Source organism: Lepisma saccharinum, chromosome 10, assembly GCF_977018435.1.
Source record: "Lepisma saccharinum chromosome 10, izLepSacc3.1, whole genome shotgun sequence".
In the NCBI taxonomy this organism is placed as follows: domain Eukaryota; kingdom Metazoa; phylum Arthropoda; class Insecta; order Zygentoma; family Lepismatidae; genus Lepisma; species Lepisma saccharinum.
The window spans coordinates 32,355,622-32,427,710 of NC_139238.1; the positions used below are offsets into that span (position 1 = coordinate 32,355,622).

Consider the following 72,089-nt stretch of genomic DNA (forward strand, 5'->3'; position numbering starts at 1 on the left):
ACGGCGAAATGAGCGTTGCTCGGCAAGCGCTGCTCGCTTCTCGCTAAATGAACTTGAAGCTTGCTCGCTACAGGTTTTAACAACAGAATGTATAAATGTATCGTTTTTGAGTTTCGACCCCGTGGGGCAAGGAGTAAGAAGGGTGAGATTGTGTGAAGATAGCGGTCAATGCAGAAATAATTTTTTTGTGATTAACGGCTTGCGATGTAGCGCAATTACAGAGGACGTTCATCGTTGATATTAAACAATGGACCATTATTCAAAAGGTCATAAGAAGCTTATTGCAATTATTTTTTTGTAACAATAACTTGCTTAGAAGTTCTCTGTAATATACCAGATTACACTATTACGAATATTTGATAAATGCTACACAGTCCGTCCAGTGGGAAAGGTGACTAATGAGAAATGATAGACAAGACGTTGTGGACTGGTTGTTTCCAATAACTTTTATTCAAAATAGACACCTTGTGAGTCAATACATGCACTGAAGCGGTTGTAGAAGCAGTCTTGGTACTCCTGTTTCAGAATTGCCTCCAAAATCGCGGTCAAAGCTTTTTGGATGTCTGGAATGGTGTCGAAACGCCTTCCTTTCAACGCCAATTTCAGTTTTGAAAAAAGCCAGAAGTCGCATGGAGCTAAATCTGGAGAATATGGGTGGTGATTGAGCTCCACTATCCCTATTTTGGCCAAAAACTGGCGTACCAACCTGCTCTTGTGCACGGGTGCATTGTCGTGCAACAGAGACCATGAGCCCTGTTCCAGATATTCAGGCCAAACTCGACGAATCCTGACCAATAGACGATGCCAAATACTCACGTAATACTCAGCGTTCACAGTGTGACCGTCTAGAGTGAATTCCTTGTGGATGATGCCTTTGAAATCGAAGAAAACCGTGAGCAGGGTTTTGATTCGGTTCTTCTGCATGCGCACTTCCTTCGGTTTTGGAGAGCCTGGACCATCTGGAATTCTTGCATACCACTTAAACACGTTCTTGCGACTCAATGCCTCACTACCGTAAACAGTTTGAATCATTTGAATCATCTCTGTTGCACTTTTACCCAATTTGAAACAGAATTTAATGTTGGCGCATTGCTCCGTTTCCGACCGACGTTCAGCAGGTACTGTCAGTCACAAGATCCGTATGCGTCGACCGTCGACGCTAGTGCTTTGCAACTTTGCCGAAACAAAGTCGAAATGTGTCGCTACGTAGTACATATACTTCTCAATAGATGGCACTGGTAGTTCCCTGGCAAAAAAATCAGTCACCTTTCCTACTGGACGGACTGTGTACTTTTATTAATTCTTGCATTTAACTATAAGATAAAATTTGTATACTTATTTATCATTAGTAGAATTTTAACACAGTAATAATTTTAAAACAATAAATATAGCTAGCTACCGCCCCTGTTTATTACTGTAATCTTTAACTACATTAAAGTAAGTGAATTCTAGTGAAATATTAATATTATTCCATAAAAGCTTGGTTTTTAGGCATTTAGTAATATTAGCCGAGGAAAACGAATAAAAACTAAACCTTAAGTTTATTTGCTCACAATGATACTTTTTTACACAGTGTTCATAATTGTCAGTGCACAGCAATTACAATTTCACTGAAAAAATAATTGATTAATTAAAAATTATAATATATGATTCTCAATAAATTGCTATTTAAATTACTATATCCAATAGGAATTTTCTCCATTTTACAATATTTTAATTTGTCCGCAAACGTTTCAAATAGGATAATTTATGTAAGAACTCATAATTTCGAATCTATTTGCAGATCCCATCACATAATCATTGTGCACACCAGGGAAGGTCAATTTTATGGTTGGGATGCAGATATCCTGTACGGAAAGGGAATCGTCCAGCATATCTTATATTCTTGAAATGGGCGAGGAAGAAGTCGAGTTCTTCCTGCCTCTGAAGGAAAAAGCCGACGTGCACGTGGAAAACTTGCAGCTTGGGTGAGGCGATGAGGTCACACAGCTTGTGCAAAAAATCATCTTCTCTCTCCCTGATGGTATTCAATTGCAGGGTTTCCAGGTTGGGAGCGTACCTTATGAGGCCGAAGACAGTGTTGGCAGTCACCGAGCTCACTAGTTTGGCACAAGTGAGGCTCTGAAACGGAGGCTGCACGGTGAGCTTCCACATTGCATTGGGCTTGAACCAGTCCACTGCTGGAAAGCTCAAGTATACCTCCTGGAGAGCTGGACATTGCTGGAGAATGAGGCAAAGGTTTGCTGGAACGACGGCGTCTCTGTTACCAAGCCCGAAAGACTTGAGTTTGGTTCTGACCCCTTCAGAGAGCTCTGGGAGATCGTCCCCTACACTGAGGTTGTTGCAGTGTTCAACGTAGAGGTACTCCAGGAATGGAAAAGCACCAAAGAGACTCAATGCTGGAGGCGGGTCGTAGAAAGCCGAGCACGGCATGCTCCTGAAATGTTTCAGCCTCGGGCACAAGTTGGAAATCACATTCATGGTATCGTAGCCGATGCAGCCAAAGTACACTGAGTTTAGATTCAGCAACGGCATAGCAACCTTCCGACTCACCACTTCATCGCGCTGCCAGACTAGGATAAGTTGCGAGAAGAACTTCTCCACATCGGCTGAACCGAAAGATTCGAGGCCTGGAACCAGCTCCAGGACCTCCATAAGGCCCTTGTACGTGACTCCTTCAGACATATGAAGGTCCAAGATTCTGAGAGTTTCACAAAGCGGATTCTTGACTCTTATGTAGTAGTCCGACGGTTCTCCAGGAGGCACCAGCTTCTTTATGGGCATAAAAATACCTGGAATCTTCCAAAAAGTGCTGTCCCAATCCTTGTTGTTCATCGTGTCCACTTGTACGGTGTTGTGCGTTAAGAAAGAGAGTCCTCTATTGGACACCTGAGCCTTGTAGATGTTCAGCTTCTGCAATCGGCAGCAGTGCAACCCAATGACCTTCAACAGCTCGTCATTGCAAAGATGCCCAAGGTTCAGGGCGACCAGGAACTTCGCTGTACTGAGACTCTTGACCCAGAAAGTGACTCCCAAAGTATAGTGAAACGATGGAAGCGATGCTTGGACCCTGAGGAACCTGAGGTTCTTCCCGTTTTCAGCCACGATCTTCATGAACTGCTTGTAATGGCCCTTCTTGAAGTAGAGTTCGAAGAGAACGTCGAGATTTTCCATCCCTTTGCTGTACAATGTCTCTACGGCGTTGAGAGAGGGTGGATACGAGATATTCCAAATGCGGCCCTTGGTTCTTAGTCGTTGAAGGGTCTTGTCCAGCACCTCGGTTTTGAGCACTAGAGGCAGTTGCCTGAAGAATCGCTTGAAACGCCTCTTTCTAGCGGGGTTTTCACTAGGCACCGAGGCTATCAACATCCGAACCAGCTTCTCGGAACAAATCTCGTGCAGAGAGCTCATAAGCTTTCGCTTGTATAGCCGCTGTTCTGCCATGTTCAAATGTTCTGGAAAGATAGTCCGCCATCGTTAGCGAAGTAAGAGGTTTCTACGAATAAAATGCTAACTTGTGCCTAACTAACGGCCTAACTTGGAAACACATTGGACGGGCTAATTTGTTTCTTTTTTTATTTTGTGCAATATGTCAAGAATTTGCCTTAAAATACCTTTTTTGTTCCTTGGCCAGACAATGTACATTTAGAGATATGTTCATGCTACTTTTGAAAGGAATATATGAATGTTATAATAGCTATTTTTGCCTCTTGTAGTTGTGACCATCTACCAATTCTCGTAGCACTTCTGGCAACTTGAGAATCGCAGGGGACCAACTTCCTTACTGGGATTTTTACCTTTCAGGCTTAAACCACATACGCTTACTCATGCAAAATGTCAAAAACAAGTCTGGGGTTACTAATTTCAGGTTTTTCTTAATTTTCACATGCAAACATTCTTGGAATTTATTAGAAAACAATCCGATTGACAAGCATCGCAAAAACGTACAACCACGGCTTCCATTCCGCTAAGCCACAGAATATCTCCACACTCCTATTCCTCTATTTTATACAATGCGATTGCCAATATGGCTTTTCTTTACATCGCTGTCAAAGTTATAATTCATACAGCGTGATTGCCATTGTAGCTTTTTACACATTGCTGGCAAAGTTGTGATTTGTACAGAGCGATTATTTTTTTTATATATACACAATATTTTCGACTTGAGAACTTATGATCTGTCACATAGTCATAAGTGACTATTTCGAAGATAACTGCTTTTTGAATGACTAATTGAGGAAAACGATGAAAAATCTGTAGATGGTAAATCAATTTTCGTGCCTATTTTGTATTTTAGATGCTTCTTGCCTGCCTATTTTTAGAATTTTTAGTCTCTATTGATGTTCATTCTGCTTATAAGCCTTTTTCTTCCATTACTTTTGTGACCACGGATAGTGTAAATAATATACAACACTGAAAAAGTATATTCGGTTGATTTGGTTTATTTTACTTCACTTTTCTGCCACTCTTGACTAACCGAGAAGATGAGGATGAGTGATGAAACTAGTTTGTGTCACAGAATAAAAGTTTCAAATGCCTTGACTAGAAGCTAGGAGATGAACTGCTAAACAAGAACTATGCAAGAGATGTCGAAGAATTAAAATCATTACGGAATTGATAAAAGCTGTAATTGTAAAGTGACACCCAACACACGATTTCACAAAGGAATGAGCTGGTTTTGGGCTCAGGCACCAGAGTTTCGATACAGTTTCCAAAGTGTAGTGCGTAGAAGCGAGATTTTGCAGTTTTTTGTCGTTCGGATAGATCCAGTTTTATCATTAAATTTATTGGTTGGTTGAATTAGGTTATGATATTTTACGTCGTTATTCTGAAACTTTTGGCTAATGAGCATGAGTGATGATAATATGAAATTGATCAATGGACACTCGCAAAGGACACCCAAAGGCCGGGATTCGAACCAGGGAGCCCTGGCATCATGGCACGCTGTGCTAACCACTCCGGCAAGTATATTGGAGATGGAACGTATTATTATGAAATATTTTGACACCACTCAGTCAGTTGTTTAGTTGTGAGAATTCTTTAAGTGCAATATCATGATGAAATATTTTATTTTCTTAAGCGCGGGACTTTATTTCTAGAATAACAGGTATCTTATTGAGTGAACTCGAGCCCCACAGGCCCATATAAGTGCCAATGGCGATAAAGGAACAAATATTGACGGGAAATCTGCGAGTTGGAAACAGTCTCTCTCTCTCTTAGGGCGTCATCGGATACCAACAGAAGGGTTGTAAGTGGTCGCTCTCTTCCACGGAGTACACCCTGGGCTGCATTTTGCAAACGCCCCTGTGGGTGTCCCCGATAGAGCAGTGGTAGCGTTGTCGCCTTGTAATCAAGGGGTCGATACCCGGTGGAGGCACAAAGTGGTTCGGATCCTACTTTAAACTGTAGGTCCAGTCCCGATTAGCCTTCCTGTGCATAAAGTGGACTTAAAACATCAACTGAAACAACAAAAGAAAAACAAAGCAAAAGTTTCTGTGTCCTACCCATGTGTGTTTGTGCTGGTCCTTTCTTAAATTTCATCTTTTCAACATTCACCCTCATCTTCATGATAAGTAAGGCAAGGATGAAGCTGATGAAAAATCATCTTTCTATCTGGGGCTTGAAGACAATGCTGAACCTAGTAGTAGAAAATTACATTTTCCGGACTTTTTTTTTTTTACTTTTAGGTCATTTTTCAGTATTTTTATAGTCTTGTTGCATTTTAAAACATTTTTTAGGTTTCTTTTTCTCCTCCTCTTTTGTTTCGTGAATTTTAAATGCATTGAAATGTCCTAAAAGGTTTGCCATTAATTGAAGATATGATGAAATTGTACATTTTTATTCTCTATTGTGATCTGTATATTATATAAAATGTAAGTTAATGATTTTTTTTTATCATCCATTCCATAAATTTTTGTTGGAGTGATACCGCGCCGCTAAAAGTGCCCAGAATTTGTCGCGACTAAATCTTCCTTAAATTTAATGCCGAAAGTTGGAAATCTCCCGTAAATTCATGGCTAGGTGTCACCCTAAATGTGCTCTGTTTGTACGCATCAATACAATTTGTTGACTGTGAGAGTTTTCTTTTCCAGAGTAAACTTGCTCGAAGTTTTATGCTCCCTCTCCTAATCATAGGATGTGCGCAAGCCTATATTTGAAAGATCTGCTACATACAAGATATCAATTACAACACATTATTCCACATACTATGATGGTCGTTGATATCAAGTTTTATAAATGATTTACCGACAATAATTTGAAATCAACAGCCAAATATATCAAGATTACTTATAATTTAGTACCTGTGTCTCGTGTAGCAAGTAAGAAGATTGGTGTTTCCGTCGTTGCTGAACAGCAATCTACATTACCAGCATTGTTGATGTAGCAACCATGAAATATAACAATGAAAAGTGACAATTTTGTAAAGATGAAGAAGAGAAAATGCTCTGACAAGCACTTTTAGATATTCCAAAAATTTCGTTCAATTATTTTTTACAATTCAACAGAAATTTCCTCGTAAGTTACTATACTTCCCTCCCTCTCTTAAAGCTTAACGCTCAATGATACCATTGAAAATCAATGGTGTAGTTTCAAACCAGAAATGTCCATGACTGTACGTATTATTCTTAGTATTCTTAGGAGAATTATTGGGTTCACTAAAAGTCTTACTACAAATGAAATATTTAACTGAAGAGGAATCATACTAAAAACTCCATTTTCATTCCACATACATTACAATGCAGTGGGGAGTGTTTATCATACAATAAACAACAAAGCCGCTTGTTAAAAGTAATAATCATCTACAGTGAAATTTATACAGTTCTTATGCACAAATTTCCCAAATTGTTTCTGGATAAATATTCATTATACATGCATGAATGTTATCCGTTTGGGAATTCTTGATATTTTACGTCCCTTTTTTACCACTTTTTAAATCGTGATGATGAGTGATGATTAGATGAAATTGATGAAGAGATGATCGTTTAGAATGCCCATGCACAGACTGGGGACTCGAACCCGTAAACTTTGGCGGCGAGGTAGGTGAATACAACGCATATTGATGTACTAGTAGTGTTGATTTTTATCATACAACAATTTTATTATTGTTTTAAAACTATATAGGTATTTTCAGGAAAACACAGGAAACCATAAAATAATAAATAAATAAATAAATATTATTCAAAAATACATGAGCATAAAAAAGAAAAACAGAGCTCGCAAGCAAAAGGCATTGAAAATACAGTTGTTTAAATTATACATTATATTAATACAAACTATATTGAAAATATACTTATATGTTGTTATTACTCAGGGAAAAGTTTTGCATAAGGAATTTTGGTAAACACACGGGTAGCTATGTCCTTCACTACAGTACGGAACACTTCCCGGAACACCCATCTGTACTCATTCCACAACGCATTAATGTTGGCGTTCACAAATGCGTTCGCAAGTTCTTCACCTGTCGACAAAAGACACAAAGTTTCAATTGTTATTTGAGAATTTTCAGTTATTGATGTATACAATCCTTATAAGGTAATTATTAAGCTTTCCTGATATCCCAAAGTCTCTTGAGATATCAGTCAAGTTAGTTTCGGATATGCTTCCGAACTTTCAAGAATTACAGTCACTTTCACCTACAGGTGACTTAGCTCTCGAAAGCTTGGAAGAATATCCGGAACTGACCTGGCTTCTATCTGGATAGTTTTTCGTACTATTATAATGATTTAATGATTAACGTATATCCGATATCTGGATTATCTACATATTTGGATTATCCGAAATGTCAGAATATCCGAATGTGTGCATTATCCGGACAGCTTTATCCGTTTTATACGTTTTATAGCCGTATGCAGGCTTTCTACATATTCTATCGTTCGTCATGTTCATATTTCACTTTACTGTTTTTCAACAAATTCTTCATCAGATATCCAGAGTATCCGTTGAATCCGAAACGGATATCGGATAATTTAAAATCCTGATTTTGTGACCATCGCTAGTCCATACCACGATTTGATCAACGTTTAACCTCAGTGGTGTTGCTTACAACCATTTATCTGTTATTTTAACGCTGCAACTTTTGATTGAATTGGAATTTTGTTATTTAGCTCCGCATTTACTGCCAATCGCCAATCGCGACGAAGATGATGAGTGATGATATGATGAAATTGATGAAGGGACACTCAACGGACACCCACGCCAATGCCGGGACCCCTTGCGCTGTGTCAATCATTCTGATGTGTGTTTGTGGTTGTTCCTTGATGCATTTCACCTTCGCGATTAGCCAACGGTGAAAGAAAAGTGAAGTCAAAGAAAGAAAAAATAAGAAAAAGAAATTGGTTGGGACACTGGCTAAGAGGAAACCTGCAAAAGGACGCACTGGTCAAAGGGAAAGGATGCAGCGAGGATGAAGATATCAGATGATATGAAATGAAGTAGATCCTACGCTGAAGTGGAAACATTTTCTACTTTCCCTGTCAACCTTTCAAAATCCCTCAAGGGGACAAGGAGCCTTTTCACCCCCTCCCACAACCCAAATACCTATTCTCAGTTCACACTTTATAAAAGTCACAGTGATTTTCTTGCCTCTCAAAATAATACAACACAACGTTGACCGAGATATTTGTGAATAATAAAGTGGTAAATAGCTGGAGAATGGTAAAACTACCAGATGTGAGTATTACACGTTCGCCTCGATGTATTTGGCGCATGCGCAGTAGTGCTGGGAAGAATGGCGGCAAGTAGTGTGTCTGTAGCTGTGGAGCATCGTTGTGTGATCAAATTCCATGGATAGAGGAGAGGAGAACCTGAAAGCAGCTGAAATATTGAGAAGATTGCAAGCACAGTATATGGAAAAAACGATGTCACGGGCAAGAGTGTACGAATGATGTCAACACTTTGGCGAAGAACGACAGTTTCTTACGTATAAACTGCATGAACCCATTTGTCCGACTGAGATATGCAATGTGTTCCTTATGTGATTTTTGTTTGGAAAGAGTCATGATTTATGCCCAGTATTTCTGCAAATTGATGAAGGGTGACGTACTTAATGCCATTCGCAAGAAAAGAAAGGGGATGTTGTGTGTAAATGTCATTCTTCACCATGACAATGAGCGGCCCCACATGGTCAATTTTGGGAGCAACAACTTTCCGAAAGGGTTGCCCTCAGTGATTATCAGATTTGTTTGAGCCGCTTAAAGAGCATATGAGAGGGATGAAATTGAAGACAGAGGAAGCTCTGACAAAAGATATGCAGCGTCTACGACAGCAGTCAACTTCCTTCAAAGGCCTAAGGGTACTGACACAATGATGGCAGCGGTGCCTGAATGCTCAGGGGGATTCCTTTGAAAAATTCACATAGTTTGGTACTTATAGGGCTTTCCTAGAAATAAAAGTCTCGCTCAACCGTGAACGAACCTTGTACACGTATATTTGTTTAGTATATTGTAACGGCCTTGTCAATAATCCTGACAGTGTGACGTTTTTCTGAACATTTGTGGTTGACGACCAATCTTTATGTTAACCTCTAAGAAAAATGGGGATAATGAAGATAATGGTTTATTGAAAAAGGTAGAAATATTAAATGTAACAATTTATAAGTATTTTTCAGTGTTTTTATATGATTAACGTTGATAAATCTTAAAATTTGTGGAAATGTGTAGGTTTCTTAAGATGGAGGAAGATAAAAATTGAAACGTATCTGAATTTTATTATTTGTGAAAGTGAAACACATACATTTTTATGTGCACGTGTAGATGATAGTGTAATCTAAGTTGTTGTGGTTCCTCGCCGTGTTAAGCAAAACCTGAGAAGTCCGATGATGGGAAATTAGCTAACTTAGACAATTTACACTCAAATCTAAAGGTGAGTGTCAATATAACCTCAAGTAGCAACTCTCTTATTGCTACATAACAGGGTTTTGCTCCATGTTCTTACACTCCGGACTTAGTTACGTAATCTGTGTAACTAAAATTGTTAGCGTAAAATCAACATACCTCCTCCACCACCGAAGAGATTTCCGAAATAAATATGTTTTTGACTTTCGTCAAAATCCGATGTCACCTCAGTTACGTTCAGGTACTCCTTCGATCCACGGGTGACCAAGTTGCCTGTCAGACTGGTATAAAATCGAGTGTCCCCTGGAAAGAACATGCAATTAATACATTGCAAAGCAGCATTTCACAATTTCAGTAATAAACTCATGGTCTTGTTTGATCGTTGTTGTTAATCTCATCACTGTGATCATCACTGTGATCTTCATGTCTTGTATGGCCAAATATATCATTAGGCATTTTTGTTTTAGTGGTTATTTATTATAGAGTATCTGATTCTTAATTCTATAAAAAAGGGTATAAGCTTGTCATATGACCCAGGGACCTCAATATATAAGCAGTCACCAGCAGAAACAGTATAAACAGTGCCAGAAACCATGTTTGAGTGCTTAATTCTATAAATATTTCTCCCTACTGAAATTTTAACATCACCCTCAGGGGTTGTAATAAATTGCAATTGCCCACCTACAGGTAATTGGTAATGATTTAAATTATTGTTAAATATGTACAATGTTTTACCTGTTTCATCATCAACATCTGTAAGTATGCTGTTCAGATGAATAATTAAGAAGCCACTTAGTTTAGATATCATATCAGAAGAGGGTTGTGGTGTTGGCAGCTCCATAACAGCCCGTTTTTTGAACCCAAATAAGTTCATAGGCATGTTTATTTATTTCAAATCATGCTCTGTAATTGGGCATTGATTTCCATTTTTCAAATAACAATGACCCCATGGTAAAGTATGTATGCCACATGATAAAATGCATCTCTTATCATCATGTGGGTCCAGGGCCACTTTTCTTACAATATTTGAAGTCAATAAGTGATCCACACTCTGAATTCTGGATTCTGATGTTTTGATTAAATTCTGGGATTTGAGGCAATTTTTATAATCTTCAAATACAAACTCTTTTTCCACAGTCACTCTGCCAATGCCCTTGGCCTTTTTGGCAACAGCACCACTACATGTTTTAAAACCATACATCTTGGCACTTAACCCAGCAAATTCCACAATAACATCACCAAGTGTCTCATCTTTTAACTTGCCAGGCACCTTTTTGTTGTGGGGTTGAATTATTGTATGTTCACTGGTATCAAAATATTTAAACAATTCAGGCTGTGACATATCTTGATAAACATCTTCTGTTTGAATATCAAGAATAAAACTATCCGTGTCCATGTACATCAATTTTATATTATCACCATAAAAAGGTTTCAACACATCATAATACAATGTTAACATATGTAATTTGGCCAATTCCAATATCACAGCCCCTACATAAATAGGTTTATCAAATTTGATCTTTGTTTTTTTCATGTTGAAAAGTGCCATATTTTCATCATAAATTCTTCTATAATTGAAATTAGGCTTTGCAACCAATTTTTTGCTCAGGCTGGGGTCAGTAATTATTTTAACATCGGTATGTTTTCTGACATTTTCAATAGTTTTGCCATACACAGAATTAACCATCAATTTAAACAAGCCCTTATCAAATTGGCTCTTTGCAGATGTTCGAAGCTCTGTATTTGTATCAATGTATGGTTTCAACCATTCTGAGTGCCTGAACCTCAAAACTTTTCCAATTTTGGTCACTTGGACACCATGTTTCATCAGGAACTGGAGGTTTTTGTAATATATGACATAACCCTGTTTCGGCTCCAGAGTCATCATGAGCTTCTTCTGTTTAGAGCCAGGTGAGCACTGAACCTCGGGAATTGGGGGCAGATCAGAAAATGTATTGTGCAAATCATCAGGAATTGTCAGATCAACTTCTAAGAATAGGCCATAATTACTGTCATCAAAGTCCTTAAGATCTTCAATATTGAAATCTTCAACCCATTCAAGCCCTGCATATGGCAGTTTTTGCATCATGGCATGACCATAGAGGCTGTTTGCATCTACATACACTATATAATTTGATGGCCGTGCTGGATCATAATCAGGAATATATTTGTTATTTGCTCTGGCATATCTCTGGGAACATTGCACCATCCCTCCTCTTATACATTTCTCCATAAACAGATACGTATCTTGATCTTGGATCAGATCCAATGGCTTTTTGGTGTTGAAAATCATTGCGGCCCATGCTAGGCTCGGGGCACTGAAAAAATATATTGGAACCAGTCTATAATTTTGCATAGAAGATTTTCTGAATGCCTGTATTATATCAGCTAAGAGGGTCACATCAAGTTTCAAATATGCCATGTGATAATCACGAAATGTCTTGCATTTTAAATTGTTCCACATCAATTGGGCATGGTGATAATCTTCATCAGTGATTCCAGATCCTCTGATTTTGCTGTAAAACTCTTCTTGTGGTGGCAGAGAACACTCATCAAATTTAGAAAAATCTGTAACATAGTCATATGGATATACACCCTTCCGCCTAATTAATTTCAGGTCCTGATTTGGAAACAAAGCACTTGTGATTTTGAATTGATCATCAGATAATTGAGTGGCCAGTGTAGCCAGGCTAGCCGATAAAATTCTGTAAGAATCAAGAAATCTTATGTGAATAGGAACACCATTAACTTTAATTATTTTGCTAATAGATATATATTTCTCATCATTTTCAGCTAAAATATTTAAATTCTGCTTGTCAAACCCCTCGTACCTGATCAGATGATGGAAATCATAATTGGATGCTCCATGGCAAAATATGGGGACAAATTTTGGTCTCTTGATCTGAATATTGCAGCTATTACACAGGGCCATTAAGAATTTACCATCTGTATGAGAATGGTGTTTCACCTTGATATTTATATCTGAAAATTCAGAATCACATACCGGGCATTTTTCTGCATTGTTGAAATCTTCAATCTGTTCCTTTGTTAAAAGCAACATGGGTTTTGATTTTAATAAGATGTTAGATGCTATGTCACGGCACTCATTTTCTATTCTATGTGCAAATTCTTTGATGGCATTTGGTCCCATGTATAAGTGTGGCTCACTAGCTACACCATCCCGTATAACTATATAACAAAAACTGGAAGGTTCATGTAGCTGGTATGGTGTAATTGAAGATTCTTCAGGATCTGGATTGCAGAATGCAAGAGGTTTGAGGTTTGATTCAAAATCACAAACAATATATGCTGGGTGTTCCAACAAGGCTTCAAACTTTTTGAATTTGCAATTTTCACTTGGATTGGGCATCACCATATGAACAGGTTTATGGTTGCCACAGTATTTCAGATGCTCAATTAACTTGTTTTTGGCAATTTCTGCATTCACTTTACAAACCCCTTTTATTATTTTTTTACCATCAAATACACATAAACATCTTCTGCACAACTTGAATATTGTATTGGATTTGCCTTGTTGTTTTCTGATTAAAGCTTCAAGACTGTGTATCAGAGTGTAATGATATGTGCCATCCTCTTCAATTAAGAGCAGATCAATCGGAACAGCAGATTCATCATCAATTGTACTGATTCTGAGAGGTGCTATCAAGCAATTGCCAGTGGAACAAATAAATACATTAATAGATAATTGTTTGCCATTGATATGCCTGGCCCTTTTTTCAAATTTATCAATATTCTGAACAGACATTGGATATTCTAAACCCTCCATTGCTTCATCAAAATCATGTTCATGTTGTTTGTAATAAGTTATTCTCTCAGGATGCCTTGAAACTGGATACAAAGCAGCTAAAATACACCACAAAAAGCATTTCTGGTCGGTATTTTCTATATTAACCACGGCTCTTTTGTTTTTAATATTTGCAGGTAATGGCACATAAGTAGATCCTTGTAATGAGCTGAATTCAGAAATATTAACATATAACTTGTGTGATGAACCGCATAGGCTCCATCCTGATTCTTTTGCTGCAAATTCAGAGTGTTTAATGTTCAATTGATCCATCAACCTGCTTATTATTTTGTCTGAATTTGAATTTGAATATACAGGTACAGTTTCTGTTATGTGGGGCTGTGTAAATTTTGTGCCATTTGGCTTCTTATATTGTGCAAACAATTTGAGGGATAGCTTATAAGAGCCATTTTGTGCATTTAGAATTGCCTGCAGATCAGAATTTATACTGTTCAAAAAATTCTCAATGCCACATCTTGGCTCTGATACAAACCGATAATCTCTTAATTGGGTATTAAAACTGCTATGGATAGGTTCATAGCGTGGCTGTTTTGCAGGTGAAGCATTAACAGGTGTTTCATGCTTCCTTTTCAGACCAGATGTAGATGGTTGAGGGGGCAATGTTGATGACTGTACAGAGCAAGTATCTTTATGTGTATATGTGAAGTATTGCATGTTATATTTTCTATGGCATTTGGGGCATATTTTTGTGGGAGTTCTGCATTTGTCTGGGTTACAAATCTTTTGGTGCTTGGCCCAATTAGGGCTGGATATATTCTTATTGCATTGATTACAATATTTTTGACTTGGCATTTTTGTTGTTGTTTATTATATACAATTTCCTGGGATTCAAATCAAAATTCTATGCTGGATAAAAATATCAGTTGGGTTCAGCACTGTGCTTTGTGTGTGTGTATGTATATATATGTGTGTGTGTGTGTGTGTGTGTATGTGTGTATGTGTGTGAATATTTTTGGCTTTGGTATTTATATAAAATTTCTTGGGAATCAAATCAAAATTCTATGCTTAATAAAAAATATCAGTTGGGTTCAGTGCAGACAAAAAAAACTGCATAGCTCTATGTCAATTAGTTCTTGAGATTTTGTATTTAGGAACCACTTTGGCCCCCCTGCCAAAAATTTGGCTTTTACTGCACCAGTGTATATTGTCTCTATGACCTTACTTGGGTTATTCCACCAGACTGTATGGCAGACAAAAAAACTGCATAGCTCTATGTCAATTAGTTCTTGAGATTTTGTATTTAGGAACCACTTTGGCCCCCCTGCCAAAAATTTGGCTTCTATTGTATCAATGTATATTGTTTCTATAACCTTACTTGGGTTATTCCGCCAAATTATATGCTTCAAGTCTCCTATACTTTGGTACAGCCTGTTCAGGTTCTGCCCCCCACTTGTGGGTTCCACTGCCGATCCAGCAATGGTGAAGAATCTGCACTGTGCCCTGGCTTATATAGATTTACAGAGCCAATAGAAACACTGCTTATTTAAACCAATCAGAAAACACCACATCATCACATTATGTCATAACCATTTAATCAATTAATATTGCACAACATGATGCAATAGAAGTGGACCGGGAAGTAAATATGTATGGATGTGGGTGGGTGGGTGTGGGGGTGGGTTGGGGGTGGGTGTGGGTGGGTAGGGGTGGGTGGGGGTGGGTAGGGGTGGGTGGGGGTGTGTTGGGGGTGGGTGGGGGTGTGTTGGGGGTGCATTCAGAAACATGAGCTCTTCTCTAATATTTTTTGCTGAAGTATTTTCTTCTGGGCGTACATCCCGTTTTTCTGCTGAGCGTACACGCAATCCATACCGCAGCGCCATGCCGCGGGACTCTCTGGAACTAATCGATAAGACTGCTAATAAAACTGCAGGAGCTTTGCTAATAAGAATTGCTGAAGGCAATAGAACTGCTGCTCCAAATATTGATCCCACACACCTCGGTGCTGCTGCCACCAGTGCCGCGCCGCGGGAATCTGAGGAACTTGCTCAAGTATTAATCCCACCTCGGTGCTGCCTGCCCGCCGGGGGGAATCAATATCTTCTGACCCAAGTTCTCAACAGCTCCTACGAAATCAATATATTGATTCTCAACTCCCACCTTGCTGGGGGAAAACAAACAGTTTTATTACCTTCAGCAATTCTTATTAGCAACTCCGGCATTCTTATTAGCAGTTTTATTGCTGGATCAATACTTGTTGGAGCAGTTCCTCAGATTCCCCGCGGCGCGGCGCTGGCAGTTCTGGGTACCTTGTAAGAATATAAGCTCTGGGACATCATATACACGACCTACCGCGGGTCCCCTGAACAACATACTGAAATTTTGGGATAATTTTATTTCTCTTATATCTTGAGAACCATGAATCCTAGAGACATGGGGTTTGTTGCTTTGGACTCAGCATGGCAAGATGCAACTTTTTGGTCTCTATAAATTTTTCAAAATATCTTGTTGTTTTTTAGATCTTGAATAACTTGCCTATTTTTCAAGATAGAGACATGGGAGTTGTTTATTTGAAGTTTAGAAGTTTTGTTAAAAAATCGATAATTTCTTTAAATTTAAGATTTTTAAAAAACTATCACTACTGGAAACTTGAAATTTTGTATACATATTCTACTCGAGATTCTCTACATTTTATGTCTCTATAATTTTTCTGATATGTGCAATACTTAAGCTGTAAATGCATAATTTTTATAAATAGAATTTTCTGAAAAATGCAATATTAACAATTTTGTTAATATTTTGAAATCTATACATGCTAGGGCACTATAACAGTTACTATACTTAAGATATCATACAATATCAAGAGGGGCATATTTTTGACAGGTTTATGGACAACAATCTCACAGAAGTGCCTTTTGTAAGTGTAGACAAATCAATCTGAGGGGGTTCATACTTTCCGAGAAATTCCCGAGGGCATTTTTACAAAAATCTTTGATTAGGCAGGGTTCCACACTTGAGCAAAAAGCTCATGTAGGCATGTTGAGCTTGTTTTAAGTGTTGCCAAATCTGCTTGAGGGGGGTTCATACTTTCTTGGGTTTATCCTATATACTTTCCCACTACTTTAAAGGAAGATTATAAACGTTTGTCTCGTAAACAGAACATCATTTGTACGGACAAGCATAGCGTTTCTAACAACATTTATTTTGAATTTACCACAGCCTTTTTTACTGTTTACATTTGTAAGAAATTGCATTGCACTTTGGACACATGGACGTGAATTTGATACACATTTCATGTATCCACATACTGCAACGAATTCACTGTATCCAGTCACATTGTGGTCCTTTCTTATCATAATAATGCCCATGGGCATATTGTACTTAATTTCTGTGGGCATATCACCCCACAGCAACAAGCAGAAAATTGAATCACTGGTTTGGCAACTCTGAGCACTGTGCGGCAGTTTCACTCTCCAGATATGTTTCCCTGACTCTTGATCTTTACACCAAATATAATGCAGTTTCTTTCTCTCTTGGGAATATTATTGCACATAGTTTATACAGCAACGTCCAAAAAATTAGTACCTCAAAAATTGTCTTCTTACCTCACGAAATTAACCCTGAATGGCTTCAGATTCTTCTCACAAGCTCCAAACCTGCTGCCTCGTCTCACCACGGAGGGTGCTTTCAAACAAGAGTCGCAGAGTTGCCATAACATTAATGTTGCGCGAGATACGAGGGAATGGGCATTTAACCGCGATGGGTATATTCCCCAGAGTGACTCTACTAATGGAGAAGTTCCACAATGGCCTAAGTTCGGAGGCAGATGGGTGGAAAGGCCTTCTCAGTGGCTCATAAGTGACTGCACGTGGACCATAAAGAATTATTCTTGTTAATGTATACAGGCACTAACTCAAGGTTGAAAAGATGTTTAGATCAGCAATAATTCTGCGCTAAAATGCAGCAAACTTGTGCAACCCCTACATACAGAAATCTACTAGATAAGAAACAGAAACAAAACTGATTCTCCCTTGTATTTAGTATGCTCCAGTAACATTATATGCACTTCTATGGAATGCCTGAAACGTAGGAAAATATTTGGAGTCTGATCAAGGCATGAGCTATCTAAAGGTTGAAATTTGTCCGGTCTTACCCCTGCTTAAAGGGCTCTGGGGTTCACACAACTGCTAATAAATGGGTACCTGGAGTAGCCCGGTAAAAATTAATGCGGCCGGAGCGTGATGCTAACCACCACATCACCTCCACGATGGCCTAGATCGTGAAACACGGGGGTAAGTTTACTTAAAAGAGTTAAAGAATCAGGTGATTACAGAAGTGGCATAATTCCGTGAAGTTAGTTTGTGCAACTAAAATAAATGTCTAAGATATTAGACTGATAGAAAATTACAGAATCACCCTGTATATACTACATTGTAGATGTAAGTTGTATTAGGTTGTATTTCTTACACTTTATTATAATGAAATATACTCACTTGCTGACAGTCTTAGTGGACCATCCCCTTTGAAGTACAAGACGAGGAAAGTGCCATTTAATTTGTATTGTGACGTCATAACAATGTGTGGAAAATAGAAAGTGAATCCAAATTTCCTCTTTTTTGGGTCAACCCTGTAATTAAAAATGAAAGTTTTTAATTAAGTGTGTGTTTCAAAAATATTAATATCGCATTGTGGTTTTCAATAAATATTATTATTTTCTATTGCTATTTAATATAAATATTAATAAAAACGTCTTGTTACGTTGTTAGTGAAGCAAAGTAAGCTGCACATAATGGTTGATGTTGAGAAATTCATCGAAGGTGCTAAGTATTGTTACATTACAGCAGGCCATATAATAGTCTATGTACATTTTTCATTTCTAGGTTTGATTATATATACGAGGGATGTTCAGGAACTGGAGTTCTCGACTCCTTTTCTCTGTCTATGCTTTATTGGTACTGCAAAGCTTACACAAGCAGGTGCATATTTACAGTAATTGGTCCCTGTTCTCCTTGAGGAGTCTGTATGAACGAGTAGTTCGCGAATCAAAGGACGCGTATTTCTGTTGCTACCATTTGCACTTGTGACATCATGATTTGTCTGAAACAGCACCCATTGGTGACTGCTATGAGGAAGAATTCTCTTTAATGTGTGCAAAGGGCAACATGACCACTAAGGCCAAAAAAAAAAATGAAATCCTTCCTCCATCCGCTAATACTGTACTGTAGCAATTGTTACACAGGTTCTTGTACAGTAACTATTGTTGCAAGGGTGTTATGCAGTCGTGTGCGGTAGCCATTGTTGCCCAGATTGTTACCTAGTGATACGCACAGCGCCTCCTTGCACAGGCTGTTATACAGTAGAGTACAGTAACCACTTTTGCACAGGTTTGCTATGCTGTTGTGTAAAGTAGTTATTGTTGCGAATGATGTTCTCCAGTGAGGACCCAAAATGCTTTACTCAATTGAGCAATGTGATCATTATAGCCAACAGTTATGAATGAGTAAAAGGTTGCCAGATACATCTCATAAAGCAGGGTTGCCATGCCTCACTTTCTTTCCGAAGTAATGCACGAAATATCCAACATACCATGAAGTTTCTCCTTTTCAATAGAGCTCCTTTTCTTTACATATTTCATGTATTCTATTGATGTTGATTGTAATGATTCACACTTCCTTCACGTAGAAGGAGATATTTTACGTATTCTATACGTTTAGAAGTCATTCATAAGCACTTGCTAAGATACCTGAGATAAAAAATCGATTTACTTACTTTAAGTAGGCCAGCTGAATCTTTTCAAAGCCGTCATATCTCAAGTTAGTCAGTTTGACATCCGCTCCTACTGGCCCTTGTGAAGTGCTCACTTCCACCTTTGGGATGATGAGAGGGGCTAGCTGAATCGTCTTGTATTCCTTTAGGCCTGGAAAGTGTAGAGCGAGTGAAAATTGAATTGAATTGTTGTTCTAAGTCCACTTTATGTACAGGAAGGTTAATCGGGACTGGACCTACAGTTTAAAGTGGGAGAGAGAGGGTAACAAACAAGTAGAAGATGGGGGAGAGGAAGAGGGAGAGCATAGTAAGAAGGGAGAAATAAAAGGGGTTTTCAAAAGAGAGAGAAACAGAGAGAAACAGAGAGAAAAAGATACCTAATATGAAAGATACAGACAGGCAGTGAGAGATATAAAAGCACACAAAGAGATAAGAGACCTAATATGAAAGATACAGACAGGCAGTGAGAGATATAAAAGCACACAAAGAGATAAGAGACCTAATATGAAAGATACAGACAGGCAGTGAGAGATATAAAAGCACACAAAGAGATAAGAGAATTAATATGAAAGATACAGACAGGCAGTGAGAGATATAATAGCACACAAAGAGATAAGAGACCTAATATGAAAGATACAGACAGGCAGTGAGAGATATAAAAGCACACAAAGAGATAAGAGACCTAATATGAAAGATACAGACAGGCAGTGAGAGATATAATAGCACACAAAGAGATAAGAGACCTAATATGAAAGATACAGACAGGCAGTGAGAGATATAAAAGCACACAAAGAGATAAGAGACCTAATATGAAAGATACAGACAGGCAGTGAGAGATATAAAAGCACACAAAGAGATAAGAGACCTAATATGAAAGATACAGACAGGCAGTGAGAGATATAATAGCACACAAAGAGATAAGAGAAATAATATGAAAGATACAGACAGGCAGTGAGAGATATAATATCACACAAAGAGATAAGAGACCTAATATGAAAGATACAGACAGGCAGTGAGAGATATAAAAGCACACAAAGAGATAAGAGACCTAATATGAAAGATACAGACAGGCAGTGAGAGATATAATATCACACAAAGAGATAAGGGACCTAATATGAAAGATACAGACAGGCAGTGAGAGATATAAAAGCACACAAAGAGATAAGAGACCTAATATGAAAGATACAGACAGGCAGTGAGAGATATAATATCACACAAAGAGATAAGAGACCTAATATGAAAGATACAGACAGGCAGTGAGAGATATAAAAGCACACAAAGAGAGACGGAATGGAGCAGAGAATGAAATAGAGAAAGCAAAGATGATATGATCCATATTTTTATGTGACGTCACAACTAAAAAATATGTCACTGATATATTATACTTTTATGAAAGGATACGTAAATGTTGTGTTATTATATGTAATATTGCACCCTGTTTGTAATGTATATCTTTTGTTTAATGTTTATTGTATTTTATGCTCTATTATGAGTAGTTTAATGTATCTTCATGTTTGCGGGAGTGCACTATGTGAATTTCTATTTCTAAACATGTGTAGATGTCAGTTTTATTGATAGTATCCTTTTGTAGATAGTGAGTGATTCATCCGTAATTGAATCTGTGTTCTCGAAAATAGTATAAAAGCGAGGATGTCGCATAAGAAATAACGCACTTTCACCACGGATCAACGAAGCTTTTAAACTTACGTAATAGGAACTCCTCGGTGTTGTGCATATATCTTGGTATGGTAGTTCGGGGTGCAAGCTAGGCCTATATGATCATAGGTACGCCGATAGCCATGCATTGATGCTATGCACAATACACGCAACCATTCTACGTTAAATAATAAATCTAGAATAAGGATTAATTTGGAAATGAAAGGCTAAAGAGCAAATATTGGCTCAGTTATTATTGCATATCTCTTGGTGTGGTAGTTCGGGGCGCAAGCTAGGTCTATGCGATCATAGGCTTGCCGATAGCCACGCATTGAGTTTATGCGTTTTAGTTGAGTCAATTCATCGACAAAGCGAAATCCTCGTCTTCGTCTCCAGTAGGCTATATTTGCATTATAATTGCAATAAATAAAGAATAAAACCTTTCAGTTTATACATACTGCAGTAATGTGGTTTTATTTCTCTGTGCTGTGAAAATTGTCTTTGCCTAACACTATCCCTGTACCTGAGAGGAGTCTGTGTACTTCACCGAGTCTCATTGTTCACCGCTGAGTATTATTAAGTTATTAATAAATATAATAATACGTTTAATAGTATAAAAATACAGACAGGCGCTTGAACGTATCAAAGAAGGGAATAAATAGAGAATATGCAGATGACGGGAATAAAGAGGGTAAAAAAGGACAGAGAAATAGAGGAAAATGGGAGAGTATAACAGACAGGAAAGAGAAGTACAAATAGAGAGAAGGAAACTAGGGGAATGGGTAAACAGGAAAAGGATGAGACAGTAAAAGAATGAGATTCGATGGAAAATGATAGGAAGACAGTAAAATGATGAGAAAGAGAAAGAAAGAAAAGGGAAAGAAGAAAAGAGAAAATGAGGAAACATTCAAAGAGAAGACAGGAGAGAAACTAGAAGAAAACATCCAGATGGAGAGACAGAACAGGAAGACGAGTGGACGCAATAAAAACGAATGAAAGGAACTTACTAAAAATCTTCACAGTAACCCATAGTAATAGTGGTGTATAGAAGTGCAAGTGCAATGAAAAGGAAATAATAATAGCGAGATTTGTAATAACCAATTGCAGAAGGGCCCAGAATGGCCGAGAAGAAACACGTGGGTAAAAGGAAACACAGAATAGGGTAACTTATGGTAGATCGGGTCACATGGTGAATAGGGTCACTTTTGAAATTTTCTCTCCCTACACAAATACAAAATAACTGAAGAAAGTGCTCCGATCTGCCTGTGAAGTTTGGGACTTGTAGCACCTGTGAAGTCTGTTGAGTGTAAAAACTAGATGAAGGAATGTTAATGAAGGAAACTATACAGTTTCTGAGTTCTGAATGTGAAACATAACGCTTCTGTTTCTGTGTAGTTGGATGATTGGGTACACTGCCAAGGGAATGTATCATGGGTGCACAAAGATGTGTAACACTGTTCTGGACTGCATTCTGGATAGACTAAAGGCGCTGGACAGTGTCCCAACGGCGATCCGGAACATCAATGAAAAATTAGGAACTTTGCAAGATGTTTACGAAAAGACTGCCAACATCGAGGCGGGGATGGCCGCGATTGGAAGGAGATTGGAAGAGCTGGAGAAAGAGAACGGGGTGCTCCGAGAAGAGAACGACGCGCTGTGGCGGAGATTGTGTTCGGCGGAGACGGAGGTCGACAAAGTTGTGGGCCATTCGAAACGTAATAATTTAATTTTCGATGGTGTGGAAGAAACCGGATACGAGACCTGGCAACAGTCGGAGGAGAAGATCAGGGATCTGGCGAGGGAGAAGCTGAACGTGGACCTCGACGATCTCGCGGTGGAGAGAGCACACAGGCTCAACTACAAAGTCTCGGGTTGCAGGCCGATCATCGTGAAGTTCCACCATTACAAGAAGAAGGAAGAGATATTGGCAAGTCGGAAGAAGCTACAGGGCACCTCCATATTCCTCCGAGAAGACTTCTCGCCGCAGATCCTGAGGCAGAGGCAACTTCTCACGGAGCACATGAGGGATGCCAGGAGAGAGGGAAGACGGGCCTTCATTAGTTACAATAAATTAATAGTTGATGGCCAAGTTTTCGTTACGAACGAGGACTGCTCCGATATAATCTGCGTTGGACAAAGGCGAGGACACGGAGGCCGTACATTTGGCAACCAGGCACGGGAGGTGGACAAAGGCGAACCCGGCGGCAGCAGGATGGACGGTCCACGAGAGGTCAACGACCAGGAAAGGGTTGCTTCCCAGAGGAAGGAGGTCACGGGTGGCCGCGGCGCGAGCGACGGGGGAGCTTGGAACGAGAGGCCGAAATCGTCCAGCCAGGAGACAACTGGAAACAAAAGGGATCCGCGGCTCAGACAAAGGAGAGGCACAGAATGACCTCCGGACTCTGTAGTGGAGGGGGAAAGGGCTCGATGGGAACAACAAGTGCGTCCTAGGAATTCTGATTTAAATGGTGCCGATGTGTGTGTTGTTCCGGACAGCAGACGTACAAGGGTGATGTTCAAGGAGAGGCCTTCGGAGCTGCAGCCGAAATCAGGTATGTGTAGGTTAGTTCCCAGAACCAACGCGGGAGGGGGGAGCGGGGGGGCGGGGCACAAGATAAAGATACTGAGCTGGAACGTAGAGGGGCTGAAGAGGAAGTTGCGACAAGAGGGGTTTAGAGAATACGTCCGGTCCTTCGATATTGTCGTCCTTCAGGAAACGTGGGAGGGCGCCGAAGACATTCCTGAAAATCTGAAATTTAGGGGTTTTAGCAAATGTGTAGCGAGGAAGGCAAAACGGGGGCGTAACATAGGGGGGCTGATGGTACTTTTCAGACCGGACTGGGAAGGGAAAGTAACGTTACTGGATGCCAAGCACGATGGGATTCTGGGGACTCTCTTTGCCCTGGAGGGACTGAAATTTTGTCTCGTAACGGTTTATAACCAACCAACGGGGTCCAAACACCGGGATGAAAACTATTTTCAAAACTTAACCATGTTTCTCCACGAGGTTGAGGAGAAGTTCCCCGATGCAAGCATGCTGGTCGCGGGAGACTTTAATGCAAGAATTGGGATGGATGATGTAATCGGCGAGGATGATCACAGGGGAGGGGGGGAAGGGGCGCATCAAACGGCGACTGGATATTTTATACGCGACAAAGCAAAGACTCGCACGTGAATGCAGACGGGAGGAAATTATTGGATTTCGGGGAGGTTTTTAATTTTGTCATACTCAACGGACGATGCGGAGGGGACAGGGAGGGAAATTTCACGTACGTCACTGATAATGGGGCTAGCGTTATAGATTATTTTATTATGTCGAGGGACTTAACACAAAACATAACAGAATTTATGGTGGATGCAAGAACAGAGAGCAAACATCTTCCGTTAATAGCAACCCTGAACTACGGAGGAGGGGAAGGAAATATGAACGAGAGGAGCAGGGAAGGGGCAACGGGCGGCGCTGCCCCCGAAGCAGTTCGGAGGTACCGATGGAAGGAGGAGGGCTCTCGGGAATTTTCAGATACATTAATCGACAAAATTTCAGAGCTAATGTCGAACCAAATGTTGAATTTACTAACCGAGGGGGATGTACTTCAAGCATTAAAATTATACTACCATTGCATTGAGAGGGCAGCCAGGCACATGGTACAGGATGAGCGGGGGGGAGGGAAAACTCAAAAGGGAGGATGGTATAATGATGCATGCAAAATTCAGAAAAAAGCAATGACACAGGCTCTGAAAAAATTCAAAATACTCAGCAACGAGGCAAATAGAGTATCGTATGTGACACAGCGGAAACTATACGCTACGATACTGGAGAGGGAAAGGGGGAAATGGGAGGAGGGAAGGGTTAAGGCGATAGAGGAGGACGTGCAACAGCGAGACGCAGCACAGCTATGGAGAATAATCCGGAATTTAAGAGGGAAGGAGTACACGGAGGCGGAGATTACTCCCGAAACGTAGGAACGACACTTTAAGGGAATAATGGGAACAAGGGAGGGAGAAATAAATACACCTGGGAACGATGGAAATTACTTTGGCACCTTCGTACCAATTCTAGATGAGGAGGTAACAGACAATGAATATTCTCTAGCAATCAACTCGCTAAAAAACGGGAAGGCGGCAGGCAGGGATGGCTTAACCGCTGAGATTGACCCACGTTGTACTTGCGTATACCAAACCAGAAAGCGTGAACAGAATTATATACCACAGAAAATACGGTGATATTGATTATGATAAATTCGTGAAGGATGCAGAAAAAATTAACTGGGGAAAAATATATAACACCGATAACTTGGATATCAAAGTAGAGTATTTCAATGTCAACTTACTTGATCTCTTTGACAAGCACGCGCCAGTTCGTAAAACACGAGTTCGTAACAAACGTATGCCGTGGATTACATCGAATGTGAAGCTGTTGATGAAACTAAGGGACAATGCGTTTCGTAAATTCAAGCGAATCGGAACTGAATCTGCATGGAAAGAATACAAAGAATTGAGAAATTTCACGACATCCGTTATTCGGCAAGAAAAAAAGTGTTATTTTGAGCATAACATCAATAAAACACCAAGGCAACCAAAGCATTTATGGAAGCAGCTGAAATCTGTAGGCATTGGCTCAAATAAAAATGATCTCCCCTCCACGTTTGACAATGCGAACGAGATAAATGAACACTTTATTAATTCAATTGATAGTCTAAATATCGACCAACGTCTGATATCTCAAGAATGTTTAAAATTTAATAACCAAAAGTTTAATAATATGCTTCCCGAATTTGCTTTTAAAAAAGTGGATGGCTATACTGTAAGAAAATGTTTGTACGAAATCAAGTCTACTGCTATTGGTGCAGATGGAATATCAACTACAATGCTGAAGTTATCGCTACCTTTTATTTTGCCTATTATCACACATATTATTAACTTTTCGCTCGAGAAATCCGTATTTCCCAGGAAATGGAAAGAAGCTTTGATAACACCACTCCCTAAGACGACCCGACCAACTAATGTAAACGACCTTCGACCTATTAGTGTTCTGCCTGTGTGTTCAAAACTACTAGAAAAAATAATCTATAAACAGACATTTAGCTTCATTGCCCAAAACAATATTCTTCCACCCTCACAGTCAGGATTTCGGCCGGCACACAGCACTGCTACGGCTTTGCTGAAAGTCACAAATGACATCCTCCAGGCTATGGATAAGAAATTCCTCACTGCATTAATATTATTGGACCTGTCCAAAGCATTTGATACGGTACAACATAAATTACTGGTCAGTAAACTGAAATATTACAGTTTTTCACAATCTACCCTTAACTGGTATTTTTCATATCTAAGTAACCGAAACCAACGTGTAAAACTGTCGCCTACTTTATTATCTAATAATTTATATATTTCATCTGGTGTTCCACAAGGATCTATACTAGGTCCATTATTGTTTACGATTTATATTGCAGACCTACCTTTCAGTTGTCAAATACTGTAACGTACATTTATATGCTGATGACACTCAACTAACGAAATCATTCAATCCAACAGAAATTGCCATAAGTATTGAATACATAAGTAATGATTTGGGTGCGATAAAAACATGGTGTGATGCAAATGGCCTTAAAATTAATGCTAATAAGTCATGTTATACATTTATTGGAACTCGAAATGCTATTGGTTTGGTCGAGCACACTAATACAACAATTACAATAAATGATGATGTCATACCTAGAGCTGAAGTAGTTAAAAGTCTTGGACTGATATTTGACACTCGGCTATCATGGAATGAGCATATTAGCCGCCAAATCAATAAATCATTTGGAACACTTAGATTCTTGTTTAAATTTAACAAACTATTATCTTCAGAAATCAAGCAGCGATTAGTTGAAACACTTATATATCCATTTCTCGACTATTGTGACGTAGTGTACTCTGGTAGAATAAATAAAACTTTACAAGCAAAGATTCAAAAATGCCAAAATGCGTGCATGCGGTTCATATTTTGCATCCCGAGACGTGAACATATTTTACCTTCCATAAATAATAAGAATATCCTCAATATGTACCGTAGGCGGCTACTGCATACATATTGCCTTATACATAAAATTATTACATCTGGCAAGCCGTCGTATCTGGCAGACATGTTGATCCCTCGCACCAGTATTCACAGCCACCATACAAGAAATAATTTCAAATTTAACCTTCCACTCTGCAACACACAGGCATATAAGTCGTCGTTTTCATATTTTGCTGCAAAAATATGGAGTGCCCTACCTAAGACCATGTCGAGCATATCTAAAATAGAATCTTTCCGAAATGAAGTAAAGAATTTTCTTTTGGCAGAGCAGAGATTGTGTTCAAATACTATGATGTAACTTGTATGTTTATGTTATGTATTTTGTCTACATGTTTTTATTTTTATTTATTTTTTATTCATTTTATTTTATTTTTATGTAGTTGTCTTTTCACAATTTTTGTATCATTTTATTCATACATTTATTACAATTATTTTATCAATAGATTTTGTAACTAAATCATACAGTTTATTGCACACTGTATTAATACTGTAATAACATAAGAAATGTAAATTTAAATGTAATCGATGACACGGGTTAGGTGGCAGAACAGCCTCAGGCTGAACCTCGCCCACGTAAAAATAAAGAATTAAAGAATTTAAAGAAAGAGATTATAAAGGGCGCAAATAAAAATTCACTAATGGCGAAAATGGGCAGGGAAATTATGAATGGGCTCTACCGGAAGGGGCTGTTTCCGGAAAAATGGTCGGATACCATCATTTGCCCCATCTACAAGGGTAAAGGGGAAAAAAGCAATCCTAACAATTACAGGGGGTCTCATTACTGTCCGTACTGAGCAAAGTGTACTGCCAGATATTATATAGACGATTACAAAAATGGTGCGAAATTTTTGATGTTCTCTGCAAGCTGGATTTCGGAAAAATTTTCAGACAATAGACAATGTACTTTTATTGCAGACATTGATACAAGAAAAACTAGGGGTCAAAAGGGGGAAATTATATTGCTGCTACGTGGATTTCGAAAAGGCTTTTGACACGGTAAACAGGCAAATGTTGTGGGCAAAATTGTGGGACGTTGGGGTATCCGCCAGAATGATCAGAGCTCTCCAAGCGGCATATGGAAAAGTTAAGTTTTGCGTGAAGTGCGGCAATGAGGGCGTAACAGGGTCAAATGAATCAATACTGGGGGTGAAGCAGGGGTGCGTTCTCTCCCCTCTGCTGTTTATCCTCTTCATCAACGATATCGTGGAGGAAATAACGCAGAGGGACACGGATCCACCAACGATATCCGACGTAAAGGTACCACTTTTGTTATACGCAGACGACCTGGTACTGATTTCGAACACAACAGCAGGTCTGCAGAACGGTCTAGACACGTTACACGGATATTGCGGGAAATGGGCCATGCGAGTAAATATGAAGAAGACCAAAATAATGGTATTTAAGAACGGGTACGTATTTGGTAAGGATGAACAATGGAAATACGCGGAGGCAAGTGTCGATAGGGTGAAACAGTACGATTATTTAGGCATGGTAATGACAATGACGGGTAGGTGGGCAAGGCACGTACAAAGGAATAAATGTAAAGCAATTTTTGCGTTAGAAAAAACAAGAAAAATAAAATACAAAGTACCAAATATTTCAATCAAAATTCTGGAGGGGGTCTACGAGGCCACAGTTAAGGCAACATTATTCTATGGCATCGAACTATGGGTCTGGGAGGGAGGGGAGACCGTAAACGTCGTACAGTCTAGATTCCTAAAACAAGGGCTAGGAGTAGGGAGGGGTACGGCAACATGTGGGGCACTTAGGGAAATGGGAAAATTAAGAGAGGAAGTGGATGCCAAAATGAGGAGCATTAAATACTGGGCAAAACTGATCACCATGGAGGGGGGGAATTTGAAGAAACTCTGTGTACAATCACAGATAAGGGGGGTAATGGGAGGCAATGGGTAGCAAAAATAAAGACGGAATTATACAGTGTAGGGCTAGGATGGATGTGGGAAGAGGGAATAGAGGGGAGGATTGATACGCAGATGCTAGGGGCCATACGTGCCAGGCTGGAAGATATTACCAAACAGAAAATTTTGACAGAATGCGACGCAAAAATATCGTTAACATCGGCGAAAATAGTGGATACGGATCGAGAATGGGGAAGGAGGAACTACGTAGATTTGTGTGGGGCAAAAGAAAGGTCAGGATTGGCCTGGTTCAGACTGGGGGGATTGGCACAAGTTAGACTGAAACGGGAGGACGGGAGCGTAGAATGCCCGTTATGCGGCGAAGACGAGACGAAATTTCACATTCTCCTCCAGTGTAAAGAAACAGGGGAGGCAAGACAAAAATATATCAGGGAAATAAATGAGGATAACATTGAGAATATAATGACAAGCGTTATTAGGAGGGAGAGACCGAGAGGGGGGAGGCGCAAATAAGGAATCTGGGAACTTTCCTACATTACGCCTGGGCAAAGAGATCAAAGAAGCTCAGTGGGGATAGCGAACATGTGTGAAAGGGGGGAGGGGTACTAAATAAATAAATTAATAAATAAATTTGAGAAAATTTAGGAACCACTCAGGTAACAGGCAAGTATAGGGAAAGATTTCAAATGACATAGTGTTTGTGAACTCCCAAGCAGTGGTGAAGGTGGAAGAAGACTAACAAGGAGGAAGGGTGTAGGGAAAGTACACGAAAATTTTGCACTTGTATGGTACGTATAGCTGTAACGGCTCATACTGGAAATAAATTATATTCTATTCTATTCTACAAAGGTTTTATTTCTTATGTGGATATACGTGTTTCTGAAGGAATTTGGTATGGGATATTCAAATCCGTAATTAGAATTTCGCTATCAGGGATAGCTTTTAGTTATAAGGAAATAAATAATCTCATTTTACTCAGATCCACCGTTTGTGATAAATGCAGGGAATTGTCAGATGAGCAGTTGGCAACATCTGCTTCTGAGTTTCTGTTTAAGATGTTGACAGTTCTGTTATTAAGCTACATGATGTACCTGCAAGTTATTGTCAGAATACTAAGCATTGTGTTTGCAGCTTTTGTTTAAGTTGATATACGTACTTTGCCTGTTGAGAGTTGGCCTTTGCAAGGCAGAAGAAGAGGATTCGATCTATCATGAAGAAGTACTTCAAACATTACCTTGGAATCTCCACCCCAGCACAAACATTACTAAATTTAGGCAAACGTGCCTATTTTGAAACTGAGCACCTACTAACTGATCGCAACGACGTTAGTGGTTTAATGAACGTTCATACGTTCTTCTGATGTCACAAAGAAACCTGTGAGATATTAGAGTTTAACTAACTAACTCTGTAGCTTCTTAAGTCAAAAGGCTTATGGCTGCAGCAACACAAGCCTTCCATCTGTCCCTATCCTAGGCAAGATCTATCCAATATTTTCCAAGTATACCTGCTTCCTCTGCAAGTGGTACACCCGTGACAGAAGAACCACTGCCCAAGAAAGAATTGGTCTCAACGAAATTGACAAGTGGGAGAAAAATTATGCAGCATGTGATGTTCCTCTTCCCCTCTTCACATGAAGCTAGGCCTTACGAAACAATTTGTAAAGGCTATGGACAAAACTGGAAGAAGATTTAAGTGTATATCCAACAAATTGCCTCGTCTTTCACCAGCAAAGCGAAAGAAAGGTACTTTGTGGGACCTCAAATTAGAGAACTTCAGAAAATCCAGAGTTTGAAGCATGTCTAACGGACAAAGGAAAAAGAGCATGGATATAATGTTATATGCAATATAAATTGCAAAACGTTTATTATATTTTTGAAAATAAGTATTATATAACAATTATGTATGCGAATATTATGTCACATATCACATTTATAACATTTAAACATAATATACTAGGTTTCGAGAAAGGATGATTAAATTATTCCAGGAGTTCACTCAGTATTCGCCTTATAGTAATTGCAAGAATTTTAGATAAAATTAAAATCACAATTATTCGTAAACTATCCCTGACAGAGAAAATCTAAATACAGACAGAACGTTTTCCTGCAGAGAAAAGAAAAAAGGTTGTTTTTTTTGTAGAACAGTGACTCTGAATATAAATTTGTATTGAGAGTTAGAAACTATTATTGCATATTTCAATGTTAGGTAACTGACCAGTTCCACCCTAAGGTGCTACCCGATTCACCCAAAACCCGTAAGGGTGAATAGGGTCATGTAGGGCTCAAAAAATAAGAGAACTTAAAAATATATTAGTTACCTTTAATTAGAGTTCAAGGATCCCTTAATTAGCACATTCCCGACAATTTAAAATGTTAATGAAATTGTAGGAAATATTTACATTGTTTGATTTCTTGACCTGATTCACCCTAAGTGATTTAATATGATAGTAATTGCTGTAATGTGTGTACAGCCATATATGCTCACTCACATCCAAATAGTATGTAGTATCTATGGACTATTTCTGAAATGTAAAGCCAGGTTTTTAATACACTGTAATTTCGAACTGAAGCATGCACGTGGTCGACGCTTTCGTGCCTGTAATATTTCGCATAAAATATCACAATTTGTATTGTATTACAGATAATAGCCTGGTTACTCTATATTTTAACATAAATAGAACAGGATGATATTAAATGTGATCTTACCTTGAATCATATATGGAATGAAATGCTCAACACCTCTTCTGGCACAGGCTTTGTACCCAGGGACACTTTGATTACATATTCTGAAGTAGTCAGCTGCAACGATTAAAACCAAAGTTATATAATTACATGTTGGCTACAATAGCTAGAACTTAAGATATTGCCTCTAATTGTTTTCTCTAAGCAAGTTATATTGCACCATGCTAACATGGCAATGGATTCTTTTCTTATACACATTTTATAGATATACTTGAGTATACACCATATTGACAATTTCGATAGCGGCCAGTTTCGAGCACATTTCAACCAAATCAGTTTAAACGGACATTTCCCAAGCATAATTGCAATGGAACATGTTAGTGTGACTTCACTGAGAAAGATTGAGTCCAAACAATGTTGTCACATGTTTGTTTTCGTATTCGATAGCAGAGGATTCTGCATCGGAAGGGGTAGCTTTAAGGACTGTGACAGCAGTTATGAAACAAAATCGTGATGTGTTTTGTAATCTATATAAAGCTGAGATTTCAGAGAATAGGTCTATATATTATCCATGGCTTGCAGAGAATAAGGTAAAGAATAACAGGAGTCAGTGGCGGCGATTAGGGAGGCGAGGTGGAAGGCAGTTGCCCCCAACTTTTTGCAACTTTTAATCCCGCATTATGCTAAACCTTATCCAAGGAAAAGCAAACTGTCCCTTCGCCCTAGTTTTGGCACCTGCCCCCCCCCCCCCCCCCCAGTTTTGGAACCCAATCGCCACCACTGACTGGAGTAAGAAATCGAATATTGCAAATGCTTCTAGCTAATGTCCGATACGGAAACGCAGCCAATAGGCGGCGCCGCTGCAGTCACGTCTGAACTCCCATCATCCCTATCGGCAACGCCACTCTCGTTGGCTGCGAATTGAGCTCTGTTGGAACTTCAGTTGCGTTCTGAAGCAGAAGATCTATAGCCTGGACGGCCTGGGATCCGGCGTGGAGGCCGCCCTTATGGCAGTGACTCTCTGTTGCCGCGTTTACCTACGAAGGAACTCGCGGTCAAACAACCAATTAGGCCTATTGCTTGAGCAGGAAGCGGCAACAATAAAATTCCTTCTCCCCGAAGCAGCCAGCAGCGAATGAGGATTTTGTCGAAATAACTGTTCTGCGCTGTGAATGTTCACCGGTTGGTTCGACTGCCGAATTGTAGATTTTCTTTTAAATGCTTGATTTCCTTATTCCAGTTATTCATTACCTTACGCTCTCTACGTTATGTGGAATTTATCGACGTTTTCTCCGAAATCTCATCTTTGCATGGATGTACGATAAACATCACAATTTTGTTTCATAACTGCTGTCACAATCGTTAAAGATACCCCTTCCAATGCAAAATCCACTGGTATCGACTTCGGAAAAACCACGTGACAACACTGTTTTGACTCAATTGTGTTCAGTTGCCTGCTGTTGACGTCGCCACCACAAAGTGCTTAAGTGCTAAACTCCTCTGCCGTCATATTATGAGTATGAGCTTAGGTTTATTGATTCAAGGCCCCTTTATGCACAGATAGGCTCATCGGGACTGGAGGTGCAGTTGAAAAGTGCCATCCGAACCACTATGTGCCTCCACCGTGTGTCGAACCCGAGACACCATAATTACAAGGCGACGATGTAATCACTACGCCATCGCGGACACACTGCCCTCCCCCTTTACCAGGCACGAGTATCCCATCATTGTGTTTGTTTACCTTCGAAAATACCTTAAGGGGTCCCGGGTTCGAATCCTGTCCTGGGCATGAATGTTTGTGAGTGTCTATTCATCAATTTCATGATATCATTACGCATCCCCATCTTCGCAAATGAGACAAAAATTGCATAAAAGGTGAAGTAAAATAAAGCAAATCAATCAATCAATCAATCGAAATTACCTTCAAAGAACTTCCCGATGGTTTAGTGGTAAAGTTGTCGCTTTGTAATCAAGGGAACCAGGTTTCGATACCCAGTGGACACACATACTGGTTTTGATCACACTTTAAACTGTAGGTTTTAAACTAGCTTTAAACTGTAAACCGTGTGATCTTGTTCTTATCTCGTCCTTGGCACAAGACTAGTCAGAGATATAAAAGAAGGAATGAAGACAAGTTAACACTTGCACAAAAAGAAACTTACACTTCCAAGCCAAAAAATTGAAAAAAACTCAGTGTATGATTCATTCAACGTAAATAAAAAAGTTTTACTTACGCAATTCTTCGTCCTTACAAGACACTTCCGGGATGACCAACACGGCAAGAAGAACCCACCAATTCGCCATATCGACAAGTCTGGTTCTTCACAAACACTGATTATATACCGAACTGAGTACATCACTTAAAGCAGGCCGACACGTCTACCGGTGGACAAGTTGACTCAACGGGACCTCCTCTTTAGCGCTCTCTGGGCGAATTTGGCAAGCAAAGAAACATCTAGGTCACAAAAAGTTGAAGAAAGTCTTAAGGAAGTCAAGAAAATGGTACATTCTTCATTTCTTAGAAGCTCCACGTGGCTGCAGTCAATATGCATGCTTTCTCTGCCAGGTGTAGATGCGCAGGTAATAAAACGCACTCATCTTGAAGTACTACAATTCTGGTAACATAATCTTACCAGTTCTTACACTCGTACGCTGGCCTCGATACAAATCAATCAAGTGACTCTCTTCCTTTTTTTGTGCAGGTTCGAACTGAGTTTGAAGTTTCCTTTGTAACCTAGGCTCTCACTTTTTCCGCTTCGCTGATTCGACATAATTGCTCCAGTTATATTGTCGTTCCTTTACATAGTGTGGTAGGTGAGATGCAGTGGCATAGGGACTTTTGTTTGGGTAAGTTCTTGATGGAGGAATATTTTGAAATGGGGTTAACTAAGGTTGTCTTAGCTCTCTCTCTCTTTCTTTCCTGGGTTTCTTCTACACTTTCGCCCTTCCTCTCTGTCTTCATCCGTTTCTATTTTTATGCTCTTTCTTCTTCTCTTTAAATTTTCGTATCTTTTCTTTTTCCGTATCTTTTCCTGTATTTCTATTTCCTACTCTTCCCTTCTTTCTATGTTAGTACTTTCATTTCCTTATCCGTATCTTTGTTCAACTCAATTTCCTCCCTCTTTTTCTTCCTTTGTTTATTCTTATCTATCTTTCTATCTTTCTGTTTCCACTCTCCCTTTCTTCCCTCCTTTCTTCATTTCTCTCACTTTATCTGTATCTTTCTTCTTTCTATATTATTATCTCTTTCTTCTTCTTTCTCATTATCTGTATATTTTGATCTATCTTTATATTTTCACTCTCTTTCTCTTTTTCCTTATCCGTATTTCTGTTCCCCCCTTTCCGCTCCTCTTTCTCTTCATCCGTACCTTTTCCCTCTTTCTTAACTTTCCTCTCTCATTCTTCCTATTTTATTAGTATTTTTCTTCTTTTTACTTTCCTCTCTCTTTCTTGCTCTCTTTGTTTATCCTTGCATTTCATATTCTCTTCCATTATTCCACACACTCTCTATTTCTCTTTCTCTCTTTTGCAGCTGTTTCTATTTTCGTTTCTTCTTCTGTATCTGTATCTCTTTCATCTATTTTTTTCTTTCACTGTTTGATTTCCCGCTCATTCTCTCACTTTTCATTCGTCTGTGATTTTGCCCACTTAAAATATTTCTGTAAATGTAGGTGAGACAGTCCACCCTTGCTCACCCTGAGACAACGCCAGTGGTGGCTGAAAGTCGACAATAAACGTACATCAATCGTGACTGTAATCGACGGCTAAAGTAATCGTAGCAAAAATGTTCATATCTAATTTCGTTATTTTTCTTCCACAAACTGTCCATGGACAATTTACTTTCATTTCATGAACCGTACTGCGTAAAACAGAGAGCTTGGTTATGAACAATTTAAACTCTTGAGTAAAAAGCTTTTTATTTTCATAGTCAACAACAGAAACAGGGTTCACTTAATGACAAGTCCAGCATAATAACCTAATGTAAAATTACTTTATATAAAAAGTTAAGTGTAAAATGCAGAATTTCGTGCGTAACACTTAATGCAAAGATTAAATAGTTTCAAGATTTTCTCAAAATTCCTAAAATGAGACTTTTATGTAAGAAGTCACGCCATACAAACTTCATGACAAATTTCATCTCACTTTCCAAGTTTTCCTTGACTGAGGTGTGGAAAACTTTATAATGAAATTGAATAGCCATATATTTCAGAATCCAAGACGAAGTTTCTGTTAAGTGTGCATAATATCTGAATCGATATTCAATTGTTTGAAAAGTTGTTATTGATAAAATTGAGAGTTCAGCCATCTTAGAAATGGTTATTGTAAGTTTAGTATTAAATCGTTATTTTGTATCCTCGTTTCTATCTTTATACTGTGAAGTACCTACGTGTGCGAATCAATTAACCTCTGCGTGTGAATACACGACAGAGATTTATACATGGCGACGAGAATTTAGTTAGAAATCGAGGATAAGTATATTTCACTTCTAAGCTTTGTGTTATAGCGTAAATGTATAATGGCTTTAGTAGCTGGTTTTGATAAATATGATGCCCAAGATGGATCGATAGTAGCGTATTTGGAACGCTTTGATAATTATTGTCAAACACAAGCTATTCCAGACGACAAGAAAGTTCCTAGATTAATATCTGTCATTGGAAACAAGCCATATGAAGTTCTGCGTGAATTATTTGCACCTACATTGCCTCATGATAAATCCTACCAGGAAATTGCACAAAGATTAAAATCTTATTATAGTCCATCAAGCAACTATATTGTGCAAAGGTTAAAGCTTAGAAAATGTGTACAAGAAGAAGTCGAAGAAATAGAAGATTTTGTAAGGAGATTAAGAAAGATCGGAGAGCAGTGTGGTTATGGTGAGTTTCTTTCCATTGCTTTATTTGATTCACTAATGAGCGGAATCAGATCTAACACTATTCGTAAGAAACTCATTGCTGACAATGTAATGGAATTTCACAAAGCTTTCGAGGTAGCTAAGCAGATGGAAAAATTAGAAGCAGATATGAAGGAGTATTACGTCCAGTCCAATGTAAATTTTGTGAACACTAACCGCGCAAAGGTAAATAAGTGCAAGGGCGATACGCGTTTGAACTCCGGTGCCAATTCTAATCCAAAACAGGATAGCTGGAAATTCGAAAATACTGTGTCAAGTGGATCCAATCTTAGGTTCAGACAAAATCAATCAGATAATGAGGGAAGTAAAAATGAACGGGAAAGAAAGCAACAATATTTCAAGCATTGCAGATACTATAAGAAATTCGGTCACGATGTTTCCCAGTGTTTCCAGTTACAGCGTAATAGAGAAACAAATAGTACTAGACCTTATAGCAAGTACAAGGCTAACGCTGTACAGGCTGTTGAACCTGTTTCTTCGGATGATATGGACAGTGAGGTGTTAGATGTAAATGAATTAAGGGTTGGAATGATTACTATGGAAGTAAATGGAGAAAGTAAATTTATGCAAGAAAGATCGATTGAGTACAGTTTGTCCCACTGTAATTAAAGTTCAGTTTCGTCGCAACCATATCTTAAATCTGACCATTCTTCATTGCCTATGAAAATAGCTCATTGTGATAAAGCTACTAGTAAGTTTGTTTCTTCGTCAGAATATGTAATTGCTCTGAATATTAATGATTCTATGTTGAACTTTGAAATAGATACAGGTTCACAAGTTTCGATTGCAAGTAAAACATTTTGTGACAGTCAACTGCATGGTTTGCAATATCTGGAAGCTGACTGTGTTTTACGATGTGCTAGCAATATGACTTTGCCGTTAGTAGGAAAGGTCGCTGTAAGAGTTTGTTATGAACATGTAGATAAAACACTAGACTTATATGTAGTCGCATGTGATTTAAAATATCCACTCATGGGAAGACAATGGATTAAGCATTTATTGCCTGATTGTCACATTAATCTATCTCAACTTAGGCCATCGTTGGAAGTGCATGAAGACAAGACTCGTGTTTCGTCTATGTTAACATCTGACAAGTTGAAATTTGTTCAAGGGCAAACTTTGGTTAAGTCGAAGGATACGTCAAATGCTTCGTCTGTGTTAACAGCTGACAAGTTGAAAATTGTGCATGGGCAAGCATTGATTAAATCACAGATGGTTAAGTGTGAAAATCTGATTGCATCTTGTGATGTGCAAGGATTAATAAAATTTATTAGGCACGAATATAAAGATTTATTCGATAATGATTTGTCGCAGCCAATTAAACATTTTACCGCCACGATTCCAATGAAACAAGGCATTACACCAATTTTTAAGAAATCTTATAATGTTCCGTATGGTTTACGTGAGAAAGTTAAGTCTGAATTAGACAAATTGATTGAGCAATACATTCTAGAGAAGATTGACTCAAGTGATTGGGCGAGTCCTATGGTCGTTGTGTGTAAGAATGATGGTAATTTGAGGCTTTTCTGCGATTTCAAGAACACTGTGAATAAATATGTTGAAAACGTAACTTATCCATTGCCCAAGATAGACGAAGTGTTTCCAAAAGTTAATGGATGTGATGTATTTGTTACCTTGGATCTCAGAAGTGCTTACCTTCAAATAAAACTTGATGATCAAGCCAAACAGTTACTAGTAATGAATACCCCATGGGGATTGGTACAACATACTAGATTGCCATTTGGTGTACGGATCGCATCACAAATCTTTCAAAGAACGATTGAAGGCATACTTCAGGGATTAGATTTTGTCATTCCATACCAAGATGACTTACTTATTGTTAGCAAGGGTTTAGAACAAGCAGTTACCAGAACACTTGAAGTTCTAAACCGTTTGAATGAGTACAATGTTAAGGTTAATTGGAGCAAGTGTTCATTCTTCAAAAACAAAATTGATTAGTTAGGATATATTTTAAGTAAAGAAGGAATACATCCTTCTGAAAAGAAGCTGCATGCATTGATACAATGTCCAAAGCCTTGCAACACCAAACAATTAAAGGCTTTCCTTGGAGGTATTAATTTTTACAGAAGATGTGTGCCTAATCTGTCAGTTATCTTGTCGGATCTTTACAATTTATTGAAGAAAAATGTGCGGTGGCAATGGACAAATGATTGTCAGCGGCAATTTGAGGCAGCTAAACTGGCTTTGCAAAATACCAAGGTCCTTGTTCCATCTCAAAATGGATTAGGTTCGCAATTATGCCATAAAGTTCAAGGGGAATTGCGTACGATTGAATGCATTTCATGTACGTTAAATAAGCATGAGGTTAAGTATCCTATGCATGAAAAGTAAGCTTTATGTATCATATATGCAGTGAGGAAATTCCAAAAATACGTACAAGGTAGATCGTTTGAAATATGGACAGATTCAATGCCAGCTAAGCAATTGTTAGCTATGGAAAAACCAATTCCTATTATGGCGTCGCCACGCATTCAAAGGTGGTGCTTATTTTTGGCTTCTTTCACATATAAACTAATATGTACTAAAAAGGTTGAACTTGCAGACATGTTATCAAGGTTGCCACTTCCTGACGTACATGATGATGATCCTAGGCAAGAAGAATTTGTGTACCAGGTTACGCTTACGCCGAATGCAAAGCAGGCGATTTTGACGTATTTGAAACGAGATGAAATTCTTAAGTTAATGAAATCTTATTGCAACAATGGATGGCCACAAGATGTGAAAGGGTTCAAAGGAGATGAATTGAAGGAACTGTTGGCGTACAAGAGAAGACAGGCAGAACTAAGCATTACGAGTGAGTTACTGTATTGGGGTCGGAGACTGGTTGTTCCCAAAGGAGTGCGAAATTACATTATTCAGAGAGCCCATGAAGATCATTGTGGTATTGTAAAAATGAAAGTAATGTTCAGAGAGAGATATTGGTGGCCAGGAATAGATAAGGCTATTGAAGAGTATGTAAATAAATGTGAAGTTTGTGCAGCAGTCAAACCAAATACAAGTGCTAAGAACTATAGTGTATGGACTGAATGCAGACATCCGTGGGAAAGGATGCATATGGATTTTTTGTGTATAGAAGTATTACTTATATTATAATAGTAGATGCCTACAGCAAATGGGTAGATTGTGATAGAGTTTCGTCTACTTCATTTAAAGAAGTAAAGCGTTATCTAATTAAACATTTTGCTATTTTTGGGCTACCAAAGTGTATTGTGGTAGATAATGGTCCCCCATTCTCATCTTCAGAATTTAAAACATTCTGTGATGAACGTCACGTCAATTTGTACCATTATCCTGCGTACCATCCTGAAAGCAATGGTCAGGTCGAGCGCTACGTGCAGACAGTGAAAACAAAGCTAGACTGTGCTGTACGGGAGCAATTGAATAAGAATACGCATGTCAACGTTGAAGAATTGTTGCAGAGAGTATTGGTAGCTTTGAGAAGCGAATATAACGCATCAGGTGACAAAACGCCACAGCAAATGATATTTTCCTACATTCTCAGGAATACATTTGATGCCCAAATGGAAGAAATAATAGATCAAAACTGCGAAGGGGATAAAGCAGAAGCAGATGAAAAGGTGAACCAAAGAGGCGATTTTGTATGGGTTATGTTACCATTTAAGGACAAGAGGAATGCTATGAGGTATGTCAAGGGAAAAATTATGGCACGGAAAAGCAAAGTTACATGGCTGGTGAATGTTGAAGGTAGAAACCGGATCGTGCATGAAGATCAGTTAAAATGGATGCAAGACAAGAAAGATAGGTATCATTTTGGAAGTCAGAAGAAGGAGGAGGATAATGATGAACGAATTCATGGACCAGATACAGGTCAAGACGGCGGATCAGTTTTCTTCGATGAAGACTTATTCATTACAGGAAAAAGTGGAAGTAATGACAGTGGTTCTGTGGCGCCGGAAGCTTCTACGCCAAATGACAAACCATCTACATCGTACTTGGATGATTCCTGCAGCCAACATCAGCGACAACAGCAGCATCAGTGTAGGAGGTCCTCCCGACAGAGAAAACCGCCTGATAGACTGAAATATAACTAAGTCAAATAAGGAAGAGGGGGAATGTTAAGTGTGCATAATATCTGAATCGATATTCAATTGTTTGAAAAGTTGTTATTGATAAAATTGAGAGTTCAGCCATCTTAGAAATGGTTATTGTAAGTTTAGAATTAAATCGTTATTTTGTATCCTCGTTTCTATCTTTATACTGTGAAGTACCTACGTGTGCGAATCAATTAACCTCTGCGTGTGAATACACGACAGTTTCTTGCCGCAATTTAGTGCCCAGAAGTATGGGGTCGTCTTGGTTTCGCGGCATAAGATGTGGAGTTTTTCTTTTCTTTACTGAACAGAACCACGAGCTTCCATTAAACTCTGACTCTACCCTCTGCCACGCCTACCGCTTTAGCCTTGAACGTTCGCATGAGCTTTAAGCATTGTTGTGCGATAGCACATAACGAGTGTTGTGGCGAACATTTTTTTATCAATTGTTGTGAGACGTTATGGATTCCAGTTTTAAACTTCTTAGTAAAGTGTGATATACCGTACTATACAAAGGTGGTACGTATACGCTATCTTCTTGACTTTATTTTACGATAATACCCATAGCGGCTTCTGCCAATTCGCACATTCGCACGTGCACACCCAAATAAATCTGTAATGCAAATCATTATTATTATACTTATTTATTGAACTCTATCTCCTTCGAAACATCAAGTGTTCCCACGCCGCTCCACCAAGAGGTATGGTGAAGAAGTCTGCGATCCGTGATATCAATCCGCGTAGACAGGCCCCGATGGGGGCTGGAACACAATGGTAGTTTCGCTCGCTATGACGCAGTTGCAGCAGTCGCGTAGAGGACGCTGATTGGGTGTTTTGGCTTGAGCGCCGTGTGAGGGGAGGGTGCATCATTTAGGAAGGCTGTGAACGCAGCGATCTGTGTGCGAGCATATGTAGTGTTGCAAACCCATCCCATTGGAGATCGTGTGACGGAGTCGATGCAAGCCATACACATCGCAAATTGAGGGATTTTTTTCTTTATGAAAGGGAAATTTCGATGGTATATTGTCCCGAGCAAAACAGTGGAAGAAAAGGAGGAGGGGGTAGGTCAACTGAAACCAAAACGGGTGTTTTAAGCATGGCTTTGCTTCGTGCATCTTAAGTCAAAATAAACTGCCTCTGTGGTGCAGTAGCAGAATTATCAACCCGCAGGGAGGGAGCGTGCATCAAATAGCCAGCTGCTTTGCATTGTGGCTGTTACTGCGTTAAAAATCATTTAACGCTGTCAAAAGGTCGTTCCTGTTTCAGTGTAAAGTGTTTGATTTCATGATGAATAGGGAAACTATACATAGCGAAAGCAGACTCAGCGTTATTGAATTTTTGGAGGAAAGTTAGCTAGAAAGCCTGTAGCAACTGCAGTAATATATGGATACGGCGAAAGAGAAGGAAAATTCTGAAGTACGATTACGAAGCAGTGTGTACTTAGTGAGTACTGTTATTTGCTTTAAAATTTATTATTTTCTTGATTTCGCTTGATTTGCTTCGTTTGATCAGGCTGTCATTAGAAGTAAACAACAGCTAGATAGATTACAACTGATTTCCTCCATGTGGTAGTTGGATCGGCTTCTTTGGTGTACGCCAATGTTTAATTATTCTCCTTGTTCATTAATATCGGCAGAGCGGGTGAGAAAGTTTTTACGAAATATTTTGCAAATCGACAATAGTATTGATATTGTAGATCGGTATTTCTAGGTTTTGAGTGATTTTGTCAGGTTATCGAATGCTGAATTACATACTGCACAATAAAATCGCTCTTCTCGTGATTGGCTGGATAATTTCAGAAATATTTGAAATTTGTAAACAAATTTGTGTTAAAAAAATCATGAAATACGTATAACTCTATCATAGCTCCATTTTCAGTGAAAGGTGATCAAAACTTGGGTTGCCAATATATTAAGCTTCATTATGTACGCAAAAACGGGTGTGGGTATTTGACAGGGGTGGTGTAACACTTCTGGACGATAGACTGAAGTACACACTCATAGAGCCAGATCACGAGCCGCCACTGCCCATATGTAATGGATCTTAGTGTTGAACAACGTGGTTCAACATCAAACTTCGAAGCAGGGTGCAGGCGTTACTATGACGCAAATTTCAAAATCATGGTTGTTCGACATGCAGAAGCAACAAACAATTGTGTGGTATCGAGGAAGTATGAAGTCACAGAAGCTAATGTTCGGAAGTGGCGAAAGAAGAAAGAACGTCTGAAAAGTGCTCAGTCGACTAGGAAAGCTATCAGTGCAAAGACACTGATGTAGACACTGTCTCCTCCAGTTACTTGTAATAAAATAACCATTTGTAAGTTTTGAAAATACGTAGATTTTCTGTAATCGCTTGTTGAAAATTGGGTGGTCATCTTGGATTCAGAGTCGACTTGCATTCAGAGATATACGGTGACTGTATGAAATATAAAAAAATATAGAAAGAAAAGTTGTTGAACTAAACATTCACTCATGGTGGATCATGCAGAAGTCTCCACATACAATAATAATATAATTATTTAAGTGATGAATACGGTATGAAACCAAATACAGCAATGTGATACAAAATTACAGAATTAAATATATTAACATAAAATAATACAATAGATGCTACAATCACATCATATTTCCTATCGCAGCTTTCCACAACTCAGCTACTAAACATGTGACTTTTTTGAGATATTAGAATCAAGATATTTTTTTAATATTTTTACGAGATGTATTACTCAAAAAATATTAGTTATCTATTTCGAAAGATAATATATTCTACAGAAAATACCTTCTTTTCAATTTTCTTTATTCTTCTAAGGTATACATATTTAACTTTGTTAGCCATTCATGCTGTTCATAGTAATTCTCTTTAAACTTCGTACTTTTAGTAATTTGATAAGAAGTTTTTCAACTTTTTCAATATGCTTCTTGACAGTCGAAAGCCATGATTCATTTCATATTCAAGAATTGGACGAACTATTGGTTTATACAGATATATTAAGGTACTATCTTTTCGATACATTTTGCGTGAAAAAATATATATCCTAATAATAATAATAATAATAATAATAATAACGACAATAAAGCTTGTAATAAAATGGTGTGCTATTGTTAGTTTTTATTGATAATTGTTATTAGATTGTTAATATTATTTTTCCTACTGAGTTTTACGTGCATCAACCATGACAAGTTATTGTCCAAAGTTTGATAACTAGGGGTCGGAAGTTGAAGACCTATAAATTGCCAAAAATAGACCTATAGAAAGACATAAAAATATGAAAAAATGGACCAAAAAATGGAAAAAAGGACGTATAAATGTGATCCAAATTAATTAATAACTTCAGTTTTAATTACATATTTAATGCATAAAAAATACAAAATTCTGGTGTATGGAACACACAATGCGAAAAAACAATATGAATGAAATGCATCTTCTTTCATACATTATATATTTTTTAGATTAACATAATTTGAAAAATCATATTTGAAGAATCATATTTGGCCTAACCACACTAGGGTTACAGAAATAGGACTTCGGAAACCTTACCTCAGTTGGTAAATATATGCTATATAATTCTTTACTACAGAAAGGATGTTTAAGAGGTGATGAACTGATGATGATTCGAATTGAGAATGGGCAGTATAAACGTAGTCGAAAGAAGGTGAAGTTGCAAAAAAAAAGCCGTTAAGACCTAAAAAAAAAGGCTAAAAAATTACCAATACACCAAAAAAACACTAGAAAAAAACATATTTCCTCAAGCTCCAAGCCCTATTGATAACATTAGATTTAAAGTGCGTCTTACTAAAAAGCGGAGCGGAGGTAGGATGTCTAGCTGCCACACAGGAGACGCATGTTCGATTCCCGGTATGGGTGACATCAGATTGCAATTTCTCCGCGATGTCCCTGCATAAACAGGCTCTAGGATAAAAAGATACTTAAACTAAAATCTTTGCCGAAATTTTCCTTTGGGCCAATGTCTATCTGCCAAGCGAATTGTCACTCTGTGAAGCGTTTCATGCCTTTCGACCCGCCAGTCCGCTGTCTCTCTCAGGTAGCAACTGCAAAGTTGAGTTCCCACCGGGGATCGAATCCGGAACCGCTGCACAGTGATGCGGATACCGCTATAAACTGCAAGCCCAGTCCTGATTGTCTTGCTATTACCGTTCGTTTTACGATGCACACTCCCCAATTATGAACGGAACAGGACATGAACCAGGAATGAAACAAGCGTCTCTGGACCCGTTTCTCCAGTTTAGCTTCACCCTGCGTTTCAAGGCGAAGGCTGCAAATAGCTTTTGGCGATGCAGAATGAAAAAAAAACGAAAAAAAAACCGGGGAACTCCCGAGGGGAAGAAGAAGAAGAAAGATTTCGACACCAGAAACCGGCTTGGTTAATTAATCATTTCAGTTGGTCGTGACATTAAAAACAAAAGACGAACGAAATGAAGACGAACAGGCGTGACCAGTTTACGATGAGTTGCCTGTCAACTTTTTTATTATTTCCGAAGACAAACCTTGCCTGGAACCTTGGGGCATTCTGTTGAACAAGCTGTCAATCGAAGAGTGTGTCTGTTGCAAAGTGCCTGCTATAAACAAAGCCAGACCCAAAGGGGGTGGGGGCCAGTAGAAGCACTTACCCCTACGGATGGTATCGAGAAGAGACTTGTCTGAGTTTCGTTCTCGTTCTCGTCTCGGTATCGTATTGAGTCTCGAAATTCTTTGAATTCTTGTTTTAAGTCCACTCGATGCACAGATAGGCTAATCGGGAACATTTTAAAGTAGGATTCGAACCACTGTGCTTCCACCGGGTATCGGGACCTCTTGAACCGAGTCTTGAAATATACAGTACAAAGAAAATATACAGTATGTCACTGCACAAACGTCCTCGGCGTGTGGAGGCCATTTCGGTGAACAACTTATTATCTGAATAACGCTTTTCTTTGTTCGACGCCTCGTTTTGACGCTACAAGTAGGGCTGTGCGATATTTCGATATATCGATATCGAGTCGACATTTTTAAAATATCGATGCGACGAATATCGTAAAAATACCGACGTCTACATGTCGATATCGATAATATCGACATCGATATTCGATACGTCGATATCCGATATGTCGATATTCGATATGTCGTTATTGTTAGTATCGACGTCGATATGTCGACATCGCCTTTCTTAAATTTGTCGGTATTAAAATGCATGTTCTTCTGTCCATGCATTCTGTTGAGTTTGACTTAACACCTAAGGAATGAAACAACACAATCCAAGCTCGCTCATTTTCAGTTCCTCGATTAGTGGGGTTAAGAACAACAGAAACCATTGTATTAAGGGACTTCCTATTTTCGTTTCCACCAAATAACAACAATGATTATTGGATTCCCCTAGATAACACTACAATTTAAACTTCAAATTTAAAGATTTTGATGTGTCAGTATTGTCGGTACCGATATCGTCGATATCGATATTTTCGATACTTCATATCGATATTCAATCTCTGTGTCTGTCGAGTAGAAGTCTTATTGCGCAAAAAGATGAGTGAAACAGGTCTTAAAAAAAACGGAAAATGATAAATGTTGGTGACAGCCAGCACAAGAAAAGTTCGATGTTCATAGTCATATTATGAATTTGGACAACTTCCTGCTCTTTGGCCCGTTTATCTGAAGAAAGAAGATAACGAAACGAGGAACGCAGAGGTAGTGAGCCATGTCAAGGCCGATCGCCACAATATAGAGTAAGAAATTGGGTACTGGTGCAATGATTGATAGATAGAGGCGCCACCTTTTGTAAAAACATTTGGGGGGGGTTCAACTCTGAGATTTGTTTTGTTATTATATACTATACTATGTCCCGGGAATCTCTGGAGCGAGCGATCGAAACCAAGTCTCTCCGCAAGTATACTAATGAAAACATGAGAGGGAACGGGATTGTGTGGAGGGGAAAACCGACTGCAGTTACCAGACTTCGCAGCGGCGTGTACTGCTTCAGCTCCGCCGTTTCGCTTTCCCCCCTTATGCTCGGTCTTGGTCCGGAGATTGCAGGGGCTGCATTCTTTGATCCTATCTGCACTCGCGCGTCAAAGTTGGTTACACGGTGTAACACCGACTCGTCTACATTGTTGATTTGGTGTCAAGTAGCGTCTTTGGTGTCTGCACCGTTTGCATTACGTTCTGGAGCGGTGTGTGGTGTATGGTCACGTGGTGCGTGATAACTAATCAAATGACCGTTTAAAGCAGCAGACAGGCATTTGTTGAATCTTCTGAACTTGAAGACCGCTATTCGTCTACTTGGTTGAACGTCATTTCCTTCCACCAGCCTAACACCAGGGTACACCTGCACGACAGCTAGTGGCGACCTTAAAGTAAAAAGGTTCTATCTGCCAATATTCTCAGGAGAGCTAGTTAAAGATTTGACTATGCACAGGGAAAACTAATTATTCCAACAAGTTGTGCCTCTGGCATATCCTCCCTCTCTAATATATACAGGAAAATTATTGAAAAAATATTACTAATGTTTAGGTATTGCAACGACGAATTTGCAGTTAGAACATTTTTACTCCAAAAGTAACGTTTCAGATGAGAGTAAAAAGGTTATCAATTAAATATTCAAACTTTTTGCAAAAAAAGAAAGGTGAGAAATTAGTTATATTCTAGTTATTCTATATTCTTCATGAACTATGTACATGTTAAAGTAAATAAGATGTAAAAAGTGCTCCAGAGTACAAAATAATACAAATTGTTTCATCCAATACTAAAAACCAATTACGTAAGACTGTGAAGATTGGATAATGTTAAATAGAAAGTATTGACATGTGAGTCAGTTGAAAAAAAGTAACCATGTTGTAAATAGTATTGCAGTATATAATTCCAGTGGAAACAAAAAAAGTTCATTTTAACATAACATGCTACTGATAAGAAAATAAAAAGTATTTGTACTCATTGAGAGTAGATATTGCTTATTGACAACAAGACTGTAAACAAATAAACAAACGGAAAAAAAAGTATATTATATGCACCGTAGCAAAGTAACGTTGGTTCACAGCCGGCATCCACTTCATCATATAAGTGAGATCTGACACTTTTTCTTTACTTAATTGCTTCCTCTCTACGATGGAGGTTTCAATAGATGGATACATTGGAGATGAACGTTGTGCCATCTGTCTGGTAGTCACAGAAACCGGAAACAGAGCAGATAGAACTTTTTTTACCCTAACTTAAAACCTCATTTGCCGATAGTACTTTTTTACCCCGCTGATTTCTTCGAAACTAATGAACTTCGAAGCATGATCTTTACGGAGTACAACGAATGTAAACCAACCAATGGTCACCTTAAGGTCACAAACTCATTTTCGCACAACAGTGCAGATAGAACCTTTTTACTTTAAGGTCGCGTAGTCTCTCGTATGTCATAAGCAAGCTGGTGATATACCCTAAAATGCCCTTTTTGTTTCTTGGCTAGAACACGTAGGCTTTTACGTTTAAAAACCGTTTATTTACCAGGAATACGTATTTTATAGTGGTTGTTTTTGCCTATTTTACTTATTATAATTATTTTTGAGTGCGTAATTCGAAAAAGTGAGAAAACAATTGTCCTACTTTGTATTTTTTGGTGCTTTCTTTGCAAGTCTATTTTGAGAGTTCCTATCCATCCTCGTCCTGGTCATAAGTCCTTCCCTCAATTACTTTCCTAATAACATTGTGACTACGAAGAGTATACATAATATAGGACACTGGAAAGTATCATATTGAGATGTAAAAGTTTTTTTATAAATATTTTGGTAACACTCAGTCAGTAATTAAGCTGTGAAAACTTTTAGGTGTATATTGATACAACAGCTTCTTTGTTTAAGCGCGGGTACTTTATTTATAATAATATACAATAAAAAGCAAATTATTAGGAGGGTTCTAGCCCCACAGGCCCATCTAAGTTCGCGCCAGTGTATATACTCTGTCCCGCCTATCTCTGGTGCAAGACCACGCATAGCGGCAGAGAAGGGAGAGAAATCGAGTGGGCAGAGCAAGGCAGTACACGCTCCTGCGAAGGCTGTTAACATAAGTCGCTTTCCCCCTCCACGCAATCCCGTTCTCTCACGTGTTTATTGGTGGAGCCGTCTCGCGTTACTACTTGCGCAGAGACTTGTTTTCGTTGCCTTGCTCCAGAGATAACCGTTCGTTTCTGGAATGGATGATAAGCAACTTGGGAAAAGAAACAGTTGAATACGCATGACCGGCAAACAGTTTCGCGGGTGTTAAGGAAAGCATATAAGTCTTCTTACAGCGAGAAAATAAACGATATTTTGTACTTTCTTTTAAGGGTTTGTCGAAAACTGTGTGTTTGTTCTTTGGACAATATTAACATGGCACAAGTATACCAGGAATCATCAGACGTCCAAGTGAAGAATTTATTCATGCAAAAAATGTGGAAGACCATGCCGTCATGCGTTGTTTTTGTGAACCGAACTTCTTGCTAACAACACATCAAGAAAAAGATAAACCAATTCTACGTATGAAAGTGCATTCTAACTAGTAATTCGAATTCAGTAATTCAGAAACTATTTACCTTTAAATCGATAGGTATATATTTGAGTCAACAGCATTAGAATAAGCAGAAATTACTTTACATAATTTCAACATTATCTGCTAATCCTGCATCCACGAAACTTAACCGAGACCTAACACTTGAAGAATAAAATATATTCCCATAAATAGACTAAATAATAATGATATTAATAATAACAGTAATATTGTTCATGATAATAATAATAATAACAACAAGTATTGCTGAAATGCACTTATCCTCAATAAATGTTTAAATGTAAGAAAACGAGGCCCTCCTACCAAAATACTTTCAAGATAAATGAATGTATTTTAAAACATTAAATGCGAATGTATTTATTCTTTACTTCCCCTGCCTTTCCTTCTCCTTCTTCCTTAAAATAAACTTTGGTTGGGAATGTGACTTATTCGAAGTTCTTAGTGGTTTTATTTGATTTTTCTCTTTTTACGTCGCTCTTTATTATCTTCAAAACTGATTGATTTTTCCGAATGTTAACATATTATAAAAGTATTTTTAAATAACATTATAATCTAAAATGCATAAAAATCTCTTATCTTTTACTTAAATTTGAAACTGCTGAATTTTCAGGTTTATGTCCATTGCCACCTACAAAATGCTTCCTGGACACACGATGATGTTTGGTAAAACTATCTGTAGCTAAATATTTCCTTCCACACACATTTAACCCCTTTACACACTTTTCACGGCTGTTGTAGGGCTTCGGAAAAGATAAGAAGTACACATTCCTCTTATGATCACATAATCATACATTCAATCAAAGACCATACGCACAATATGCTTACCTGGCATGTTTTGAAAGCAGGATCTTGTCTGTTTGGCCGAAATCTGGCGGCGGGCGTAATTTCGCGCAATGGATTGTAGGGGAAGTTATTCGCTGAATATAATTATGCGTTTGTTCGCTAACGAAATTCCCCTGTTGCTGTTTCCTCGTTGAAAGTTGCACTGTGTCTGTTGTGCTTCGGCAATGGGCGTCACTTTTAGCACAATTCTCAAACATATTTTTGGTCAAGCCCACGTCTTCTGATGTCAGTCTAAAACTTTGGTTGTTAGTTAGGGATGTTGTTTAAGGTTCCCAGAATAAATAATACATTTTTGATCAAGACCCGAAAAACTGCAGTGTGTTTATACTAGAACCCTAAACAACATGCCTAAACTAACAACAAAAGCAATTCGCGCTTACGTCAGAAGACGAAAGGCGGGGCTTCACCATGAAAAGTGTTTGAGAAATGTGCGATATGTGAGACCGTCGGCAATACGGAAGACCCAAGCATAAAGTGGACTTAAAAACTTAAACTTAAACTAAACTGGAATAGATAATTTAGTAATTTAGAGAAAGTAATCTTACCGATGATTTATGTATGCTGTATTTCTCTTCACATATCTACCCAAAAATTGATAACAGAGAGAAAATATTGATGGGTAAAAAAGTGTTCTGCCCCCTCCCATCGATGTTGCTTTGAGAGAGGGTGGAGAGTGCCCCCCAAAGTCTCCCCTCATGCTCGCTAGTGTTTATATTTTGCCTAATAATCAGTGCTGTAGTCCAAAAATGTTCCTTGAACTTTGGATTATGTGTCCATTAAAGAAACGGATGAAATAATTTATCTTCTAAAAAATGCCATTCAAAAATATAATATTGGTTATTATGACGATGATAATATACTCATAACAGGTATAATAGAGGTGTATTGCAATCAAGAAGGCATTTTTCAAAATAAAAAAATATGAAGTTCTAAATTTCGTATTATTTGAAATGGGTGAAAAGAAACAAAAACTTGTATTTTATTTTATTCATACCAACATGTAACATTAAAAGTCTAAATACGTAGTAACAAACATAACATCAATGAAATAAATATAATAAATTACACGTGGACTAGATTAGATAAATATTACTTAGGGAAAATCTGTGAATAAGGAATTTTGGAGAACACTTTGTTGGCCATGTCCATGAAGAGGGCACTGTATGCCTCAGACAGCACCCACTGGTATTGCGGTATAAGGTACTTAATGTTAGAATTAACGAACGCGTTGACCAGATCTTCATCTGCAAAATAGACATTTTTTTCTTTTAGTATTTCGTACATTATCATGACACATTGAAATGGAAGATCCTATTACTAATTACAGAAATTTAACATTTCTCTTTTTGCTTGTAACTGGTCCAAACTAGTCAAACTGGTTTAATAAACATTTTTACACTAATTGTGTGATGAAATGAATAATATCTTAAATTGGTGAAAATACTATATTGCTTAAAATGATTTTGAAACTTATATTAAGATCACGATCTACAACTTTTTATGTCTTACCATGCTCTCAGAAACGTAAACAATATTCAAAATGTAAACAATAGATTACTTGACCTTATATTAATGAATGTTAGTAATGTAGATGTAAGCAGAGAGTTGCGCCCTCTCCTACCGGAGGACACACATCACACCTCAATAATAACTGAGATCCAATGCCTTTCCGTAAAATCAAATAAAAAGTCAAAACAAAACATTTCCACATACAACTTTAAGAAAGCCGACTATTCAAAACTCTTCATTTTAGTTTCAGAAACGGATTGGACGCCAGTAAATAGCGCCGTTAACGTAAATGAAGTTGCCGATATTTTCTACAGATTAATTTATGGCATATTTGATGAATGCATTCCCCTTAAAAAAGTACAGAACTCAACATATCCTTGCTGGTTTACTCCTGCTATAGTGAAAAGTATTAAAATTAAAGATTACCATAGGTTAAGATGGAAGAAAAGTATTACAAACAAAGAATATCATCGGGAAAAATTTCTTCAGCTCCGCGCACAGGTTAAGAAAGACATAACTGTAGCTTACACTAATTAAATAAAACTGTCTGAAGACCAGATAAGTGTGGACCCTTCTCGATTCTGGTCCTATATCAAAAGTAAAAAGTCCCATCAAAACTGCGAAGCTATTAAAGTCGGCGCAGACATATTGACAGACGAGAATGACATCGTGGATGCCTTTGTAACTTACTTTCATTCTGTGTACGCAGCCTAAAAAGCTAAATATGACGTAAATAATCTGAAAATAAAAATTGCCAACGAACAACGACCGGCCCTGACAACATACCACCATATATAGTAAAAGGATGTTGCGATATTTTAAAATATCGCTTGCTGCAAATTTTTAACCTTTCCCTCGATACCAATACTTTTCCTTCAAGATGGAAAACATCGTCAGTCTGTCCTATCCCCAAGTCTCACCAAAGATCAAGCTTAGAAAATTATAGACCGATAGCAATCATTTCTAGTCTTGTTAAAACATTTGAACAAATCATTTACAAGGGGATGTTAGCACACGTCAATCCAGTTATCTCTCCTTATCAGCATGGATTTACTCCAAAGAGGTCTACCGTAACAAACTTAGCTAACTTTACACATTACGCACGCAATGCACTAGATAACACAGGACAAGTCGATGCAATATACACTGATTTTACTAAGGCATTTGACAAAATTGACTATGATATACCGGGTGTTCCGCTCAAATCTCCCAAATTTCAATAAATCGTAGAAAAGAAAGTATGAATGATAGAGCAATGAAATTTCAGAGAGTTGAAGAAAACCTCATAAATTTTATTTTCCATACACTAATACACCTCCACATGTGCCCCATTGGTAGCACGAACAATATCCAGTCAGTATTCAACTTCTTGCCATGTTCTCTCCAACATGTCCCCTGTTACTGTTACAATCGTATCACGTATGCGGGTTCGTAACTCTGGGATGTTATTCACTGGAGTCGCAAACACACGAATTGCCTAGATGCCTGGCGGATGCATTTACTAGGGCTTCTCTGACACCCCTTTCAAATTTCTTCCACCTTTTCCTCCGACACACGACGGCGAACCCCACCAGATTGTTTTAGGACACTGCCGGTTGTTAGAAACTTACTAAACCACAGCCTAATTGATATAGTAGCAGGTGCGACTCCTCCGTACACTCGCCTGAAATTTCGTTGTGTTGCAATCACAGATTTTGTCTCAGCATACCACACCACTGCCTGCACGCGTTGTTGAACCTTCGCCATTTTTATTTATACGACCGTGGCGCTGCGTAGTGAGCAAACGGACAACTTCAAGTCATGAAACCAAAACTTGAAGATCTGGCCTTTCATTTGGTGTTGCAGTTATTTCAAAGTTCATCGTACTTGGTTCACAGTAATTAATTGAAATTAGGGAGATTTGAACGGAACACTCTGTATTACTACAGAACATTTCTTCATTCAATATTTCACTTAATGCTTTAAATTTATTTGCTTCATATTTAGCCGATCGAATGCGAACTGTATACCGCGTTTGGTAGAACCTGTCCCGCTTCCCGCGCTAGGGAGCGCTCAACAGTTTCGGTGTCAATGAGAAACGAGGAAAAAATCGTCTGCTGGGCAGCGAGGAGCGAATGAAAGCCAGAAGAGAGGCGTTTACGTAGACGCTGTTGCGACGTTGCGTATTTTAATTGGCTGCCTGGCTTTGACTTTCCCCAGCACGGAAACTGTTGAGCGCTCCCTAGCGCGGGAAGCGGGACAGGTTCTACCAAACGCGGTATAATATACAGGAAAATCAAACGTCGCCCCTTCACACCATATTCTGGTGCTCCCCAAGGATCCAATCTTGGACCGCTTTTGTTATTATTACTTGTCAACGACTTACCCAATTGCATACAAAATTCTCAAAAGTTGCTTTTCGCCGACGACCTTAAGCTTTTCCACGAAATAACTACCTCTGAAGACTGTTTGAAACTACAGGAATATGTAGACAGAGGGATCTCTTGGTGTAAAAGTAACGAGTTGGATCTTAACCCAACAAAATGCATCGTAGTCACTTACACAAAACGCAAAGCACCTTGTACAAATCACGCGCAAAAATAAAATTAAAGACCTCGGAATGACCTTCGACTACAAGCTCAATTATAATAAGCATATTGAAACTGTTACTAACGACGCTTTCAGAAACGGTTTTATAATCCGGTCAAGCCACGACTTCACGAAAATAGAACCAGTGAAAATACTTTACTATTCCCTCGCGGTCAAAACTAGAATATGCGTCAGTAATCTGGAATCCCACTCAAATAGACTTAATTCATAGATTAGAACGTATTCAGTCCAAGTTTCTTAGATATCTCAAATTCAAAGCCTGTGGAGAATATCCAACATTCGATTCATACGATAATCTAGTCTCAGAGACCAACTTCAGCAAACTAGCACTCCGACGACAAGTAAATGACGGTAATTAACGGTATAATAGACGATTCCAACTTATTATCAGCCGTATCCTTTAATGTTCCAATTTACAAAACACGTCCCAAGCACAAAATCTTTCATTGCCAGAGAGTGGAAACATCAATTCTTTCTACCTCTCCGGTGTGGAGAGCGTGCAACTCTTTCAACACAATTTCATGTGTAAATTACACAATTGATATTTTTGCAATGAGCTTATACAATTTTAAAAATACTATTACTGGAACACTGAATCTATTGTAGTAATATTATGTAATTAGAGCACTATAATTGGGCTCGGCCTGTTGAGCTCTATCAATAAATAAATAAATCACACGCACACAAAAGTAGGATTTTTATAAATGAAAGCCTACCTCAAAAATCTGCCTCTAGCCCTATGCTAATATTTGTATTCAATTGTTCAGAGAGAAATTTTATTGGTTATAATTTACGATTGCTGGATGAAAATAATAAATATTAACAGTAAATTACTCAGTAACTATTGAACCTGAACTATCCTTGGGCTGCCCCTATAATTTCTGTTTGTATATAGCCATGCTTGTCATTACTGGCATCTAAAGCAGAGAAGGGAAGAATGTTCCATTCCAATAGTCCTAGTTCGTTGCACTTTTTGACACTAGATGGAGTGCAAGTCTATCTCAGTATTAGTGTGATACAAGTAAATTGTTGTGTTGAGGCTGTAGTGCAGCACACCACACTGTACACACTGCACAGAATGTAGTCCAAACAGTGCAGACACTAAATACACCACGTGACAGCAAATCAAAGAAGTAGACAACTCAGTGTTGCACTTTCTTTGAAACAAACTAGACAATTAGTGCAAAGCAAGTCAAATCGTACAACGAACTACAAGGGGCTAATAATTCAGAAACTTGCTTTCACAAGCGGTGTCTTGGAACGATTATAGGGGGAGCAAATTCTTATTATTAACCCCGAAGCCAGTGCTCGAAGTGGAAATTCCTAGCTGGGGAAATGCTTTTTCGAATTTGGGGATGCTTGCATGATACTTACGCAAATGATCTTAACTGGGGAATACTTTAGGAGAAATTTTCTTAACTGGTGGATAGGATCCCCCCACCCCCCGCGCGTTCCTCCACTTTGAAAACTGTTGTAAACACATCTACAGCATGGGAAGAAAAACTAAACAATTAAACATTTTAAGCTACTTTGTATTTTTTCCTCTTGTTATAAAGCTGCTAGATAAACTAGGTACTTATAGTGAAACTACGGAGGGGTTAGAACAGCGAGCTACGTCGCCAGGAGTCCCGAGATTGAATTCCGGCTTGCGCATGGATGTTCACTGTGAGTGCCACTTCATCAATTTCATCATATCATCACTCATCCTCATCATAAACCAAATCAATCAATAAATCTCCCAATAATTAAAAAAAAACTATTATTAAAAATAAAGTTTTCAAGTGTATCTTTGTAGACCCAGCATCCTGAGAAAAAATCTTGGTTTTAGTTTTAAACCAATTTTCTGCACAGATAGGCTAATCGGGACTGGACGTACTGTTTCAAGTGGGATCTGAAGCAATATGTTCCTCCACCAGATATCAAACCCAGGATCTCATGATTTGATTTGATTTGCTTGGTTTCTTCTACTTCATTTTTCTTCACATTTGGCTAATCGCGATGATGAAGACGAGTGACGATATTGATGAAGGGATGCTCACAAACAACAACCATGCCCAGGTCGGGATTCAAACCCGACGCGCTGAAAAGCAGGTTGGAAGGCCTAGGTCCTCAAATGACTCTTCAGACATGAAGCTTATTTAGCTTCTACATCTTGACGGAAAGCAACTAAATTCACTCAAATTGTTAATTCTGGATTCACAAGTACATGTTTTATGTTTGGGAATATTTCCGATCTTGTCCATGCATAAAGTGGCTCAACCTCTAATGAAATGAGTTCGTAAAGTTCGAGTCCTGATCCGAAACATCAGCTTCCCTCGGACAAGCATATGTCAAGTCCACGTGGAGCCAGTATCTCCTCCCCTCAAACCTTTCCCACCAATAGCGTCCGTTGTAGGGACTGACAGAGTACTTGTCAATTCCACGTGGAGTAAATGAGATGTTGCCAATACAGTTTCTTTAGAGATTTCATAACGTGACGTTCCGGTTATTTTTGCTAGGTTGTGTTATTGTGTTATGCACTTTTTTATGTACAATGTACATCGACGCAGTTCGTGTTGGATGTCTAAACACTGCAGGCAAAATTGAGAACAGCGCTTCTCAACAAACAGGTACTGGCTCGAAACGAGATATGCGTCTGGCCAGCTTCCTCTCGAGCTATGTCAAAGATACCGACCTGGCATTCGAATCAGGACTTGAACCCTACCACGTGCAGAGGAAGACTTTAAAGTTTAACTTGTGAAGTAAGTTAAGTTGCGATTAGTTAAGTTGGCAGGATCAAATAAGTCTTTACAAGTGCGTAGGCTTTTTCAACTTACAACACAACACCTCGTCTGGATTTCACAAAGACCTGTCTCGTTATCGGCGAGACGGACTGGAGACATTTCTTGTTCCAGTACAGGGTGGTCGGAAAGTCCCTTTACACTGAATCTGAATTATTTGGTTATGTAAACAGCTTGTTCCCATGGATCCAAAACGTCAGTGTGGGTTCCTCCATGTTCGTAGCATATCCTTATGCGACTCCATGTCGTATTGTTGTTTATTTTTTAATATTTTTCAGCTGATATTAAATATTTTGTCACAATTATTGTTATTGCTGTTCAGAGGACCAATACCGTATTACAGTTGGATCATTAAAATCAATTTTCAGCTGGATTGCATTATATTATTTTGAAAACAACACAACAATTAAATACCCCGATGGCGTAGTGGTAACGTCGCTGCCTTGTAATCAAGGGGTTTCGGGTTTGATACCCGGTGGAGCCATATAGTGGTTTGGATTTCACTTTAAACTGTAGGTCCAGTCCCGATTAGTCTTAATCAGCATAAAGTGGACTTATATCACCAGATCAATCAATCCTTCAACGACAATTAAATATGTAAGTGCCTTTGGACAAATCGTAATTCCGTCACACACTATTTTGGGAAAAATAAGTATCAGAATGCAAAAACAATTTCAGTTTCGTCCTGTCATGATGAGCATGCTTTGAACCTTCCTTTCCTAATATTAATATTTCAGAAAAAAGTTCATAATTCACAAAGATTGGAAAATGTCAGTATGTACCTGCTAAGAAGGTTTACATCAAGGTAATTCCGTTACGTGAATTATGGGCACAATTATCTGTCCTGTACATCCAGATAATTTACATGTTTTGCAAGCTTGGAGTTGTACTACAAGGTGGCTCAAAAAGTCACTTAACACCCCCGGTACAATGCCACTGCAGCGCGCAACGTGGAAATGGTGATGACCAATCGTTATCAGGCCAAGGGGGAACCACATTGACGCCACCCGCACGGTCGGCGGTCATCTTGATATCCGCCATCTTGAATTCAACTTCAGAATTTTAAATGACAAGGACGTGATATATCGAATCAGGCTAAAATTTCACGAGAAATGCAATGGTGAAGGTTTTTTTTATGTATCTTTAACCACGAAGACGTTATGACTGAACCTCCTTATGAACATAAACATTAGCCTTGTCACTGTGAAGGACTTTTCATTTAAGGGAAGCATCACACTGTAATTGTTCGCGACAACCATTCATAATGCACAGCTCTTCATGGATGTATCCGATTAAAATCTTGTGCAATAGCATGCGAACGTCTCTCCCTAGACGTCACTTCTATCTCGATGCATTACCGATGCGCTAAACAAATTTTAAGGCATTTTTGTAACACCTCGAAAAGGAGCAAATTGGTACAAGAATTCAGTCATAACTTTTTCGTGTTTAAAGATAGATCGAAAAACCCTTCACCATTGCATTTCTCGTGTAATTCTAGCCTGATTTGATATATCATATAACCCCCTTCCCATTTAAAATTCTGAAGTTCAATTCAATATGGCGGACATCAAGATGGCCGCCGACCGTGCGGGTGGTGTCAATGTGGTTCCCCCTTGGCCTGGCAACGATTGGTCATCACCATTTCCACGTTGCGTGCTGCAGTGGCCTTGTACCGAGGGTGTTAAGTGACTTTTTGAGCCACCCTGTACATTGTGTCAATACATATAGCACGACCAGTCACATATAATACCTAAAATGTAATCGTATGAGGGAAATATGTTATTACATAGTTGTCCAAAACAAATATTTTCGAAGCTCATTGCTCGGAAACGATTCAAAGAAAAGAAACTGGGAGTCTGTTGCTAGGAAACGAATGGTTGTAAACAAATACCTATCAGATACTCCGACAATGAGCAGCCGAAAGACGCTATCCCTGCAACGTTTCAAAATGTAACTTGCGTACGAACAATACGACATAGATTCGCACAAGGCTATGCTACTTACATGGAGGAACCCACACTGACGTTTTGGTCGTCACTTTGTAATCAAGGGGTCCCGGGTTCGATACCCGGTTGAGGCACATAGTGGTTCGGATCCCACTTTAAACTGTAGGTCCAGTCCCGATTAGCCTTACTGTGCACAAAGTGGACTTAAAACACCAAATCAAATCAAATCAAACTGACGTTTTGGATCCATGGGAATAAGCTGTGTACTTAACCACATAATTCAAATTCAGTGTAAAAAGACCACCCTGTGCCCACTGTTAAACAAAAATGCCTTACCCCAGGTTCCATGATTTCCAACGATGCTTCCAACGCGAATCTTAAAACTGGACTCCTGGAAATCACAGGTGGCTTTTTCAATCTTCACGTAATCTTCATCATCTCTTCTTTCCAGTTTCCCTCGGAAGCTGGTGAGGAAGTAAACATCCGCTGTAACGGTATAAAAATATCTGTCAACTTTTCTTGACCTGTTTTTTAATCATCTTTAGACAAAAAAAGCAATGATATTCTGCTATTTTCTTCTGATATTCTTTTCTCTAAATATCTTATATCCTTTACTTAGTCCTCTTCCCCCTTTCATTTCTCTTTCTTATTCCTCTCACTACTTCTCTTTCCATCTTCCTTTCTCGCCCTCTCTCTTTCTACAACTTTATCTTGCTTTTTCCCCCTACCGTTCTCTCTTTGTGTCTCTATTTTGCTCTTTCTTTCTCCTATTTTGAATGGTAGCGTCGTTGCCTTGTAATCAAGGGGTCCCGGGTTCGATACCCAATGGAGACACATAGTGGTTCGTATGCCACTTTAAACTGTAGGTCCAGTTCCGATTAGCCTTACTGTGCATAAAGTGGACTTAAAACACTAAACAAATAAAAAAATCTTATTTTAAATTTCACGTCTTACTGTCTCTCTCGATCTATTTCTATTTTTCCCTTTCTTATTTTCTCTCTATTGTTCTCTCTGCCTCCCTTTTTCTCTCTCTCGCTACATTACTGTTTCTCCTCCTTCTTTATATTGCTTATTTTCCGTTGCACTCTCTCTCTCTTTCTCCCTAGATTGGTCTCTCATTCTCCATTTACTTTTCTTTCGAGCTCTATTTCTCTCTCTGTCTAATTTTATTTTTGAATTGCTTATTTTCTTTCTGTTGTTATCTCTTCCTCTCTTTTCCTCTCTCCCTCTCGACATTGTTGTGTCTCTCCTTTCTAGCTCTCTTTTTCTTCCTCTAGCATCATATAGCTTATTTCCCCTCTATTAATGTCACCTCCCCCCTTGCTCAGCCTCTCTCTCGTTCTTGCTCTGTCATAAATTACCTACTTAACATCAGGGGAATGCTAGCTGTCATCATCATATTACCAAAAGTTTCATAGCGCCATAACGATGCCAAGTTCGCCCAACAAAAAAGGAAATCTAGATAAATACCTGGATTTTTGTGCGGTATTTAGTGGTATATTAAAGGGACTGCCACCTCCAGGAAATACCCCACCCCTCCTTCTGCATGCCCACTATTATTTCTCTGGGCCTTCACTAGCAATTACATTTTCGTTTGAAACTATACAGCCAAGAGCGAAGAGATTCACCACGAATAATGCTCCTGACCGTAATCTAAACATTTGTCAGTGATCAATGTTCACAATTATCCTCGATCACCCTTGAAATGATATAAATAACTAAGATCCGTAAGACTTACGACGTACAAAATAATAAAAATATACCGGGTGTCCCAGAAGTCTTTCCCCGATTACAAACTTTATTCATATCCGCTATATGCAAGGTAGAGATGTGAAAGTGGTGCCAAAATGTTGCAAAACTAACCAAGTTTTTTTGTTGCAGGTTTGAGTAACGTGGCTATAGTGTAGCAGTGTCAGTGCCCAGAAAACCGGAAATGTTCACAAATCAGGAAAAAGCTAAGCATGTCCTCTGGTATCACGAGACCCGGTCACCAATAGCAGTGCAGAGGAACTTTCAAATGTACAGAATTCTTTCGTCTAGAATATCTGCCATCAATAAGTTGGTATTTAAAAAATGGAATTTATCTTCATTCCCAAATCCTGTCAAGTCCAAGAAACATTGTATGGAAAGATGCCACCCGATGTCAAGAGCATTAATTCCGGATTCCTTGGCACTGACACTGCTACACTACAGCCACATTACTCAAACCTGCAACAAATAAACTTGGTTAGTTTTACAACATTTTGGCACCACTTTCACGTCTCTACATTGCATATAGCGGATATGAATAAAGTTTGTAATCAGGGAAAGACTTCTGGGACACCCGGTACTTGTTATCATTTGCAGCATAATCGATGATTATTTATTTTCTTGGAACCTTTTGGAAGACAAGGATTACATATTGCGATAATACTGCTTTGAAGGACATAAGACTTGTGCACGCTATTATTTATGATAATATGCATAAAATATTAATCAGAAACTTTACGTTTCGTCAACCGGATCTAACATCCTTATTTGTTTTTCAATTATATTCCATTCTTTGCGTATTGTACCTTAATTTGCTCCCCACGGCACTTCTTTTACACAAACTTTGACTGCTGGATAATGATAATGATAATAAAAACAATACAATATTAATTATAATTTGCATATTTTAATTAATATTATTTCAATTGAATATATAATTGTAATATAATTATTTTAATTCAATCATTTATTTTATTATTATTATTCGAGAAGGGGGTGCAAATCTGGAAGCGTGGTAATGTGGAAACGTCTAATATCTCGCTTGCAAAGTGCTGCACTCCAGCGGGATGAGCGGGAAACAGTTGTAGAAGTTCATATTTGTTACGGTAGAACACGAGCAGTCAGTCGAGCAGTGGACATGGCAACAGTACGTCAAGTTATTTTCCCGGATTTGTGAAACCTTTTGGAGGTAAGTTTTAGGTTATTAACTTAGTCTACCTATCGTGTAGGTATCTTATCAGGTGTTTATAAAGGGACATACAGAGAAGGTATTGGCGGTTTTCAACCAAACGTCAACTAATAGTAGGGTGTACGCCTGTCCTTCCTGATAATATTGAGAAACTGTTGGCGGAGTTTCTTATTGAAATGGATAATCTCTTTTATGGTCATACTAGATTAGATGTCAAGAAAATGGCCTATCAACTAGGCCTTGGCTTGACCTTTTTATCAGGCGACACAAAAACAAAATGACACTCCACAAACCTTTAGGGACCTCATTCTCGAGAGCAAACGGGTTCAACGAAGAAGCCATAGACAAGTTTTTTGACATGCTGGAAGCTGAGTATGACAAACACTCTTTTAGTGCTGATCGTGTATGCAATGTCGACGAAACCGGCCTCAGTGTCGTCCAAACCAAGATACCACATGTAGTTGGACTAAAAGGTAAACGTCAAGTAGGTGCCATCACAGCAGCAGAGCGAGGTTCCCTTACAACTGTCATATACTGCATGAGCGCTGGTGGAACTTTTATACCACCACTGATGAACTTCCCCAGAAAGAACTGGACTGATACTCTAATGAAAGAAGCGCCACCTGGAGCAATCGGAAAATGCCATCCTTCTGGTTGGATACAAACGGAGCTCTACTTACCATTCTAATTTTATAAAATAACGTTCTTATGTAATAGAAACCTAATGTAACATAAAATAATTGGCAAACACTTATTTTTTTTATTTGAAACATTTGATTTACCATAATTTTAAGGTGTTTCCACATTACCCGCACTTTTTTGAAGTTTTTCAAAATATGTAGTACAAAAAAAGGTAAAAAAATGTAAAGTGCTCCCCTGTGCATAGCAACACGCCATGAAGGCGTATAGGGGGTGTGGGGGTAACGCCCCACACTTTCTTGATCCGGTCGTAAGTAGGGGTGATGTCATCAGCATCACGCCCCTGACCGCCTTTACCCCCAGGGTTTCCCCCAGGTACCCATGTTATTCGACGCTGGGTGGGCGCCGGGGCCGCTTCCATCGTTAGAAAAGTTCCCGAATTTGAACCGGCTGGGGATCGAACCCGGGACCTTTAACATGGTACAGTCACGGACACTTCTGGGTTGTAACGATTTCATTGGAAGTCAATGGGATTACTACAACCCAGAAGTGTCCGTGACTGTACAAGCACAAAATATTTCTTTATTTATTGCATACATACTTTTTGCATTTATGAGTATTAGTTTCATATTCAAAACATTATAAAGTAACTTTCAAGCTACAACAACAATAAACAAGTTCTTTATATGCCAAAAACAAAGTGGGCTTCCACATTTGCACCCTACCTCTATTATTTGTGAAACACTTCTTTTTTTTTTTAGACCCCCGTAACATTGTCCTCTGTTAATCAAGAGGTTCCGAGTTCGATACCTGGTGGAGGCACAAGTGGTTCGGATCCCACTGTAAACTGTAGTTCCAGTTCCGATTAGTCTTCCTGTGCTTAAAGTGGACTTAAAACCGAAACTCAAAACTCAAACGTGTCGGACTGTACTTGATGACCAGCACTTACTTGCCTGTGCTTCCACGTTACCTTCCCCTTCAACATCAAGAAACAGAACTTTCCCCTGCGCCTTGTACAAGGAGCTGCCGTTGAGGAAGGGGAAATAAAGGTTCAGGTAGAACTTTAGATTCACAGGATCAGCTCTGCAAAAGAACGAGAAACGAAGACAGGGCGTTAGGACATGTCTATTCAGTGCTGCATTGCCTACCAGGAACCTGCTCGATTTGTTTATGTTGGTACCGCTCCCGTCACTCGGTGGCCAGTCGTCTACTGGCAGCCATTGCCAGTGATCACGTGAGTGCTTACACCCACTAAGGGGAGCGGTATGACTGACGGTACGCTTCTCAACCACCTTTCTTGGTCAAGTCCCGCCCTTTGTCTTCTGACGTCGGGTTAAATGCTTTCGTTGTTAGGTATGCATGTTAGGAAGGGCTCTTAGCATTAAAGCACTGAAATTTTTATGGCGTCACAAGTCGAAGGGTGGAGCTTCGCCACAAAGCAGTGAGAAGTGTCGTGCTACGATCGAGTGTATACGATGGAATATCATTTTAATGTCTCAATAATCGTAGACATATGAATGAAAAATATACGTTTGAAAACTCTTCTACCATACAGAAATTGATAGTTAAAAGATAGTTTACTGAAAGTAAAGACATTAAAGATACTGAAATTCTGAGATAGTTAACAGATTCTTAATTTATTTTTAAATATTTGCTGTATTATTAAGTTTCCTCATATTCTCATCGTTAAAATAGACGATTTAATTAATAGCTGGGTTTCATAATTTCTGCAGGAGAGATATTTGTGTAAGTAGACTACAAAACAAGATATAATTTCTATAGGTAGTTGTGTTATGTGGATTTCAAATTAATTTTATTGCTTTCGAGTAATAATATCTTAGGATATTTTCGCTAGGTCTCGTGATTGTGGACCGAGTTCTCGACTACCAATGATGAATTTAAATCTCGTTGTTGTACCATCCCAACGTTTGGGGTCATGATATGTGAGGTAGACATAATTCCTTAGCAATAGGTCAGAGAACATTTCTGAAATTTTTTCTGGAATAACCGAAACACACTTCATGAATGTATTAACTACCTATTTTGTCAAGAATCAATTCATATTTACTTACCTCATGTAAGCGACCTTGAAATTATCCAATCCATGCACCCTGTACTCCTTTGAGACGGCACTGAGCTCGACCAATCCGCCATCTTGCCATACTTCCATTTTTGGAATGTAGAGAGGATTCAATGAGGGTGTTCTAAACTCTCTCATTCCTTGAAGAAAATAAGGTAAAATTATTTTGAGGCTACATTCGCACATTCGATTACCAATATACGCGAACAATATCAATTATACATATTACACATAAAAATGGTTATAAAACATTAAAATGCTGACCAGGGCATATCTATTGTGAATTTTGGTCTGAAGAAGACCCTGTTAGAGGATGGAAACCTTATCGTTTTTAGTGTATATTTCTATACTATAAATTTTGCCTTTGTCAGCATTTTAATGTTTTATTAACATGGAAACAAGGCTTAACACTGATAACTTTGCACCATGTGATTTAATGTAAAGTTGTTCGGTAAGTGGCGCCGCCACATTCAAAGAGCGGAAATACGAATGTTAGAAGCCAACACGATAGATCATAATGATTTATACTGATTTGCCTCGGATAAAAATTCTCTGGCGTCTGCTTGAAATTACTTCTATTTTATTTTAGATTATTTCTAGATACGAGAATACAAAAAACAGCGATAAAATAATTGAAAATGCACAGTGTAGCAAAACAATACAACACAAAATAATTTTCTCACCAGTGGAAAAATATTAAAAATTAGTAATCACCCAAAATATGCACATCTTATCTTCATAACATGAGGATTAAGTTTATCACCATTTTTGCATAAAGCGTAAACCTTACCATTAATAACATGAGGCATTACGATACGAACTGCATCCTTAATGCATTTCTTGTACTGTGGATCCCTTTGGCTGCACGTATGAATATAATCCGCTGAAAAATAAGAGACAATTGTTCGATAAATTCCAAAGTACTAAAAGTAGTATGTCGTGAACATGTAGGCTAGTATTATCAAAATCACATCTAAACAAACAAGAGTATATTATTAAAATATTATTTTAAGAGTATTATGAATATATGTATAATAACATGAAATTAATTTATTCCCCTTTTTGTATATATGGATGTGTGTGTGTGTGTGTGTGTAATTATTACATATATAATGAATAATATATATGCATATGCGTATGTGTGCCTACGTATTGCAGATGGCTAGTGATACGGGTGCAGAACGTTTGCTTCCTGGTGTACTTCACTTCCGGTTTCCTCTTTCTTCTGATAAGCTCCGACTTGCGTAGGAGAATTCCACACAGAGGAACTGGCTACTATAGAAGCTAAGGGTGCCCTGAGGCAGGCCTCCTTTTTAGTTAGATACAACCTTACTAGGAAGCCGCGGTAGCTAAGTTGTTAGGGCGTCTGACTACCATGCGAGGGACCCGGGTTCGATTCCCTGTTCAAGCGGCTCCGGCGCCCACCCAGCGTCGTATAAAGTGGTTACCTGGAGAAAACTATAGGGGGGTAAAGGCGGGCAGGTGCTGATACCATCACCCCCAACACCCCAGCTCCGCCGAGATCAAGAAAGTGTGGGGCCCTAACCCCACACCCCCTATACGCCTTCATGGTGTGGTGCAAAGCACAGGGGAGCACTTTACTTTTAAACCTTACTAGTCTATCCTTGAGAGTAGTAGCCAGTACCGCCGCCAGGAAGCAGAGGTAAGTGATGGCGCATCCTCCAGCCACCTACCTTTCTACCTTCTTTCATTACCAAAAGTGCTCTACCTATCATGGTTGGGTGGGCGATTTAAGCTATTGACATATGTAGAAACATTGGCCAACTTTAGGTAAAAAAAAATCCAAGCCGGTTGGCACTGACTTTATTGCGAGAAAAAATTAGTTTGAAGAGTCTGGGTCATTTCGCCAAAACAGACTGTGATTTTAAGTATACTAGTGATCATGGGCGGATCTAGAATTTTCTAGGAGGGGCACAAAATATGCTGTAAGCACATGATAATAAGTACACTGGAAATATAATGTGGACATTTTTTCGTATATTAAGAACAACCTATGTCCTCTCATTACAAAGGTTCGTTTTATGTCCAATTCGTGGTCAGATAAACTAATCGGGGCTGGATCTTCAAAGTAGAATCTGAACCACTGTGCAATGTACCTCCACCAGGACACGAACGGAGGACCTTTTGATTACAAGGTGATATCATCAGTGCACGATATGGACCGGAGTTGACCGGAACGGCGTTCCTGTTCGTGAGTATCTGGAACCTTCCCGTACCATCCCGCCGGAAATTGCAACTATTTCACTACATTTTGCTTCTCAGTGTGAACTAAATTCTTAATACTCTATAATAGTATATATTATAGTATTTGTATAAGCTTCCCATCCCACGTGCTGACTTAGCAGAGTATCAAGGGGTCTATGTTGTCTTCATCTTTTGTGCATTGTGGTTCTCTTTTTACTTTTTATATGTTAATTATTATTATTGTAAATTCGATTGTTTTGACAGCATTATTAAGACTACCATTCACAATTTCTGTGTTTAAATTTTAAAAAGGGAAGAAATTCCAGAAGACTCGTGCCAAATGTATTTCATATTTAAATTTTATGTAAATATTTTAACAAATCAGAGACAAACGAAAGAAGATAAAAGACATTTCAAGCCCTTGATAGCATTAGTTGATTTTTGTGAAGTAGAACTAATTGTTATTTGCGATAAGCTTGAGAATTCATTTCCTCAGGCGAAACTGTCACAAATATGGAAAGTAGAAAGCTCTCGCATTGTGACAATGAGCTATTGCCTTGTAACCAACAAGTCCTGGGTTCAATCTCCAGTGTCTAATCTTGATTACTATATTTGTGCTAAACTTTGTTTTATTCTTTTATTATCCATTTTGGGAGGAGCACGTGCCCCGTGCCCCCCTCGCTAAATCCGCCAATGCTAGTGATAAACTTTCAAAATTCCGTCTCATACCCTTTTGGGTATGTTGCTCACTAATCATCATTCATCCTTGATGATAAAGCACTCTCTGCTCGTGGTGAGCTTGGTGGTAAGGCGCTAGAGGTACTAAATTTACAGTCTTGAATGGCAACACATGACACTTGAGTTTCACACCCTAAAGACTGAATCAGCATGGCTAATGTAAGGATATACCTGTCTCTGTACTGCAACTGAAGATCTGCCGGGAAAGGTTATGCTTGTGACTGTACGTAGAGTCTGACTTGCGACTCGCGTTAACACACTCTCCCTAGAACCTCCTCCTCTCTTTCTATTCAATCGTATCTTGCTCCTCAATCACTGAATTAGAACTGACCCCGAACTCTCTGCCTCCCAGACATTTATTGCAATTGAATTTACTAAACAAATGCACAGTCAGGACTGTAGCCTCTTCCTGGATTTCGTCCGTTTACATGTTTCTACCGCTGATGTCCAGGAAGAGCTTCAGTGCTGTCTGACACTGCATTCCTGTGATGTTTCTGAATATTTCCTGATTGCAAAACGATGGTTGAATGACTGGAAGTTGGAGTTCGTTGTCCATAATAATTAAAAGATACTACGGTTCGTTACGATTCCACTCCACAAGTGAGTACTATCTATTTTCTCCTAAAATGTAAAGTACTAATTAGCCTATTTTATTGGTCCCCCTTAATGGTCGCCACTGCCTATGCGCGAGCGAAAATGGGTGACTTCAACCTCAAGCCCACAATTTCCAGTCTGCTATTTAGAGGTCTGCGTGTGAACCCAACGAGCAATAATAAAAATTGTCTTCGTACAGCAAGAAATATCTATTATCACACTCATAGATGGCGCATTGAAAAGCAGTTTTTATTAACCTAGAAAAATGCCTCAAAATGTAGCTTTTAACGAATTTACTAGAAGTAGAAAAAGTTAGCATAACATTTTGCAAAACAACTTGTAAGTTGTTCTACAAGTTGACTAAGTAATTTAACAATAATTTTAAAAATACACGGCAAATTCATTGCAATAAGAAATAAAACGTTGTATATTTTCAGTATAAAATAAGAGCTTAGTGGTTCATATTGTTTTTCTATCTAGCAAAAAATTAAAATTAATTTTAATAAAGCGAGAACGTTACCACCAAATAGCAATGTTTGTAACGTTTTACCTTCAAATAAATAGAGTTAATAACACTTTTTAGAAAATCGGTTCTAAGTTACTGTGCAAGTTCACTAGGTAGTTACATTTTATTGTTAAAAATTCACGTTAAATTTGTTGCAACAATCAAGGAAAATATATCAATTCATTTAATTTGATTGTCATTTAGCGTCGGTTTTCTGCCACTTTTGGCTTATCGCGACGATGAAGATGAGTGATGATATGATGAAATTGATGAAGGGATACTCACAGAGAACACCCATGCCCAGGCCAGGATTCGAACCCGGGTTTTGAATTCACGTAAGTTGTACAGCTTTCATTGATGTGTTCGTGGCCTTCGACTTTAGTAAACTCAATGAAACAGCCTACAACGCTTATAAGATAGGAAATGCTCACACAAGTTGCAATTGTTATAAATAAAGAGAACAAATGTTAATTTAAAAGGCGATTTAGTACTTACGAATTTTGAATTCCTTCGCGTACGCTGCAGGTAGGCAGAGAGTGATTAGGAGAATCAGCATGTTTAGCGTATCCTGATGGAACGTATAGTGATGTGTTTTGCCTCACGTACCTTGTCCTAGAAGAGATCCCATCGCAAGTTCTTCACTTTCATCTATAACGGGTTACCTGTTGACACACATCTCAATCCCCGCGAAAATCAAGGTCATATGTGCTTTTCCTGGTTGTTTTTCTTTCCACAAAGAACAAATCTCCAGGTGTGTTTTATGTAAAGAAATCTTCCATTTCTTAAAAGCATGTAGGAAGCAAGATAAATAATAGTGAGCAATTTGCCAGGCAATTCTTATGCATCATACTGTACAGTCACGGACACTGCTGGGTTGTACCGATTCCATTGAAATTCAATTCATTAATTACAACCCAGAACTGTCCGGGACTGTACAGATCCCGTCTGTACTACTTCCACGATATTGCGCAATGCCACTGGGCAGTGGTTTTTCAGGTATTTCTAGCCCCAAAACAAGTTTGTTTGCGTGTTGGATCACTTCCTCTATTCCCCAAATTTATCAACACCTGTGATTAGCTTCGTCTTGTTCGCTGCTCTTTTTGACACTACGTGTAGTGCAAATGTATCCCGGTGTCAGGCTGATGGAAGGAAATGACGTTCAACCAACTAATAGTGGTGTTCAAGTTCAGAAGATTGAACAAATGCCTGTCTGCTGCAGGGGGATTGCTCCCCCCCAACCTTCGACGGAAGTCAATTCTAGGGGGGCAAGGGGGGGGGGCAAACATTGACGGCCAAGGGCACCTGTAGGGGAGGCACAGAGGAGCAATTACCCCTTCCGATTTAAAAATTTATGCAAATAAAAATACAATTCGAAAAATTTTCTACCTCGCTTCTCTCGCAATAGCTACCTGTTTTTCTCATTTTCGCCAAGTTCAGAACCGTAGGTAGGGGGCGGTGGGAGTCGGCCATGGGCGCCGAATGATCTAGGGCTAAATGAAACAAAGTGGTTAAAGAGAGAATGCCATGGTGTCCAGTGAAATTATTTGCACCCTACTAAATCAATATTGCTTTCAATTGCAAAAGTTGGATCTAAAAATGTTCTTGCTCGCTTCGCTCGCTATGTGTGTGTTTTCTGTAATGTATTTAAATAATATGTGTTGTATATATATGTATTGAATTAACATAGAATACGTACACAATTTAGTATTAGCATATTGCATATATGCTTTCTTATGTTATGTCGTTCCATGTTGCATATGTGTAAAACATATGTCGTACATGAAAGTTATACATGTTACAGTAGATGTATATGTACAAAAATAATTATCATCGGAACGCATTTATCGTTCATTTTCTACCATTCAAAAATACAGTTTGTGTGCTTCTTTTCCATTATTAGCTAATGTGAAATTGATTGTGTTGAAAAAAAAAATATTTCAGTTAGCACCGACTTCTATCCAGTTTTTGCGTAATTTAAGAGAATAATAACGTCTTTGATACTACTACTACAACTAGTAGTAGTAAAAATAATGATAATAATAATATCATTTTTAATGTTTTTGTTGTTATTATCATTATTAGGCCTATATATAAAAGAGAGAGAGAAATGCGATGTTTAAACACACCAGAGAAACAGGACATGGCATACAGTGGGATGAAGCTAAGCAGATAGGAAGGGAGAAGAGAATACTAGTGAGAAATTTGAAGGAGGCCAAGGAAATAGAGAAGAAAGGTGAAGAAGACACAATGAACTAGAATGGAATGGAAGAAGGTGTTAGAAACAACTTTCTAATAGTCTGGAGGGGAGTAATTTTTGTGTATATATATATCGTCCTGTTTTGTACCTTGTTACATTTGTACTTCGTGCAGAGTCTGAAGAAGACTTTGCTAGAAGGTTGAAACGTTACGTTTAGTTTATGTTTTATAATAAAATAATTTTCTGCCTTGGTCAGCATATTGAGTTTTTCATATTATGGAAACAAGGCTTAATGGTGTTATATATAAAAATGTCATTATTATTTTTTGTTATTATTATTATTGGTACGTTTATCCTGGTACTTGCCCCCCAGACAAAAAACTATGGTAACGCCCCCTGCGTAGCACATGACTGCACACCACACACTACACCGCTCCATAACGCACTACAAACGGTGTAGACACTAAATACACTACTTGACTCCAAATCAAAGAAATAGACGTGTCGGTGTTGCACCGTGTAACCAACTAGACAGTGTCAAAGAGTGCAGCAAACTAGACGGGGCTATTGATACTTCAAAGGTGTACGTTTTTACCATGTTGAAGTCATCCAACAGGCTTGTGACACAAAGTTTTACCACAGATAAAGATATAAAGATACACAGCAGCGCCATCTCTTATTCTGTTTGGTTGAAGAACGGAAGCAAAAGTGCGAGTGGTGCTTTCAGCGCCTCTTAGCGGATTATTACAAAACCTTTTGCGAACAGGGATTCTCAGCAGAAGGTCAGTGCACCGGTTTTCCTGCCTTAGATGAAGATCTGCTTATATAAATATATCTTTATCTGTGGTTTTACCATCATACCACATGACGACTTTTAATAACCGTTTCCATTGTTGGACTACTGTGCCAAGTGCTGTCATGCAAGGAGTAATCGGCAAGTACTGTTAAAATATTTTGTTTCTTTTTTTTATTTAATAGCAATCGTCTACACGACGGCGACATCAGGATCCAGAGGCACAACGGTAGATCTTTAAACCTTGACAGCAATTTGGCTTGCATGTGATACAAGTATCATTGCTTTACCGGGACGGATGTACAGGGTGCTCCTAAAGTCATGTTACCATTTCAATCAAACATAACTCTGAAACCACATGACACAGAGCAGGGCGGTTTCTCGCAAAATGTTGCACAGCTCAAGAAGTTATTTGGTTGCTGTCATTTGTTGTCATACGTTCATTGGTGTTCATTTCTGTTCTACAGATTGGAAAATTTTGACACCTCAGGAGAAGTGTGTGCTGTGGTATGCTGAGTGTGCAAATCACCGGTTACTGTGGAACGACATGGAAGAGATCTTCACTCCCTCGATATTCTGGATAGG

At 38.7% G+C, this 72,089-nt stretch overlaps 3 protein-coding genes across 3 annotated transcripts; all 3 read right to left on the minus strand.

The window, feature by feature from the left end:
• Positions 1 to 1,554: 1,554 nt before the first annotated feature.
• Positions 1,555 to 6,353, minus strand: LOC145994312 (uncharacterized). Its single transcript, XM_083130415.1, has 2 exons — positions 6,303 to 6,353; positions 1,555 to 3,455 (listed from the first exon to the last, which is right to left on the minus strand). Exon 2 carries the CDS (start codon positions 3,442 to 3,444, stop codon positions 1,798 to 1,800), a length of 1,647 nt encoding a protein of 548 aa, XP_082986541.1. The 5' UTR covers positions 3,445 to 3,455; positions 6,303 to 6,353; the 3' UTR covers positions 1,555 to 1,797.
• An 869-nt stretch (positions 6,354 to 7,222) lies between these two features.
• LOC145994313 (uncharacterized) lies at positions 7,223 to 34,012 on the minus strand. Its single transcript, XM_083130416.1, has 6 exons — positions 33,878 to 34,012; positions 31,668 to 31,760; positions 19,366 to 19,513; positions 18,090 to 18,223; positions 9,993 to 10,136; positions 7,223 to 7,459 (listed from the first exon to the last, which is right to left on the minus strand). The coding sequence occupies exons 1-6, from the start codon at positions 33,945 to 33,947 to the stop codon at positions 7,305 to 7,307; spliced, it is 744 nt and encodes a 247-aa protein (XP_082986542.1). The 5' UTR covers positions 33,948 to 34,012; the 3' UTR covers positions 7,223 to 7,304.
• A 17,068-nt stretch (positions 34,013 to 51,080) lies between these two features.
• Positions 51,081 to 69,080, minus strand: LOC145994051 (uncharacterized). The gene is made up of 6 exons (XM_083130135.1): positions 69,010 to 69,080; positions 65,263 to 65,355; positions 64,465 to 64,612; positions 63,342 to 63,475; positions 59,152 to 59,301; positions 51,081 to 51,235 (listed from the first exon to the last, which is right to left on the minus strand). Exons 1-6 carry the CDS (start codon positions 69,068 to 69,070, stop codon positions 51,081 to 51,083), a joined length of 741 nt encoding a protein of 246 aa, XP_082986261.1. The 5' UTR covers positions 69,071 to 69,080.
• Between the last annotated feature and the right edge of the window lie 3,009 nt (positions 69,081 to 72,089).

What these genes read in the sequence shown, in the direction of transcription:
- LOC145994051 (XM_083130135.1), bottom strand. Translation starts at nt 69,070, where the DNA reads ATGCTGATTCTCCTAATCACTCTCTGCCTACCTGCAGCGTACGCGAAG. An exon ending in CGCGAAGGAATTCAAAATTC is followed by an intron (nt 65,356 to 69,009) that starts GTAAGTACTAAA and finishes CTTATTTTTCAG; the next exon opens with CGGATTATATTCATACGTGC. An exon ending in TGGAAATCATGGAACCTGGG is followed by an intron (nt 51,236 to 59,151) that starts GTAAGGCATTTT and finishes TCTATTTTGCAG; the next exon opens with ATGAAGATCTGGTCAACGCG.
- LOC145994312 (XM_083130415.1), bottom strand. Translation starts at nt 3,444, where the DNA reads ATGGCAGAACAGCGGCTATACAAGCGAAAGCTTATGAGCTCTCTGCAC.
- LOC145994313 (XM_083130416.1), bottom strand. Translation starts at nt 33,947, where the DNA reads ATGGCGAATTGGTGGGTTCTTCTTGCCGTGTTGGTCATCCCGGAAGTG. An exon ending in TTGTAAGGACGAAGAATTGC is followed by an intron (nt 31,761 to 33,877) that starts GTAAGTAAAACT and finishes TAATCGTTGCAG; the next exon opens with CTGACTACTTCAGAATATGT. An exon ending in CATTCCATATATGATTCAAG is followed by an intron (nt 19,514 to 31,667) that starts GTAAGATCACAT and finishes TACACTTTCCAG; the next exon opens with GCCTAAAGGAATACAAGACG.